General features: G+C 36.0%; 1 protein-coding gene and 2 pseudogenes across 1 annotated transcript; 2 read left to right on the top strand and 1 right to left on the bottom strand.

Moving 5' to 3' along the window:
• The first annotated feature begins 1369 nt into the window (after positions 1–1369).
• On the top strand, positions 1370–6776 carry LOC143405654 (transmembrane protease serine 11B-like; annotated as a pseudogene).
• Positions 6777–12276: 5500 nt separating this feature from the next.
• LOC143406617 (small nucleolar RNA U3) lies at positions 12277–12367 on the bottom strand (annotated as a pseudogene).
• A 13804-nt stretch (positions 12368–26171) lies between these two features.
• LOC143405653 (transmembrane protease serine 11B-like protein) lies at positions 26172–43643 on the top strand. The gene is made up of 9 exons (XM_076864028.1): positions 26172–26355; positions 29436–29554; positions 29652–29719; positions 39020–39180; positions 39859–39897; positions 40406–40580; positions 41843–42102; positions 42560–42702; positions 43482–43643. Exons 1-9 carry the CDS (start codon positions 26172–26174, stop codon positions 43641–43643), a joined length of 1311 nt encoding a protein of 436 aa, XP_076720143.1.
• Positions 43644–60542: the final 16899 nt, after the last annotated feature.

Here is a 60542-nt window from a genome sequence, read left to right as displayed (position 1 = left end):
TCTTTTCTGTTCCTTAGGTTTCTGGACTATTTAACAAAAACTTTTAGAAAAAAAAAGGAATAAAGAGTTTTAGAAATTTGTGATTCTTTTCCTTTAAAATATACATAACCTTCTGTATTTCAGAATAAAGATAATCATCATGAAAAAAATACAAGGATTTGTCTAATTGCTAGTGATGATAAACATTTTTTCATATATTTGTTATTAATTGTATATCATCTTCTGAGAAGTGTCTGTTCAGTTCCTAGGCCTATTTATTGATTGGGTTGTTTGTTTTTTGGTGCTTAGCTATTTGAGTTCTTTATATACCCTACAGATTAGTGCTCTATTTGATGTGTGAGGGGTAAAGATTTGCTCCCAAGATGTAGGCTCTCTATTTACCTCACAGATTGTTTCTTTTGCTCAGAAGAAACTTTTTAGTTTAAGTTCATCCCATTTATTGATTCTTGATTTTAATTCTTGCGCCACAGGAGTCTTATTAAGGAAGTTGGGGCCTAAGCCCACATAATGAAGATTAGGGCCTACTTTTTCTTCTATTAGACATAGGGTCTCTGGTTTATTCCTATGTCCTTGATCCATTTTGAGTTGAGTTTTGTGCATGGTGAGAGATAGAGGTTTAATTTCATTTTGTTGCATATGGACAAATGCAAATCAAAACCACTCTAAGATTTCATCTTACTCCAGTCAGATTGGCAGCTATAATAAAGACAAACAACAATAATTGCTGGTGAGGGTGTGGGAAAAAAGGTACACTCATACACTGCTGGTGGGACTGCAAATTGGTGCAGCCAATATGGAAAGCAGTATGGAAATTCCTTTAAAAATTGGGAATGGAATCACAATTTGAGCCAGCTATCCCTCTCCTTGGTCTATACCCAAAGGACTTAAAAACAGCATACCACAGGGACACAGCCACATCAGTGTTTGTAGCAGCACAATTCACAATAGTTAAACTGTGGAACCAACCTAGATGCCCTTCAATAGATGAATGGATAAAAAAAGGTGTGGCATATATACACAATGGAAATTTACTCAGCAATAAAAGAGAATAAAATCATGGCATTTGCAGGTAAATGGGTGGAATTGGAGAAGACAATGCTAAGTGAAGTTATCCAATCCCCAAAAACCAAATGCCAAATGTTTTCTTTGATATAAGGAGGCTGATTCATAGTGGGATAGGGAGAGGGAGCATGGGAGGAACAGATGAACTCTAGATAGGAAGAGGGGTTGGAAGGGAAGGAAGGGGGCATAGGGTTATAAATGATGGTGGAATGTGATGACCATTATTATCCAAAGTACAGGTATGAAGACACGAATTGGTATGAATATACTTTGTATACAATTAGCGATACGAAAAGTTTTGCTCTATATGCGAAGTAAGAATATAATGCAGTCCACTGTCACACACACACACACACACACACACACACACACACACACACATATTCAAACTTTTGAACTTATTTAATAAGGGCCTTATGCATTCGAGGCAAGTACTCTACCAACTGAGCTATATCTCCAGCCCAATTTACTACAACTATCATAAACCTGAAAGCTTTGTTCCTTGTTTCCCTTTCCTGATAGCACATGGTGGAGATGAGGCAAGAGGTCAAAATGTAATGAAAATTATGGAGGTTAATAACATGTGACATCGACAGTGGGTGGTGGTGCACACTCGTAATCCCAGCAGCTTGGAAGGCTAAAGAAGGAGCATCATGAGTTCAAAGCCAGCCTCAGCAACAGTGATGGGCTAAGAAATTCAATGAGACCCTGTCTCTAAATAAAATACAAAAGAGCTCTTGGGATGTGGCTCAGTGGCCGAGTGCTCCTGAGTTCAATCCTCAGTATCTCCCTCCCACCTCCCTATCTTCAAAATAAATAAATAAATAAATAAATAAATAAATAAAGACAGAGAAAGAAATAACAAGTGAACTAGACCAAATATCCTATTTGGGGCATAATTGGGCTAAAAAAGTTGTATTTGTGTTATTAGGTTGCAGTTAATTCTTTGGCATTTATCAGTTTTATAGGTTTGGGTTTTTTCTTCTTTACTTCCAGAAATCAGCAAGTCTATTCTTGAATCCTCACCTACAACTAACTGTAAGTTAAGAAACTTTATTATAAATTCAATACATTCACAAGTATTTCTGCATTTTTTTCCTAAAAAAAATACCTTGAAAAACACCATGTGGGATTTATAGTGCATTTTCAAAATGACAATGTAGCAGATAGGACATTCCTTTTGAAAAGCACTGGTTTATAAATTTTAACATTTGTACAAAAGAGTGAAATAAGATCTGATTCCAAAGAGTGCAGTCATGGGTGAAGGATCTTATATGAATAATTAAAATAAAAAAGATTGAACAGTTTAGGAAAAGAAAATACAGACGAGAAAGTGTCAAATACATTTTTTACTAATAAAGCCAGTTCTGCAATTAAAAAAAATTCTCTTCAGTGTATCTCATTGCCCACAAGATACATCGATGCTTTCATGAACTCACGGATATTTTTAGAGCACTGCTTTCTACCTGGTGCCTTACAGACAACACTACCAATGCTATGGAAGATGTGGAATGAATGAATGAATGAATGAATGAATGAATGAATGAATCAAATACTCTACCTTCAAGTCTACTTAGGAAGAGAAGAATTTCAACAAGAGAGTGGAAGGAAGGATTTAAAAGGTGTTTGAGATGGGAAAAGAGGATGAGTCAGAGTCTTCCAACCTAAGATAGAGTAGAGAACTATAATGATGGCACATTATAGGAAAGATCCCAAATCAATCAGGAGATGCTAGACAACCACTGACAGGCATCAAGGAGTGTTTTAATGTAGTAGTCCTTATAAAACATAATTGAAAATACCTTCTCTTGTGTAAATAAATCCTTTCTCCAGGTTATGGGAGACAACTAGCCAACAGTGTCACAGCTGGCAACCAAATTGTGAATGGGACAATTGCTCTGAAAGGGGAACGGCCATGGCAGGCCGGCATGTGATGGAAAGGCCAACACAACTATGCTCTCTGATCAGCTGCAGTGGTTATTATCTGCAGTTTACTGCTTTGTTAAATAAGTTTAAAAGTTTGAATAAATGTAGGCTGCTGTTTTTGGTTAGCCTATGGGGGTACAGGATGTTTTGGGTAGCCTATAGGGGTTAACCTAATGTGTGAAGGATCACCAAGATTTACAAAATTTACAATCACACACAAAATTTGTTATTACCTATATAATTGAAAGACAGAGAAAGTATCTAAATTCAGGAAAGAATGGGAAATTGAACATAATTAATTAATATTTTCTAAATAGCTCCTTTGGCCTGGTCTTAAGTGCTTTACTAACATCATCTTATTTAATTATAACAATAATTTGTAAAGAAGGTATAATTGAACATATTTAAAGGAGGAAACTAAGACTCAGAAAAGATAGTTGACTTAACTTGGCCAAAATTATATAGCTCTTAAATAATAGAAATTGAATCCAAATCCAGGTATGTCTGATTCCAGTTACTAGGTCGTTATTTGTTTTTTCATCTAGGAATTTGCAAACTAGTTGAAGAAATATAAATGTCACACATTAAAAGTACAAGGCAGCATACATAGTGTGATATATACCACATGTATAATCGATAGTGCCAAGTAAATTTGAAGAAAGAGAATATATTTGGCAGTAGAATGAAGATATAAGATTTAACTGAATCTTAAAGATATAATGTTTGATTGATAAGGTAGGTGGATGAGAAAAATATGCATTTCTGGTTTAAAAAAATAGCTTTCTTCAAAATGAGTGGGGGTAGAATTACACAAGTTGTATTCAGTAGATGGGGAAAAAAGCAGTTTGAAATAAAGATTTAAAAAAATTTTTTTTTTAGTTGTTGATGGACCTTTATTTTATTTATTTATATGTGGTGCTGAGAATTGAACTCATTGCCTCACACATGCCAGGCAAGTGCGCTACCGCTGAGCCACACAGCCCCAGCCCTAAAGAAGATTTTGTTAAAAGGAACATTAGCAAATATTCTTTGAAAGTTTATTTCCATTGGTTGTGGACATCTCCAAAAGATAAGAAACTTGTTGCAGAAGTGTCTTTACAAAGTATATTCAACAAATTTGTCTTTCAGAAGTGATTTTTAAAAAGCAGTCCACGACCATGAACAGCAAAGTCTAGATACTCAAAAACATTTTTAATATAAATCTCTGGAGGTGGAGCCAGAGTTGACTCTAAGGAAATGAAATTTAAGAAGCACTGTTGTTGACCTTGTGGAGTCACTGGAAGTTTGAGAATGGGAGACAGAACATGAAGATATTGAAGCCTTAAAAAAAATAGTGCCTGGGGCTGGGGATGTGGCTCAAGCGGTAGCATGCTCACCTGGCATTCGTGTGGCCAGGGTTCAATCCTCAGCACCACATACAAAGATGTTGTGTCCGCCAAAAACTAAAAAATAAATATTAAAAAGTTTCCCTCTCTCTCTCTCTCTCTCTCTCTCTCTCTCTCTCTCTCTCTCTCTCTCTCTTTTAAAAAAAAAATAAAAAAAAATAGTGCCTGATATTTTTAGGAAGAGGTGAAAATAAATAAACAGGATGTTAGGTCCTGAATTAAGAAAGAGTCTCAGTAAGGAACTGGGGGCACTGGTAAATTAGACACCAAGATGCATTGACTAGATGAACATAATAGGGTGAATGAGTGAGAAAGAGCTGCAATCTTTTAGGTAAACAGTTCCCACAGCCTTGCAGTTCTTAGAACCCAGGGTGTATAATGATAAGACTAATTCTAGACTCACACACTTATGGAACTGAAGATGCTCATATAATTCTGGCCCAGAGCAAATGCTCAGAACCCAGATGGAACTGAATCATCATGGAAAGAACACCAGTGATCCTCACTGGGAGGATCTTCAGAAAGTTGACAGGTTTAGCACTGTTTTTATGTGCTGCAATATTTATAACAGTTCCATGTTAGAGAAATTATTAAGATAATAATTTAAGTGCTTTATAATAAAATTTTGTTTGGGAACATCATGTTTTAAACTCATGAGATCATCATTCCTAAGAGGACTTAATGTATTAAATTGTGTCCTCTAGCAAAAATAATTCAAAGGATTGAACTCTCAACTTTGGAACTGTAGTAAATAGACCATACATGACATGAAAAATTCAAAGAATTATTTTTCATGAAAATTATAACAGTGCTAAAGTTCATGATAGTATTGCCCTTGTGCAGCTGCCCGAAGACGTCTTTTTTACAAAGTATGTTCATAGGTTTTATCTTCCTGAAGCAAATATAAAGCTCTCAGAAAAGAACAATGTTGTAGTTGCAGGATGAGGAATACTTTATTGAATGATAAGTTTTTTTTAAAAAAAAAAATAATAGTTTCATGGGAATAAGTATTTAAACAATTCATCAATTACTTCCTCATACAATTAGTCAATCAGCAAAAATCTGGAAAAGAAAACTCAAGTGTCAGGACAGAAAGCACAGCATCCTATCATCTTCAATTTCTTTAAAAAAATCTAAAACTTAACAAATTTTTTTCCATAGGTTATATTGATGCATTATTATATAGTCATACATGCATACAATGTAACAACATAATTTCTCAAATATCTCTTGGAATGAGAATTGGAAAAATTGGACTAAAGTGTGAGGTAGCCAATTCTAAATCTGAACAAGACTAATGTAGACTGGGAATGGCCTGGCTCTTGGTGACTTAAAAAATTTGCTTAGTGTATAAATGTTCTTTATCACAACAAAAAGGCTACAATCCCTAACATTCACTGCATTTATTTTTTTAGATGTCCTACCAGTGAAACTTCAAGGCTTTTTTGAAGATTATTGACAGCAAAGATTGCAATGCCTCATGTGCATTATCTGGCCTGATGGTTGACGTGATGTTATGCACTGGTTGTATGTCAGGAGAAGCCAATGCCTGTCAGGTACCTCCAGCTCTGTTATCCAATCATTTTCTCCCAAAGTGCCAATTAAATGGAAGTTTTTCTCAACAAAAAATAATTTATGTGAGAATATTGTCACATGGTAGTTTCTTATTTCAATCCATTTCAAAAGACATTAGTTCCATTTATGTGTCAGATACCAACCTAACTGCTGGGGATGAAGTGGTGAACACAATTCCTACCTTCATGGAGTTCTCAGTGTAAAAGTATACTAAAAAAATAGTACTTAGAAATCTGTAATGTAAAATTAGTTCTGTCTTCTGGGCAAACTGCAGACCTACAATAGCCTCCTTCTCCCGAGATGTGGTAGGAAGTTGAGCATGATGTTGAACACGAAGTTGAGCTCATGTCACCCACCATTCTGTTGAGGTTTCATCATGGATACTTAAACTCAGTAAAATGTCCACTGTAGCTAGTTTACCTTCTCTCTATTCAGTTCTGGACTCTAAATTCAAATTCTGATATGTCCAATCCAACATTTGATATGTGTAGGCAAAATAACATGGCTTGTAGTTGCCTTACATTTTGAATAAACCCAAGGTTTCCTTAAGTCTATACCCAAAGAGGAAGAATTGTTTTCAGTTCCCAAGGACTATTGATAACTTCAAATGAGAGATACAAGAAAGTTCTTTAACAGGACAAGCAACATTTTCTCTCTTCTTTTAGAATGATTCTGATGGACCACTGGCTTACTCTAACTCCAGAAATATCTGGCATCTTTTTGGAATAGTAAGTCGGAATGATGGATGAGGTAAAAAAGAATAAGCCAGGTGTCTATAGTCAAGCAACTTCTTATCATGGGTGGACAGCCTCCAAGACTGGATTCTGAAACAAAGGTATGAAATGGGACTTTAGGATCTTCTTCTTTATTGCTTCAAGATGTTTTTCTTTTAATTGATGGTAAATTGGTCATTTTCTTATATAACAAAATACAAATGTCTTTGTCAATATTTTATTATCTCTAAAACACTTTTTTATTTATTAACTTACTTAATTAATATAGAAGACAGAAAGAAAATAAAGTGAAGAAGGCCAAACTATTATTTTTATTACTAATTAAGTTTTGATATATTTTACCATTATGTTCAGAATTGAACTTAATATGTTTTTCATAATTAAAAGAAAACAGACATTTTGTAAACATGAGAACATATATACTGGATCTATCAAATAAATTATTTTATTCTATAAATTATAGTTGTATTTTGGAGGAGGTACTATTCTAGGTCTGCAGTTTGCCCAAATAATATACATTCATTTTTTAAATTTATATATGAGATAGTTTGTGTATTTCATAAAATCATCTGATCTTGGAGAAGAAATGGAATAATATTAGAATTTCATGGAGATCAAGTCTCTCAATTTATAAATCAAGAAACTGAACACTGGAGAAGAGAAACTTATTTAAATCATTATTTATTATCTGATAAACTGATGAATTTTCCCTCATCAAGTTTAGACACAAAATTTGTCAAGAATTAAAAAATAATTTTTAAGTTGCAAATCTGTGTATAGTTTTTCTTTTAATCCTTCTTTTGTCACTTGTTTGTCTTCTTTTACAGCAAAAACAATGTGAAGTCCTCAAGGGCAGGGCGCTGCAAAGCACCTATTATAGCAGCTCTCCTCAAGTCCAAGTGCATCTGTATGAAGGGCTGACTTTGTAATCTCCACAAATAATTTACCTTATGTCATTTCCTAAATTAAAAGAAGTGGCTCCAAACTTTAAATAACATAAAATAAAAATAATCCTTCTATCAGTTGTTTGTAGTGTTACTCTTTTATGCTTCTTTTATTCACAAGCCAGTTCAGAACCAACGTGACAAGGTGGTGTCTTTCTCTCCCCACTCCTTATTTTGGCTATCATGAATATTTATTGAGTATAGTACAGCCAGGTACTATATACACACAGTATATTTATCCAAGGATGCTACTTTTAGTGGATAAAAATAGGCAGTAAACTCATATATAAGATAATTTTGGATTGTGATAAATATTATAAAAGAAATATGAAGTAATATATAAAATCATGGTCAAATGAGTAATCCTTTATGTTGGGCAGGCTAAATACTCTCCATGATGGAGTAGCAATTAAGATGGACCTAAATGACAAAAAAGCAAAACATACAAAATATATTAGAGAGATTCAAAAGCAACAAGTATGAGGCTTTTAGATGGACATAAGGGAGGTAGATGTCTGTGGCAGAAAGAGGGCCACTGTGACTAAAGACTGGTGGCTAAACGAGAGATGATAGGAGAGAATATGGAAGAGGTAGCTGAGATCCAGTCAAACAGGACTTCGTCAGTGATAATCAAGACGTTGGATTTTAATTGTAACTTCAGTGGAGGACCTGGAGTTTGCTAAGCAGAGAAGAGAGTGAACTGGTCTGATAGGTACCTTGCAAAGATCATGTTAGCATCGATGAAGACTATGGGCTGGTGTAGGGACTGAGAGGCACGCTATGAGAAGTAGGGAGACGGGTTTAGGCTGTCCCTGAGTAACACAGAGTGAGGATGTCAGGTGGGTTCTTTCTCTCATAAACTTGAATAATAAAATCCATGGACACAAAGGTGAGAGCAAAGTAACAGAATTTATTAAAGTAATAGAAAGAAAGAAAAAAAAGAAAGCAGGGCTCCTGAAGAGGGAGTGGTCCCGAGCGAGGAATACCCTCCCCTATGGTGATTGTCTAGGGGTTTATATGGGCCTACTGGTTGAAGAAGTCAGTCCCTGCCCCAACCTCATAAGGCACTCAGTGTTTCCGAGGTATTCATGAAGCCTTTAGTCCAATCAAGATAATGATCAAGTGTTTTTCCCTCTTTGGGAAGGCTGTGGACGTCAGGTCTCGTAGGTCCTGATTTTAAAATAGTCATTTTTTGAAGTTTCTCAGCAAAAATCTGCAGTTGCTGATTGTGCTCTGTTACCCAGGTAGTTACCCAGGGATCCATTTTCCTATCTTCCCAGGCTTATCTCTTCTTCCTGACTTCACTAGTAAGACACGAATGTATCTTCATCTTTTTCCTTGGGCTGGGAACATATCTTTGTGAGCTGATAGGGATCTTTGGAGAACGCAAATGAAAAGAGAAAGAAAGATGTCATTACAAAATGGTATAAGAAGGATTTCAGGTTGGGTATTTTCCTTGTCTTATGGTTAATTCAGAAGTTAGATATTTATGAATCTTTCATTCATGCCCCCTTCTCTCTTTGTTACTAACTCAGTAGGTTATTGTGTCCTCCATCAGAAGAATCAGATGAGGCACAACTGTGATGGGAACAGGACCGTTTAGAGGGACTAATTGCTAGAGCAGAAGAGACACAGCTCTGACCCAGAGAGTGTTAATCTGGATCCCTGAATGAAGAAGAAAGCCAGTATTTATTTCTGTGTAAAGATTACAAGGGTGGGCTAGAGTTTAGGAATTTTAGCTGATTCGGGGCACATTTTCTAAGGTGCTGTCTTTGCAGGTCCTGTGCAAGCACTTCAACCTTGTGAAAGGTGGGGTTAGTCTGGAGTCCAAGGTTACATCTTTTCCTACATGATCTTGCCTTGTGATAAGGATGAGTCACTGCAGCTGTTAAGAGAACACACAGATGGTGATGTTTGTGGAACAGAAAACACAAATCATGCAAGTGACAAGTTAAAGGTTCTGGGAATTTGCTGTTTCTGTGACTCCTCAACACTTTTATCCTTCATATTGTTTGTCTTTGGGAAGTTGTGGTAAGGGTAATCTGGCTTCTATGATCCATCTGATTTCTGAGGCTGATGAAACAAAGGTGTGAGTGAGGGGGTAGGAAAAGGCACAGATGGTGCTCTTAACAGCCAACAATCTCCAAGTTAAGATTCCCTGGAATTCATTTGCCCTTTCTTTGGGGTTGGAATCTGTTTCATTTCTCTTCAGGGGTTTGTTTTCCTCTCTTAATCTTAAGGAAAACTGCTTTTCATGGGAGGCTTTGACTTACATTCACCATCCAGCCTGGAAAAACCACAAATATGGTTAAATCCAACTTTTCTACTTTTTGCTGGGTGGGTGCTAGTTGCTGACTGACCACAGCTGGTGGAAAAACACACACAACACACTGACTTGTCGTACTTTAAAATCATGATCACAAGCCTCAAATAAGTCCTTAATGTTCCCTTTTGTACTTGTACAGCCAGAACCCCCTGTGCTCCTAAATAAATCTCATTCACTCTTCCCCTTCCTTAACTCCAACACTTTCTTTTTCATTTCCTTACACTCATCTGAGGACCACGCTCATTATTTCACCAAACAAGAACAAAAACAAAAAATGAAACAGAAATGAATGATATTATGGTTTCTCCTGGTACTTATTTTAAGAATGTAATGCTCTACTTGCTTCCCAGAGGGCAGCATAGGTAAGTGTACTATGGAGTTGAACAGCCTGAGTATAAGTCCTGGTTTTGCCACTTCCTAGATGTGTGACTTGAGCAAATTACTTGACGTCACTATGTCTCGTGTTCCTTGATGCCATACGAGAACAGGAATAATGTCTACTTCCAGGTGCTGTTGTGGACTATTTAAGGAGTTAAACATAATGCACTTAGAATACATAGCAAATGACGCAAGATAGGTATTAGGTATTGTTGTCATCTAGTTTCTCTTTTGTTACAGTGAATCAACTGTACAGCAATCTAAGGCTAAACTCTCCAGATATTGTAAGACCTTATTTGTACTTACCCTCTGTTTCTGTTTGGTTATGAGGTATCTCCCCAAAGCTCCTGTGCTAATACAGGAATGCTTGGAGGTGAAGGGATTATATTGTTAGACGGTAACCTAATCAGTCCATCCTAGTTTGGGTAGACTGACGAGGTGGTAACTGTAGACAGGTGGAACATGGCTAGAGCAGGTGGGTCACAGCGGGGCATGCTCTAAAAGGGTACATCATTCCAGCTGCCCTCCTTGTTCCTTCTCTCTCTGCTTCCTGACCTAGTCAAGAGCTCAGAAACTTTCCCCATTCCACGGGGCCCTTCAGTTATAACACTTGACCTCTTCTTGGGCCTAGAGAAATGGACTTGGGCCACCATGGATTGAACCTCTAAAAATGGGGTCCCCAAATAAAATCTTCCTTCTGTAAGTTGTTCTGGTCAGTTTTTTTGTCACAGCAATGCAAAGCTTACTAAAACACCTTCGGAAGGAATTTGTTTCTATGACTGTCATCTATCCCTTTTATCTCTTCACTTTTACTACTCATTTTCATTAACATAGTAATCTTCCACAGTATCTCCCAGGTAAGAACAAATATCTCCTTTCTGCCATATTTCTTTGCAGAACTAGTTCATAGTGTTGGTCTCCACTTCTTTTCTTGTTCTTCTCTTTCCAAAGTCTTTTCTAACAGCATATTGACCCAGACACTTCTCCAAAGCCACATCTCTCAAGGTGGCTAATAAATTTTATGCTGCCAAAGGAAAGATAAATTCTCAATCTTCCTCTTACTTAAGTATCACATCTTTATTTGATGTGATATTTAGCATTGTTACTCATTTCCTATTGAAAGACTTTCTTCATTTGGATTTAGGAAAAAGAACACCTGTTAAAAAGCTTTCTTTGTCATTAGCAACTCTTTCTCAGTCTCTGGCTGGATCTTCTTCGTCTTCCCAAACTCTAAGTGCTGGAGTGCCCTAAGTCCAGGCTCACACATCTCCTCCTCTCTACTCACACCCACACCCTATATGATCTTATGCAGTCCAGTGCTGCACAAACAACTTCCAAACCCAGCTCTGTGCTGACAACTTCCAAGTGGTATTATTTTAGCTTTAGAAATCAAAGATTTGACCTCTCCCTAGACTTCTAGTTGCACATATTTAAAGTTTCCTTTTAAAAAATATAATAGAAAAATTTTTTTTAGTATGTCAAAAAGATTTTTTTTTTTACTTTCATCAGTCTTTCCCATTTAAAAAAAAGTGAAAGTATAATCCTCGTGGATAACAGATATTTGAAAGATCCATCATTATTTTTATTACTTGATTTTGTATAAGATAGAGTTAATTTATAACTGAACTAGCCTTATCTCTGGGAGTGCTTGATGATTACCTTTAAAACATTTTTTGTTAATACATAATAATCATACATATTAATTCAGTATGATATTTCCACACACGTATGAATATGCCTTGATCCAATCCAACCTGCTTTTTTTTCACCTTCCCCCAGTGCTCACATACCCTTATTAATCTCTAGTAATCACTCTTCTATTTATGGTCATCATTTTTAGCTCTTCATTTGAGAGAAAACATGTAATATTTGCCTTCTTATATCTGGCTTTTTTAACCTAATATAATGTTCTCCAGTTCCATCCATTTTTCTAAAAACAAAAGGATCCCATTGTTTTCCCATTGATGAATAATACTCCATTGTGTGCTGAATTTTCTAGTAACTAACTATAGAAATGATCCCTGAAAGTATAGTCTTTGCATTTTCTTTAGTGTATACTCAGCTTTGACTCATGGCCAAAATAAGGCCTATATGATTTATGTGAGGTTTCAGTCTGAAACCTTCCTATTAACCTTTGGGTCAGTTTGTTTACTAATCTAAGATCTTGCTGCAAACTTTTGCCTTTGGCTCTCCTAAAATTGATATTTATCACACCAGTATTTGTGGTTTAACCTAGAGTCATGTGCATGCATGTGAATAAACCATGGAAAGCTTGCCCTCTTTCTTCTGGCCACCCAGTGCTTGCTGGCGTGCTCTCTTGCTGCACAGTATCCTTTACTTTTAAATGAAAGTTTTATGTGAATTTTCCCTGTGGAATCTTAGGAGTTCTTTCAAATATTCACACTTGTGAAATCTTTACACATCTTAATATTTGGCACAGCTATGGTGTGCTGAAGGTGGCTTGCATCAGTGTACAAGAGTTAAATGTTAAAACTTCAGGAATTACATGAACTAGTTGTGAAACACAATCATAGTTGTTAGTAATAAATACTCAAAACTCATCACATCTTTATTATTATTACATTCTATCAGTAGTTACCATCTTAAGGTTATTTATATCCATAGTATCTGTATGATGAAGACATTCTATACTGGAGCACCATTGCTCATGACTTGGAAAATCCACCTTTAGTGATGTGCATGTGGGTAGCTTGAGATTAGATGTGGTGTATTTATACTATAGAAATTGATAAATGCTCCACATTAGCTCATACCCACTGACTCCGGGAACTAGTTGTAAATATTTACTAGCACACCAATGAATGTAACTAGTTCTCATTTATGCTTTTAGAAGAGACCTTTACTAGATGGTGCAACTAGAGAACATCACTTTTGGCCATTGTGCCAGATATGCTGTTAAATGCCTGAAGTTCTCTGCTCTAGTGTCAATTTGTTACTGATTTTAATTTTTAATAATTCTAACTCAAGAGAAACTTTGGAAGATTCTGGTTTTTTTTTAAACACCTCAAGGACATTTCAGATTTGCTGCTTATAGTGATTAAAGTATTGCCAAAAATCATGTTATGATAATATATTGTTCTGTATAACTATTATGTTTAATTAAGAAAACATAATGATTATGACATATTTTGTTATACTATTGCTTTACAAATAATCTTCATCTAAAATTTGTCACAGTAGGCACTCATGGTTGAGTAAACAAAACTTTACTTATACTAAACAAAGGAATACATATTATACAAGTATTCTATTAAATAACATCTCAAGTTTTATGCCTATATTATCTATCAAAGAAAATCAATGAAACAAAAATGGCTACCTAGTAATAAGAGATTGTCCTCACATCATCCTTCTTAGCCATTTGGGGAAGAGAAGGTATTACAGGGGATCAAACCAAGCCATAATCAGAGCAGGAAACTTTTGAGGGCCAGCGAGGTATTCTACATAAACCTGCCTTCCCTTTAAAGAAAATGTGGCATTGTTGGTCCTCCTACTATCCCTAATGTACTCTAATGGCATTGTTCAGAGAAGAGACACCTTAGTAATCACATACTTTGGGAGTACCTCTCTTTCCTGCTTAGAATCCTGTTCTACCTCTTTGCCTCCCATCTCAACACTCTTGGCGAAGAACATTTAAACTCTGAGTATGCCTAGAGAGCTTGACTCCCTCTTTCTACTCATTATTAAAACTTAGCTCAGGTCTGGGATTGTAGCTCAGTGGTAGAGCACTTGCCTAGCATGTGTGAGGCATTGGGTTTGATCCTCAGCACCACATAAAATTGAACAAATAAAATAAAGGCATTTAAAAAAAAACTCAGCTCAGATGCCACTTTCACAAGGAAGCCTTTCTTGACATTCCCAGGGAGATGCTACAGCTTGTCTAGAGACTGTCCCAGCTTCATACTGATGTAAAAATGAACTGTTTATGCATCTGTGTCTCCTCTTATACCCTGAATTATCAAGCATCTTTGTGTTCCTAAACTTGTGGTTGGCATGATTAGGTAATTATTGTATCCAACTGAATAAAACAGAAATGTACTGTCAAGATCTGGCCGCTACACATGTCTATTTTATCTCCTATTATGCACTTGCCTATAACCTGAATTCTAACTTAAGATTTCTGAAACATGTTATTCTGAATCTTTCCAAGTGATTGTGCTCCTCATCTTTGATGCCCTTTTCTTTTTTCTTTTCTTTTTTTTTTTTAAAGAGAGAGAGAGAGAGAGAGAGAGAGAGAATTTTTTAATATTTATTTATTTTTTTTTTTAGTTTTTGGCAGACACAACATCTTTGTTTGTATGTGGTGCTGAGGATCGAACCCAGGCCGCACGCATGCCAGGCGAGCGCGCCACCCCTGAGCCACATCCCCAGCCCTTTGATGCCCTTTTCTAACTTTTTTTTCCTGATAAACTTCTACTATGCTTTAAAAATCAATTCACATTTTTGTGAGTTTTTTTTAATCCACTGTGTTCACATGAATTTTGTGCCTATTGTCACCAAGCCACCATCTCATCATGGAAAGTTCTACATAGCTAACAAATACAATCTATTTTTAGCTAATATTAATTTGACCCTGACTGTTCAAGAATATATATTTTACTGACAATTCTCCTTTTTTCTCTACTTAAATACTTATAGAAGATAAGCTTTCATTTCAACTCAACAAGTACAATTTTTAAAAATTACATAAGAAGTGTATGAATACATTATTCTTAAAAGATAGTGAACCCATTATAAATCAAAGCTAGTTTCTTTACTTATCATTTCCAGTTCTTGTCTATATACTTCTCCTCTAGAGTAAACCTTGTTCTGTGAATCCTTTCAGGTCTTTTTATATATTTATATTTATAAAGAAATATATAAATTCGATACATATATTTGCATACAGTGCACTTAAGAAGCTCCCTATTATTTATGTTTTTTAAGTGTTAATGGTATAATGTTAGATAATCATTCTGCGTCTCCTATTTTAACTCAATTTTTCTTAAAATCTTTCTATATTTAGAGAGGTCTGTAACTGACATTCTGGTTAAGAGCAGGAAAGACATGTTAAGCAGACAGAAGTTTGAAAATATTCTTAGGAAATTGCTGCAAGGGCTGAAGGTGCAGGTTTCAAGCTAAGCTCAAGGATAATTCACAAAGAGATCTGATGCCTAAGAGAATCTACTAAACTAGCGTTATTGAGCTTAACAGCTAAGATCCAGCACCAGTGATATTAACTCTACACCTTCCTGACATCTGTAGGTTGGACTGGTTTCTCTCTAAAATGTTTCTCAGTTCTAGAGTTTGGAGAACAGAGGGCAGCTGCTACTGTAAAAAATATAACATCTCAATGACATTTTCCCAGTAAATCTAAGAGCACCACTGCTGCCTTGAAAGGCTCTTGACTTGCTTCTTCATTTCAAGTTTCATCTAAACAGTAGAATTTAATCTGTATCCAGAATCCTAACCCTACCAGACTCTGGGAGATCTAGATTTTAGCTTTCCAATCTCTGCTGCATAGAAAGTGACCTCAGCATGGAGGATTACTATATTAACCCACATTATCTGCTATACCTCAGAGCAAAGCCTGTGCAAGGAAGGGACATGACCTTTGTCCTTGGAAAGACCCACAGAGCACTTCTAGGCACATACCCACCCTGTTGAGTTGTTTATCTACAAATAACAGGAGAGATCTGCTGTGCCAGGTGTCCCTGACTCAGTCAGGCTAGGTGGGGACCCATAGCAACCCCCCAGCAGCCACCAATCAGCATGAGACAGGGAAATACCTGGGATGCCAGATGACCCTCCCAGTAATTTATGGTGGTTGATAACGTGTTGAGAAACCATGTAGTTTAGCACGTACACCCCTCATGGCTTAAACCAATCAGTTCAAATGAACCCCCCTCTTGTACTAACCAATCACCCCTACCCAACTTGTTCCCACCAGTGAATGTGCTAATCCTGTTTTAGAGTTGTTTTATGATTTTCCCACAGTGTGTGATGATTTGCTGAGAAGCTATGATGTATGTGAAATCCCTGCCTTCCCCAAAGAGTGTATAAAACTGCTGCAAACCCTGGGCTTGGGGCCTCTCAGTATCACCAGTTGTTGTGTGCACACGGAGGACCAAGCTAGCTTGCAATAAACACCTCTTTGCTGCTTACATGGATCTTGGTCTCTGGTGGTCTTTTGGGGGTCCTGAATTGGAGCATAACACTATAACCTCATTTTATAACACCTGTATAACATTACATAGATTGATATAGTTTATATAATCATTCCTGTGTCAGTTAATAATGTTTCCCCTTTTTTTGCTATTATAAATTTTGTAATAAAAAATCATCATATGTTTCTGTTTGAGTACATGTTCTAGAATTGATACTTAGAATTGAAACCACATAGTTATAGGGTAGTTTTAAAATTCAACAGATGCCGCCAAGCAACCCTCTAAAATTGTTACCTCAATTTTAAGTACTACTGTCATTGTGTGAGAGTCCATTTTTTCACATTCTTACCAAATATTGAAATAGTAAATATTTTTATTTTTAATTTTAGTAGTGAGATCATTAGTTTATTTTATATTTATATAATTACTAATTATAAAGAGATTAAGCACTTTTCATGTTAATTGGTCATCTGTATTTCTTCTCTGAATATCCTAATAAAACCCCTATATTTACTTAGTAAATATAAAATATTCACTAAAAGTGAATAAAATATTTTAGAAAGTATACATATACTTTTAATATCTTAAATACACTGAGGATCTCCCAGGGTGTTTTGATGAACATATGAAAAACACAAAAATATGATACATTTCTTGCATATGATACAAGTTCAAACAACTTGTTCCTGGGGTAATATCCACAGGACAAATTTAAATTAAAATCAACAACACAGCAGATGATTAAACTCAAAGTGAATACTGATGAGAGTAAATGATTAGAGATAGAGGAAAGAAAGAGCTCCAAGAGGAGAAAATTCTGGGTTTGATGGCAGAAGTGGCAACCAGGTTGGACCATGACACATGAATAAACATTGGATGGGTAAAAATGGCCACCTTGAAAGCCTTGGAGAGCACAAATTAAATTTTTAAGGTAAGAAAGCACTTGCTATTCAAGATAAAGGACTGTGAGAAATGGTTCAAGTTCAGTCAAGCTTTAGGTAGTCATTGCCAAGGCAGCACAATGTCCTTGGCATTGAGCCAGGCACTTGATTTACATACTCTCAGTTCAAACAACAGCCTTACAAGTGTGGTCCTGTTATCTCATATTTTTGCCTATGAGAAAATGAAGATGTCAAACAGATGGTTACCAATAGACCTGGCATTGAAATGCAGGTCATGCCCTTAGTGTTACACAGTACGGCTAGGGAACAACGTAGATAAAGAGAAATGACATTCTAAAGACATAGAATAGAAACTAAGCAAGTTATATTTTATTTGGAAAGCAGGTGAGGATTTTGAAGATTTTTTTTAAGTAGAGAAATGTCATGAACATGTATTTTAAGAAGATCAATCACACTAATTACTATAATCATTCAGGTTTTCTGCTCAAAGCCTTCTTCTCAAAAAAGCCTTTCCTGACCACCCTATAGAAAGCCACCTCACCATACCCAACTACTTTCTGCCCAACCACCCTACTTTATTTTCTTCATAGCATGTGCAAGTACCTCACATTTGACAGTACGTTCACTATTTTGTTAGTTCTTGTCTGTCTTTCCTGTTAGCATGCAAAGTTCACTTTTATATCATTCTTGTTCATGGACATTGAACAAGTAAATATATATGGATTAATTTTCGGTTCTACAGAGAACATGTATGTAATAGTGGTTCTGCAGCATTCAAGATAATATATTCATGAAAGCATTGTAGAAAATATGAGATGTTAAACACCAGGAAGTCATAACCACGCCAGATTTAAAGATAGGAAGTTAGTGTCATTAGGTAAATTGGGTCTAATATTGAGTAAGATAAAGAAAATGGAGACCATTATCGAGAATGGAGTCCAGGAAACCAGAACAACACCTGGGGAAATTGAAATGTTGATGTCCCCAAGGCCCTGAACGCATCCTAAAGAACTGTTAATGAAGCAGCTCCCAGCATACAGGGAGGTGCTAATCAAACCACCCCAGGCCCTTCCTGCCCAGATTACTCCTCCCTGCCCCATTGGTTCACCTGCCTCCCAGCTTTGTCCTTCCCACCTGCATTCTATCACTGCAGGATGGAGGGAAACAAAGGACTGGAATGTGGGAGGACTAAAAGAAGACCTTAGCTTTTAAAAAAGGGAAGACCTCCCTTTTCCACGGATTCCGCCTTTTGGGTCCCCTTCTTCCTCCGGGAGGAAGTCTTTTCTGCTATCCTTTAATAAAGCCTTCCACTTTCCACTCTATACTTGCCTCAGCATGCTTCTCTGGTGTTGTACTTCAGCATTTGGGGAAGCAAGAACTTGTCACCAGTAAACAGCAGTAACAAAAGCATTGTAGAAAATATGAGATTTTATATAGGAAGTATAGGAAATATAGGAAGGCATAACTGCAACTTTATTACACCCATTGTTGTAAACACACCACTAAGAACAATGTGTAGCTCCAGGAAGTACATGACAAATATTTATTAAATGAACAAATGAACGGAGTGTGAGTTAGAGGTATGAAAAAAATCATCTAAAGCATCTAGATATGTGTATTAAAATTCAGTTTGATATTTTATATCTAAATGCCTTATAAGTTTTGTTTTCATAAGAATTTGGCATGTCTCTCAAAAAAATTTAATCTATATTCACTTAGTAAAACAATTCTTGACTAACTAGTTCTACTTCCTATAAAAAAATTACCAAGATAAAACTGTCTTGCTCCCCAAACTACATACATCTGCAATTTCATTCCTACAAAAAGTATGGAGTCCCAGTGAGCTGATTTGAAAAACCAGCCTCTAACTCAGAGCAAAGCCTGTCCAAGGAAGGGACATGACTTTTGTTCTTGAAAAGACCCACAGAGCACTCCTAGGCACATTCCCACCCTGCTAAGTTGTTTGTCTACAAATAACAGGAGAGATCTGCTCTGCCAGGTGTCCCTGACTCAGTCAGGTTAGGTGGGGATCCATAGCAACCCCCTAGGAGCCACCAATCAGCATGAGACAGGGAAATACCTGGGATGCCAGATGACCCTCCCAGTAGTTTATGGTGGTTGATAACATGTTGAGAAACCATGTAGTTCAGCATGAACTCCCCTTTGGCTTAAACCAATCTGTTCAAATGAATACCCCTTTTGTACTGACCAATCACCCCTACCCAACTTGTTCCCACCAGTGAATGTGCTAATCATGTTTTAGAGTTGTTATTTGATTTTCCCGCAGTGTGTGATGATTTGCTAAGAGATGCTATGATGTATGTGGGGGTCCCTGCCTTCTCCAAAGAATGTATAAAACTGCTGCAAACCCTGGGCTCGGGGCCTCTCAGCGTCACCAGTTGCTGTGTGTGCACGCGGAGGACCAAACTAGCTCGCAATAAACACCTCTTTGCTGTTTACATGGATCTTGGTCTCTGGTGGTCTTTTGGGGGTCCCGAATTCGAGTATAACAGATTTTTTTTCTCTTTTTCTTTCTTTCTTTTCTAGTACCCTCAGGCAATCACAAAGTTCACTAAGTTCTTTCTTTTCTTTTTTTTTTTTTCCGTGTGTGTGTGTGTGTGTGTGTGTGTATGTATGTATGTTAGGGAGGTTATTGGAGATAGAGCCCAGAGGCAATTACCACTGAACTACATTCTCAGCCCTTTATATGTATATATATTTATTTTGAGACATGGTCTTGCTTAATTACCTAGGCTGACATCAAACTTGTGATCCTCCTGCTTTTGCCTCCTGAGTTGCTGGGATTATAGGCATGCTTTGCTGTACCAAATGAGAATTTTTAAATAAATCATGTTTCAAGTGAGTAATGCTCTAGTAGAATTATTAGATCCCAAAGAGGACAACTTACGTTTAAGACATTTGTCAGAGACTGCTCTGATGGGTAGAGCTAGTTTCACTGGGGAGGAGCTTTATGCCAGGAAAGGATGGCTAGCACCTGAGTCAGAACACTGATTCATCAATCTGTGGTAGAATTTCTTGGGTGGGTATCTCAGATGACCAATCTAAGTAATAGCCATTGTATTTTTTCCTAGGTATCCAACTCAAAAAGAATTTCCATTTCTTCCTTTAAGATCACACATCCACAGCTGTCATCACACTTGTTAAACAAGTTTCTTTTTAATTACTTTCAGCCATTGTACCCAGCCCTTAAAATCTCAACTACCTTGTGGTTAGCACATTTCCCTGAGAACCACTGATCAGGATAAAGGGGTGCAGAAGTTTCCTTTTTCTTTATTAGCATCAACAGCCATTATATCAGCACATTATGTATAGGTAAGTGGAGATTTGCTTGCCTAAAATTCTGACATAAATAGAATTAACACTATCTGTCCTTACGACTCCCACTTAAGGGTTGCAAACAAAACAATAGCATTTAGGTGGGAAATATGTGGGTTTTCCCCAGTATTTTGAAGTTTCTGCATACAGACAACCTTGTCCCAAACATGTGTTGTGTCTGCAATCTATGGTTTTAAGTAATTATCATGGGAATGTTTCAGAAAGATGGCATGCTGCTCACCATCCCTTGGATGGAAAATAGCATGAAGGGGTGATTGCTGTCAACTCAAGAGGAGGTAGCAGAGGGAACATTTATTTTCTCATTAATCAAATGCTACATTTTTGCTGTTAGTGGTACTGATCATCCCTTTCTTGTACTTTTTTAACATCTCATCTTTTCTACAGAACTTTCATGAATATTATCTTGAATTTTGCAGTAATAGTAATAATTCATAGATTTCTCTATAGAACCATATATAGATCCATTTGTCTTGTTACATGTTCATGAACAAGAACAGCATTATTACATATAGACAAATCAAGTTAAAAAAAATTATTGGTGCATTATAATTATACATAATATTTGGTACGCCATCTATTTTAAATTATCTAACTAGATAATTATCATAATAAGTGGATGATGATGATTATAAGGATATGCTCTGTGCTTATATGGAGTTCTCATTAAGACATACAAAATATATAGAAATTAACTTGAAATATTTCATATTAATATAACTGTGAAATATATATGTATACCTTATATAAATATTTCTCTAAAATACATGTTATTAAATGTATATATTTTCTTCATAATCCTTACATTTTCATATTGGTTATATCTCCAATCTATCAGAACAGTGATTGCACACATATAAAAGAGAAAAGACAAGCATGATTGTTTTGTTTTGACCATGAGACAGACAACACCTGCATGCTGAGCAGAAAAGACATTTTATTCACATGTCTCCTTCTCCTTCTCCTTCATCATTTGACACTTGTGTAAAGTCCTAATCTGAAAGATTTCAAAAAATTAAGCCATTGTTTTTCGGAAACCTGATTACCTAGGAAAGGTCTAAGCCCCAATTCAGTGATTTGTTTTCTCAGAGTGAGGCATTAATACTGTTACAGAGACCTTGTGGGGATTTGGAAACAGAGTTGATTCTGCATGTGTTTTAGGAGAACTTAGTGAACTTTGTGATTGCCTGAGGGTACTTGAATGGTTAAAAGAAAGAGCAGGAACACCATAAGTGGGGGTAAAAACTTCAAAACCAAATTTTACAAATTTTATTTTATTTTTCTTAAGAGTTAGTCCTATGTGATAGAATAGGAAAAAGCTGTATTTTTGTTCCTTACTGAAATAAGGAATTTTATGGCAAGGAATTTTATGCTAAGATATAATTTATATTCTGTATCCTTTTCCAGTATTTTCTTATGTGTTTCTCAGACGACTTTATGTATGGACTACCAGACTTTGGCTAATAGCTGGGTGATTTTTCTGCTTGAGGAGTCTCTGTCATTTTTAATCAGCTATTTACTCCATGTTATGGTTTGTAAGATCTTTAGAGTTGAAAGTACCTAAACCCAGAAAAATAGCTGAGCTGTCATAAGAAATAATCAAAATGAAAAATGAGGACAGGGAATAGAAATATAAAACCCTATAGCAATTTTAATGAAATAAAATTGAAAATTTAGAAATAATTTTGTAATTTTCAAACCATAGCGTTTGAAATGAACTCTAAAATGTCTTATTTGATCCAATTGTTAAAGATCTAGTTTTTTTCTGCTTTATGAAGAATACAAGTTCTGACAAACAAAATATAAACATAAAACTTCAATTTTCCCAAATGTATACAAAGATCTGTTCTGAGTTAATGCTTTAAAATAAAACTAGTCAAAACAAGAAATTGCAAATGATTAGGAGATCATTAGATAAAATAGTAGTTAATAAAAATTCATGGTAGGCAAAAGGAGAAGAGAAGATAAAATAACAATAAAAAAGAAAAAATAAAAAAGAAAGAAAGAAAAGAAAAGGAAAGGAAAGGAAAAAAAGAGAAAGGGTGTGGAGCAAAGATTAAAGAAGCATTCAAGGAGGCAGTGGTTTTGGTGGAGCCAAAGGCTTGTAATACAGGTTAAGTGCTGACCCACTGAAAGATCAATATTTTTAATTTGACATTTAAGAAACAAAAGCCTTATGAATTAAAGGCTTGTAATTTTAAGGAACATCAACAAATGAGAATGTAAAATTGAGGAAGTAGATAATAATTGTTGAATAAGTGAATGAATGAAGACAAAGGGGATTGAGAACAACATCTTAGAGGGTAAACAGACCAGAGGGGTCCAGAGGATATAAATCTTTCAGTGTTAGTCAAAAGTATTTTGTCTGTATCCTGTGAAGATGACTAACATGAGGTCTTGTAGTACTTAGGAAGATGGACTTACACCTAATGATAGATGAGAGAAAGGGGAACATGATATGGGAGAAGAAATGAAGAAAGGAGCTGTTATAATCCATGAGAGTGGAGTAATGGGATACTGGGTGATGATAGTCAGAAGGGAAAGAAAATGAGGAATTTGGGAAAGTTTACAGGAGAATATTTACCAGAATTTGATAATAAAAACTATGTTGATAAAAAAGACAGCAATATGTTGAAACCAGCAAAAGAATTTACCTCAAAAATAAAAAGGGAGAAAAATGTACTCTAGAAGAGACAGTTTATGGAGAAAAAGTTGCACATTTTCTACATATGGAGTTTAAAGGACATTTTAATTTCTGGTACACAATTGGAAATTCCGACTGATGATTAACTGAGCAACCATAATTGTGAGTGTAAACTTAGGAGTCATCTAAAAACAAGGCAGAATTGAGCCTGTGTAATTGGATTAGTTTATCAGACTGTTTATTATATAAAATACTGCACGAAATTAAATCTCTCTTTCCAAGGCAGATATGTTTCCAATCTCACAATGAATAATTTATCTCAATTTTCCTATTAAAGTCAGCCATGAAAAACTTTAAGACAAAGGAGATGACAGAGTTGCGTGACCAAGTCTGAGTGGCAGCTCCCCAGCAGACTGGAGGTAGACATGTTAGACCAATGGAACAGGTTGTGCAAGGACAAGGAAGCATGATGGAGTATGGTGTGATTTGACATGTTTGGAACACAGGTTATCTGTTCAAGAATGAGATGCAAAGCGGGCAGTGCAGTTGGTCTAAGACATAGGCACAGGTCGTCTATTTACATAAATGTGAGGAAAAGGCAGATTGTGGGCTACAAAAAAAGAGTTCCAAATGTGTTGAAATTATGAATATTCTTTTCATATTCCTACTATTTTCTCCAGTGGAATAAGATGGTTATCAGCTAATAAAGATGGACCAGATGGTGCTGAAGGTTTTAGGAAAAGACAAATATGAAATAATTTTTCCAAGAGAATTATAAAGCATCAGTAGAAGGTAGATTTTTTAAAAAAGAATCTTGCTCTTTTGAAGACATCAACCCAATTTACCTTTACCTACAATCTAAAATATCATACACACTGCCTTTATTTGATACCTCTAATGTGAAAACTATAACAGGATACCCTGGGAGATTAAAGGTTTTCAATACTTTTTTTAAGAGAGAGAGAGAGAGAGAGAAAGAGAGAAGAGACAGAATTTTTAATATTTATTGCTGAGAGCCATAGCCCAGTCAATGACACATGGCATTTTTGCCAGAATGGAGTGGTTGAGATGTGAAGCCATTGAGATAATGATGGTTATGTTAATCTATGTATTCAATTGTATATTAGACCCCTGCTGTCCCCCTCAGGCACCGGCTACTTTGGAGTTCTCCCCAGGATTCCTGGAGAGTTCGAATTGGTTGTGGTGTCTCCCGGGAGAAGGCCGCATGCATGGCGTTCGCGGGAGTTCGGAAATAAAGTTTGTTCTTGCTTGAGTGGCTCATGATTTGTGCCCAACCAGACTACGACAATTTATTTTTCAGTTTTCGGTAGACACAACATCTTTATTACCGCTTGAGCCACATCCCCAGCCCCAAGGTTTTCAACACTTTACCGTGAACACAGCACATAGTGAGAATCTGCAGCCCTGGGAATATAAAAGTGCAAATTTCCAGGCCCTTCCAGAAATTTGAATTCACCAGATCTGAAGTAGGCTCCCACAGTATGCATATTTATAAGCCCCTCCCCTGATTCTAATTAAGGGCACCCTCCAATCACACTTGAAGGAGATCTAATGTAGAAGACAAAATCTCAACACCTTCGTATGGTATCAAGTGTGATTCTTGAGGTTACCTCTGTCAGAGATCCTCACAGAAACAGAACTAACAGTTGATGGAGATAGTGACAGAGACTAAAATATCTATACCTGTATAACCTCTATAACTTGCGTGTGGGCTCTCTCTCTTTCTCTCTCTCTCTCTCTACACACACACACACACACACACACACACACACAAGTTTAAGGAATTGGCTCAGGCAGTTGTGAGGTTGGTAAGTCTGAAGTCCATAGACCAGATGGCAGCTGGAAACTTAGGCAGGATTTCTATGTTATCATCTCAAAGGAGAATTCATTCTCCCTAGACATTTGTTTGGGTTCCTAAGGTCTTCAAATGATTGGATGAGCCTTATCTACATTATCAGAAGTAATCTCCTTTACTTAAAATCTACTGATTGTAAATGTTGATTGCAGCTAGATAAAATTTTACAACATCTATACTCATGTTTAACCAAACAGCTGGGTACCCCAGTCTAAACAATGTTGACATTTAAAATTAATCATCACACTGTCCAATTTCATCTTTGGCTAATTCGTTGCTCACAGTTTGCTGCAAAAAAAGAAAAAAAAAAATCCAACCACCAGGCATTCTTAGAGTGCTGTGTATTGTTCCTTTTTCCAAGAGTGTCTTACTATGCCTCTTTGGGAAATTCCCACAGATCCTTATTCAACTTAGGTTATGACTCTCCAACCATATTTGTTACCTAAATGAAACACAGTGAAAACACCTAACGTATTACAGATTCATCATGACATGCTCTTCTATTAAAGTTTCCTTGGAAGCATAGTAATAAACAAACTAATAAGATAGATGGATACTGCATTTTGTATTTGTGTTAATAAGGACAGAATAAATACTGGACTTTATGCTGGACTTAGGCATAAAGAACTCCTAAGACATTTCTTTTGCCCCCTGCCCTGGAAAGATCTTAACTTTTTGACACTAACTCTGCTCCTATCCATCAATCACTGAATGCAAGTATGTCCTAGGTACAGATATCTTGAGAAAAACAACTTTGTAGCACAGATTCAGAAAAATGCATAAAATTTCATAGCACAAGTTCAATCATAAGCTTTAAGGAAAGCATTGTTTTCTTTTTTCCTTCCTTCCTATGTCTTTGCTAGTACTGTACTTAATTGTGGAGTTTTAGGGAGGAAATATGAAGTATAGATTTGAAGATTGTGATTTTTCTGATTTATTTTTCATATTCATATTCTTTATTTACAGACCAGTCACAGTTTCCCGAACATCTTTGCCACTATGGATGATTGCCCTCCTTGTGTTTGGAGTGTTGGCTATCCTTGGAATAACTATTGGTCTCCTGGTTCATTTTCTGGCTGTAGGTTGGTATATATTTATATTTATTTGATTTTGTTATAATCGCTCTTTCATTTACACTGAAGGTAAAGAAACAATTGCAAACCATGTATTATCTCACTTTAAAATGATATCAGTGACCCCAGACCCTATAAATAAGCATTATTAACATTTGTCATTACATTACTCACATGATTTTAATATACATAGTTAAAAGAATAAATATTCTTTCAGAGACATAAGCACATAAGTAGATAGTTGACAGGCAGAAAAAATAATTCTACCAATGTTATAATTAATATATTACATGTATTCTATGTAAAGGAGAAATCAATGAATATTAAATTTTGATTATTTATAATAAAGATGTTAATATAAAAATCCTTCTACATAGATTTTTTTTTTAAAAAAATTGAAGTGTAGGAGGAAAATTGAAGTCATTTTAAAAAACCATGTGTTTTTAACTTAGGATATTATATCATTTATGCCCTACCATAAAATAAAAGAAAATGTAGGCCCAACTCTCAAACATGTCTACACAGAAGCAGACTTCCTAAATAAGACTCCTAATGTGCAAGAAATAAAATTTAAAAATCAATAAATGGCATAGCATTAAATTGAAAAACACAGCAATGGAAAAAATTAGTAGTGTAAAAACAGAGCCTACAGAATGTGAGAATATTTTTACCACCTGCTCCTCAGTCCATTAATATCTAGGATATACAAAGAACTCAAAACTTAATATCAAACATTGTCTTATCTCATCTGTTATTTTCTTTAAACACAAGACAAAATTTATCTTCAATATTTAACACTTAGGAGACTGGAGTGACCCTGAAGAAAGCACTCTAATTTGCATACTCTCTTAATTATGATACAGTGATTCATGACTTCCCTACCTAGAAGGAATACCCCAGTCTATCACCAACAGATTGCCTCAGTGGGAAGATTAGACCATATATATTACAAAGAGAATTGTAGTATGCTTTCACTTATATTTTCTCTTCTGCCATTCTGCAGTGGGAAAATAGAAATATTCCTTTTGTGTTTTCAGGACTTGGAGTATTATTATTCTAATCATTGAGAACTTTTAGAAAAATCTATATCTAGCCTAATTTATGAAAGACATCTCTGATTTATATAACTTCTCACTTTAGTGTATACTTCATAGTTTAGGCCTGTTTGCATCAGAGGTTTTGGGAAGTAGGCCTGGAGTTGTGGCTGTTTTCTTTCGTTTCCTTAGAATTCAGCTAACGTTTTTGTCTTTTCTTATTTTTCTGGGCTTAGACATAGGAGACAGAGTGAAAGCACTTCTAAGTTAACATAACTTTCCCAGTCTGCAACCCATCTCCAGGCCTACATACCAGAATATCCCTTCAAAAGCATCTGGCCCACATTACTTGACAAGCATCTGGCCCACATCACTCTGTCCACTTTAAGTAGAAGTCTTCTCATAATACACATTTAAATCCTTACGTTTGACCCAGAGTACTCCTCGTTTAAAAAAATTGTATATATGTTTGGTTTTCTTTCTAGAAATGATTTGTAAATAATCAAGTCATGAAAAATGATTTCTTATTATGTTCCCTTATTCATCTTTCTCAATTCATATTTGCATTTGAACTTCTTTTGGAGTTGAGAATGTTATTCATATTGTGTGAGTCTGCCTTACTGACTTGCCATCCCAGTGGATTATTTTCATGGCATCAGGTACCAATTGAGCTCAACGACTATATCCACAGTGACCTCAGCATAGTTAGTAAGGCCTCAATGTCCCGCTATGACTGGTGCATACAGTTAAATTAAGAATAGGATACTCACTAGTTGATTTCCTTGCTTTAGTTTATAGTTTTTAATCTCATATATTTTAGATAGTAAATATTCTGTTTATCAATCAATTGTCTCTCTGAAAAGTGCTTCATTCTATTGTAATAAAACAAATCCACATCTTGACAATTTGTTAATTTACATTAAGAAATATTCATGGCTTCTGAATATTGTAATAGAAATAAATAGGAATCCAAATGAAGAAATGAAGGATGCATTTTGAACACTGAATTCTGAAAAAGAATTCAAATGGTTTTAAGATCTTTTTTTGCTGCTTATGCTATAACTTGATAAACTCCAATTGTAAAGTATGGTATATAGTGAATAAACATAAGACAATGTACAGGCAAGTTAACTGCAATTAGCAACATTCATTCATAAATCATTTATAATAACATTTTCAGATTTTTGTTTAGGACTTGATAACTTCTTTCTCCATAATATTTAGCACTATAAAATATTTTAACATTTTTTATAACACCATGTTTTATTTTAATTATGATTCCTCTCTTCTCTTGATTCATATAGAACTTGTAGTTGAAAAACCAACTTCATTATTTGAATATATTCTTATTGGTTACTCGTGTAATGGCTTCATCAATATTCAGCATGTCTCTTCCACAAGATAATCTTCAAGGGCAGTGATCATATTGTAAAATAAAATTTATTTAGTTATTATTATTATATGCTACCAACTCTTACCCCATGTCTAACATGCTGTAAGCACTTCATATCTATTCACCTTACTAAAGATAAGATGTGACATATATCAAGTATCCATGAAAATTTCAAAAAGAAACACAATGCATTAGCTGTGGGTTTTCAAGTTAGGCAGACTGAGCTTTGATCCTTGGCTACTTTTAGTATATTTGGAAAGTTATTCTGAGATGATTCTGAAACATTTGTATACTTCATTAGGTCTTTACAAAATATCTTCATTTGGTGGATATTAAATGGTAGCTACTTTTATTCATAATCTGGCAATTGATAACAAAAATCTCATTATAGTATATAGTCCTTTCTGTCTCAACAAGATGATGTAATTTTCCTTTCTGACCTTTTTCTGATGTGTGGGTGCATGTGTGTGTTCTATTATTGGTTCTATAAACACTTTTAACAATGCCTAAGGTATCTAATCAAGTGTATCAGAAAAATTCACATGGGTTTATCAATATCCAACAAGAATAATACATACTAGTTGGTATTAATATGTAATCTACATCTGAGTTTGAAGTCTATTTAATTTGAATAATTCTTGGATTATTTCTTTGTCTCACAGAAAATAGGACATACTACTATCAAGGTAGCTTCAAAGTGCTGAATATCCCATATAATAAAAATTATGAAAAGGAAACATCACCAGAAAATAACTATATTAGTAAAATTCTTGAAACTAAAGTAAGTTAGTATTTTTCTACTTTTGTTTCATTGCTAATTCATTGAAATATAAATTTATAATTGGATTTTGATGCTTGACTATGTTTTCTCCTCACAGATGGTTGATGCATTTCAAAGTTCTAACATTTACAGACAATATATCAATTCTCAAGTCATCACACTAGTGTAAGTAAAGAATACTAATCCTCAATCAGTGTGCATATCATTATACTTCAAGTTCTTCTGTGAAAATTTCTATTGATATGTTATAGTCATTAACTAGTAAGTTACTAATGTCAAACATTATCATAAATATCAGACAAATTGTTCAGTACAAAACTGAAGTAAGTTTTGGGGCTTTATTGTTGAATTCATTAAATCTACCAGGAATGCATTAACTTTAAAATTGTGGATTACTCATCATTCTTTTTTTTTTTTTTTTTTTTTTTTTTTTTTTAATTAATTTTTATTGTAGGTTGTTCAAAACATTACATAGTTTTTGATATATCATAATTCACACTTTGATTCAAGTGGGATATGAACTCCCATTTTTACCCCATATACAGATTGCAGAATCACATCAGTTGCACATTGATTTACATATTGCCATTCTGGAGTCTGTTGTATTCTGCTGCCTTTCCCATCCTCCGCTATCCCCCCTCCCCCCTCCCCTCCCCTCTTCTCTCTCTACCCCCTCTACTGTACTTCATTTCTCCCCCTTATATTTTCCCTCCTTTCCCCTCACTTCCTCTTGTATGTAATTTTGTATACCCCTGAGGGTCTCCTTCCATTTACATGCAATTTCCCTTCTCTCTCCCTTTCCCTCCCACCTCTCATCCCTGTTTAATGTTAATCTTCTTCTCATGCTCTTCTTCCCTACTCTGTTCTTAGTAACTCTCCTTATATCAAAGAAGACATTTGGCATTTGTTTTTAAGGGATTGGCTAGCTTCACTTAGCATAATCTGCTCTAATGCCATCCATTTCCCTCCAAATTCTATGATTTTGTCATTTCTTAATGCAGAGTAATACTCCATTGTGTATAAATGCCACATTTTTTTTATCCATTCGTCTATTGAAGGGCATCTAGGTTGGTTCCACAGTCTTGCTATTGTGAATTGTGCTGCTATGAACATGGATGTAGCAGTGTCCCTATAGTGTGCTCTTTTTAGGTCTTTAGGGAATAGACCGAGTAGTGGAATAGCTGGATCAAATGGTGTTTCCATTCCGAGCTTTCCAAGAAATCTCCATACTGCTTTCCAAATTGGCCGCACCAATTTGCAGTCCCACCAGCAATGTACAAGAGTACCCTTTTCTCCACATCCTCGCCAGCACTTGTTGCTGTTTGACTTCCTAATGGCTGCCAATCTTACTGGAGTGAGATGGTATCTTAGGGTGGTTTTGATTTGCATTTCTCTGACTGCTAGAGATGGTGAGCATTTTTTCATATACTTGTTGATTGATTGTATGTCCTCCTCTGAGAAATTTCTGTTCAGGTCCTTGGCCCATTTGTTGATTGGGTTATTCGTTATCTCATTGTCTAATTTTTTTAGTTCTTTGTATATTCTGGATATTAGGGCTCTGTCTGAAGTGTGAGGAGTAAAGATTTGTTCCCAGGACGTAGGCTCCCTATTCACCTCTCTTATTGTTTCTTTTGCTGAGAAAAAACTTTTTAGTTTTAGTAAGTCCCATTTGTTGATTCTAGTTATTAACTGTTGTGCTATGGGTGTCCTATTGAGGAATTTGGAGCCCGACCCCACAGTATGTAGATCATAGCCAACTTTTTCTTCTATCAGACGCCATGTCTCTGATTTGATATCAAGTTCCTTGATCCACTTTGAGTTAACTTTTGTGCATGGCGAGAGAAAGGGATTCAGTTTCATTTTGTTGCATATGGATTTCCAGTTTTCCCAACACCATTTGTTGAAGATGCTATCCTTCTTCCATTTCATGCTTTTAGCCCCTTTATCAAATATAAGATAGTTGTAGTTTTGTGGATTGGTTTCTGTGTCCTCTATTCTGTACCATTGGTCCACCTGCCTGTTTTGGTACCAGTACCATGCTGTTTTTGTTACTATTGCTCTGTAGTATAGTTTGAAGTCTGGTATAGCTATGCCGCCTGATTCACATTTCCTGCTTAGAATTGTTTTTGCTATTCTGGGTCTTTTATTTTTCCATATGAATTTCATGATTGCTTTCTCTATTTCTACAAGAAATGCCGTTGGGATTTTGATTGGCATTGCATTAAACCTATAGAGAACTTTTGGTAATATCGCCATTTTGATGATGTTACTTCTACCTATCCATGAACAGGGTATATTTTTCCATCTTCTAAGATCTTCTTCTATTTCTCTCTTTAGGGTTCTGTAGTTTTCATTGTATAAGTCTTTCACCTCTTTTGTTAGGTTGATTCCCAAGTATTTTATTTTCTTTGAGGATATTGTGAATGGGGTGGTTGTCCTCATTTCCATTTCAGAGGATTTGTTGCTGATATACAGGAATGCCTTTGATTTATGCGTGTTGATCTTATAGCCTGCCACTTTGCTGAATTCATTTATTAGCTCTAATAGTTTCTTTGTAGACCCTTTTGGGTCTGCTAGGTATAGAATCATGTCATCTGCAAATAGTGATAATTTGAGTTCTTCTTTTCCTATTTTTATGCCTTTAATTTCTTTCGTCTGTCTAATTGCTCTGGCCAGTGATTCGAGAACTATGTTGAACAGAAGTGGTGAGAGAGGGCATCCCTGTCTTGTTCCAGATTTTAGAGGGAACGCCTTCAGTTTTTCTCCATTCAGAATGATGCTAGCCTGAGGCTTAGCATAGATTGCTTTTACAATGTTGAGGTATGTTCCTGTTATCCCTAGTTTTTCTAGAGTTTTGAACATAAAGGGATGCTGTACTTTGTCGAATGCTTTTTCCGCATCTATCGAGATGACCATATGGTTCTTATTTTTAAGCCTGTTGATGTGGTGAATAACATTTATTGATTTCCGTATATTGAACCAACCTTGCATCCCAGGGATAAATCCTACCTGATCATGGTGCACAATTTTTTTGATATGTTTTTGTATCCGGTTCGCAAGAAGTTTATTGAGGATTTTTGCATCAAGGTTCATTAGAGATATTGGTCTGTAGTTTTCTTTCTTTGAAGTGTCTTTGTCTGGTTTAGGAATCAGGGTGATGTTGGCCTCATAGAATGAATTTGGAAGTTCTCCCTCTTTTTCTATTTCCTTAAATAGCTTGAAAAGTATTGGTGTTAATTCCTCTTTAAAGGTTTTGAAAAACTCTGCTGTATACCCATCCGGTCCTGGGCTTTTCTTAGTTGGTAGTCTTTTGATGGTATCTTCTATTTCCTCAATTGATATTGGTCTGTTTAGGTTGTCAATATCCTCTTGGCTCAATCTGGGCAAATCATATGACTTAAGAAATTTATCGATGCCTTCACTATCTTCTATTTTATTGGAGTATAAGGATTCAAAATAATTTCTGATAATCTTCTGTATTTCTGAAGTGTCTGTTGTGATATTGCCTTTTTCATCCCGTATGCTGGTAATTTGAGTTCTCTCTCTTCTTCTCTTTGTTAGCGTGGCTAAGGGTCTGTCGATTTTATTTATTTTTTCAAAGAACCAACTTTTAGTTTTGTCAATTTTTTCAATTGTTTCTTTCGTTTCGATTTCATTAATTTCAGCTCTGATTTTAATTATTTCTTGTCTTCTACTTCTTTTGCTGTTTTTTTGCTCTTCTTTTTCTAGGATTTTGAGTTGAAGTATTAGATCATTTATTTGTTGGTTTTTTCTTTTTTTAAGGAATGAACTCCAAGCAATAAATTTTCCTCTTAGAACTGCTTTCAATGTGTCCCATAGATTCCGATATGTTGTGTCTGTGTTTTCATTTATCTCTAAGAATTTTTTAATTTCCTCCTTGATGTCTTCTATAACCCATTGATCATTCAGTAACCTATTGTTCATTCTCCAAGTGATGCATGATTTTTCCTTACTTCTTTTATTGTTGATTTTCAATTTCATTCCATTATGATCAGATAATATGCATGGTATTATCTCTACTCCTTTATATTGTCTAATAGTTGCCCTGTGACATAATATATGATCTATTTTTGAGAAGGATCCATGTGCTGCTGAGAAAAAAGTGTAACTGCTTGATGTTGGGTGGTATATTCTATATATGTCAATTAAGTCTAGGTTATTAATTGTGTTATTGAGCTCTATAGTTTCCTTATTCAACTTTTGTTTGGAAGATCTGTCCAGTGGTGAGAGAGGTGTGTTGAAGTCTCCCATGATTATTGTATGGTGGTCTATTAGACTCTTGAACTTGAGAAGAGTTTGTTTGATGAACATAGCTGCACCATTGTTTGGGGCATATATATTTATAATTGTTATGTCTTGTTGGTGTATGGTTCCCTTGAGAAGTATGTAGTGTCCCTCTTCATCCCTTTTGATTAACTTTGGCTTGAAATCTATTTTATTTGAAATGAGTATGGACACTCCTGCTTGTTTGCGAAGTCCATATGAGTGATATGATTTTTCCCAACCTTTCACCTTCAGTCTATGTATGTCTTTTCCTATCAGATGTGTCTCCTGAAGGCAGCATACTGTTGGGTCTTGTTTAGTGATCCATTCTGCTAGCCTGTGTCTCTTAATTGGTGAGTTTAAGCCATTAACATTTAGAGTTATTATTGAGATATGGTTTGTTCTTCCAGCCATATTTGTTTATTTATGTTACTAAACATGGTTTGTTTTCCTCTTTGATTATTCCCCCCCACCTTTACTGTACTACCTCCCGCTGTTGGTTTTCATTGATATTTTCCATTTCCTCTTCCTGTAATATTTTGCCGAGGATGTTTTGAAGAGCTGGTTTTCTAGCTGCAAATTCTTTTAACTTTTGTTTATCATGGAAGGTTTTAATTTCATCTTCCATCCTGAAGCTTAATTTCGCGGGATACACAATTCTTGGTTGGAACCCCTTTTCTTTCAACGTTTGAAATATGTTATTCCAGGATCTTCTAGCTTTCAGAGTCTGTGTTGAAAGATCAGCTGTTATCCTGATTGGTTTACCCCTAAATGTAATCTGCTTCCTTTCTCTTGTAGCTTTTAAAATTCTCTCCTTATTCTGTATGTTGGGCATCTTCATTATAATGTGTCTAGGTGTGGCTCTCTTATGATTTTGCACATTCGGCGTCCTGTAGGCTTCTAGGATTTGGGATTCTGTCTCATTCTTCAAGTCTGGGAAGTTTTCTCGTATTATTTCGTTGAATAGATTGGTCATTCCTTTGGTTTGGACCTCAATACCTTCCTGTATCCCCATGACCCTTAAGTTGGGTCTCTTTATGTTATCCCATATTTCTTGAATGTTCTGCTCATGGTTTCTTAACAGCTTTGCTGAGCTGTCTATGTTCTTCTCCAGTTGAAATACTTTGTCTTCATTGTCTGATGTTCTATCTTCTAAGTGTTCTACTCTGCTGGTAGTATTCTCAATTGAGTTTTTAAGTTGGTTTATTGTTTCCTGCATTTCCAGGATTTCTGTTTGTTTGTTTTTTATAACCTCTATCTCCCTGTATAATTGATCTTTTGCTTCTTGGATTTGTTTGTGTAATTTATTGTCGAAGTGGTCGAAGTGGTCTTTCATTGTCTGATTTTGCTGTCTAATGTCTTCCTTGAGACTCCAGATCATCTGAAGCATGTATATCCTGAATTCTTTATCTGACATTCCATCTGCTGCAGATATTACCTCTTCTAAAGTTGAGTTGACCTGCATTGCTTGTGGTCCTTTCTTTCCTTGTCTTTTCATACTGATCGCGTTTCGTTCTTCTGGTAGCCACGCCCCCGTATCTGGTGCAAGAGACCTCAGTTGTCAGCACTGGTGGGGGCTGTAGCTGGGAGACCCGCGCCGCGCGGCTCCCGCCGGCTCCTGCGTCAGCGCCGCCTCAGCTCCCGCCGGTTCCCGTGCCGCTGCCGCGGTTCCCGCCAGCTCCGTCCGGCTCCCTCGCCGCTCCTGCTAATTTAGAGTCCGCTGGGAAGGAATCTCTTTGGCCGATCTTTGGTGACTTCCCCTCTCTGCTATGGCGGGCCCCTGGCTCCTTGCAGGAGTGACCGAAGGGAGAGGTGGAACTGGCTTGTCTCTGGTCTGATATAATCTCTGGTTTTAGATCCCAGTTCGCTAATTCATAGAGGCTTGGTTAGATTTCCTTCCCATCCTCTCAAGGTGGGGAGCCCTTTCCTGGGTGGGCAGGGCCGTTAGCAGAGCCGGAAGGGCATGTGCCTTCTGTCGGGCCAGGCGGGGACCCTTCTGGCTGCGCTGGGCCGCCGGGGGCTCCCTCAGCGCCAGGCAGATGGCGCCCGCGTGGCTAAGAGCCGGGTGGGGTAACCCTTCGCAGAGCGGGCGGGCCGCCAGGAGTGCCGGGATGGTGGGAGCTGTCTGCCGGCCGGGCAGGGACCCTTCTCGACGAGCAGGGCCGCTGGGGGCGCTTGTAAAGCCGGGCGGCTGCCGCCGCGTGTCTAAGACCCAGGCGGGCGGGGTGGCTGTTTGCAGGGCAAGAGCGGGACCGGCAGGGTAGCCGGGATGGCGGAAACTGTCTGTTGGCCGGGCAGGGACCCTTCTCGCCAAGCAGGGTTGCCGGGGGCGCTTGTAAAGCCGGGCGGCTGCAGCCTCGTGGCTAAGAACCAAGCGGGCGGGCTGGCTGTTTGCAGAACAAGAGCGGAATGGCGGGAGCTGTCTGCCGGCAGGGCGGGGACCCTTCTCGCAGAGCAGGGCCGCCGGGGGCGCTTGTAAAGCCGGGGGGCTGCAGCCTCGTGGCTAAGAACCAAGCGGGCGGGGTGGCTGCTTGCAGAACAAGAGCGGAATGGCGGGAGCTGTCTGCCGGCAGGGCGGGGACCCTTCTCGCCGAGCAGGGTCGCCGGGGGCGCTTGTAAAGCCGGGCGGCTGCAGCCTCGTGGCTAAGAACCAAGCGGGCGGGCTGGCTGTTTGCAGAACAAGAGCGGAATGGCGGGAGCTGTCTGCCGGCAGGGCGGGGACCCTTCTCGCCGAGCAGGGTCGCCGGGGGCGCTTGTAAAGCCGGGCGGCTGCAGCCTCGTGGCTAAGAACCAAGCGGGCGGGGTGGCTGCTTGCAGAACAAGAGTGGAATGGCGGGAGCTGTCTGCCGGCAGGGCGGGGACCCTTCTCGCTGAGCAGGGTCGCCGGGGGCGCTTGTAAAGCCGGGTGTCTGCAGCGGCGTGGCTAAGGACCAGCCGGGTGGGGTGGCTGTTCGCCGCGCGAAAGCAGGGCCGCCAGGGTAGCCGGGATGGCGGGCGCTGTCTGCTGGCTGGGCGGGGACCCTTCTGCCGCGCTGCTCTGGGCCGCCTGCCGCTTGCAGAAGCGGCGGGTGGCCGCGGGATTGGACTCTGAGCCCGCGCTGCCAGTCAAGTTTCACTTGTTTGGGGCAAACTGTCACGTCTAATAAACTTACTAATTCTCGGCAGGTCTCCTTTCAACGGAATTTTGCTAGAAGATCCTCAGTAGGTAGAATGTAGCTGTTTTAATTGGTGTTTCTGATCCCGTTAATGTGGAGATATTGAAAGTGCAGCTTCCTCGCCGGCCGCCATGTTGGATCCCCCTACTCATCATTCTTATTTCCTAAGTATTTATATCCAAAAAACATAGATTGTTCTTTAGACCAATGTTTGACACACTAACATTTTATTTATCAGAATCATAAACATGAACTCTGTTTTCTCCAGTCTTTCTACTTGCAAGTCAGTTTAACATTTTGTGGAATGACCCCAGTATTCTTATTATATATGGGGTAGAAGACAGGCTTACCAAGGAGAACCCTCTGGTCACCATATCAAGAAGCAAAATAACTATACTATGTTCTCTGCATATGGATTTGGAATAGCAAAAAATAGTAGAAAGAACCTTAAAATGCAGTTAGACAACTTCAGCCCTGTCTTTGCCATTTAGTAGCCCTAGAGTTTTGAATCAGTCATTATACCACTTTGAATCTATTCCTTTCTCTTATGAAATGTTAGTGACAACATCTGCCCTGCCTTGCTCATAGAACTTTACTCAGAATTAAAAAGATTATGTGTATGGAAATACTTTCAAATAAATATATTTTCAGTGAAAGTGATTATTACTTTTACTTTCATTAGTGTTACTAATGTTCTTCCTTCTCTCCCTGGTTCTGGGCTCATGTGATTTCTGGAATTGCAGAACGAGTTAAGGTTCCAAATAGCAATTTTAGTACTGGACAGAAATGGAAAACTAAAGTTGAAGGTCTCAGGTGATTGCAACCACCAGAAGGCCTCTCTGCTTTGTTTTCCAGTGCACATAACTTCAGGTATCTGTAGGGTCAAGACCAAGTGACAGAAAGGCCACAGAACAGTTTTTCACTTTGGCACATAATGCTGCAAAAATCACTTACTATTTTGCTTGGTAGCAATGTGAGTGGAGTGCTCAGTAGGAATTGTTATTGATTTATATGCCAAAATGTTGAGTACCCCTTAGGGAGACTCAGAACATAATGATAACACTCCAGACACTAGCCTCCGGGCTCCTTGGTAATTTTGTTGGCCAGCCTCTTGGGCTGCCCACCAAATTTCCCCATCAGTCTTCAGATTAATATTTGAATGCAATTTTATTCAACATCTTCTCATCACTGCTACCCCCTTGCATTGCATTAAAAGCCTGTCTCCATCTGAGTCCAATCCCTCAAACACCACAGTCACTGGATGACTAGATATATGATGGAGTGCATAGAGTAAGGAGCCCTATTTATGGAATCAGCTGTACTGACCCTAAACCCCCATTTAGTAGTTGCATATTGAGTATATTTACATAATCTGTCAGAGCCTCAATTTTTCCAAATGTATAAAACATGATAAATGATACATACTTATGTTTCAGTATTATCATAGATACAACAAAATGTGTACTAATATATGTGATAACAAAAAACATCAGATGCACAATAACTGTTAATTGATATTATTATCAGTCAGTTATTCTGTAGTATGATTCCTCCTCTGTGAAATTTTCTATTTGATGATGAAGTAGCAATAACAATATTTGAAGTCCAGTGTATATATCACCTCTTTCATGAAAATTTATCTGATACTTAAGTAAAAAATGACTCATTATTCCTCTGAATGTCTACAGTTAGGATAAATATCTTCCTGTGTCTCCCTCATTTGTTATAGTCATTGTATGCATGTTTGGAAATTCCTAGAGAATAGAATTGTGTCATTGCCATAATTTGTGTATCAGCTTTCCCTACTTTTTCAGATTTGTAGAACTGACTCTAAACTGAATAATATAGTTGCATGAATAATGTTACCACTAAATGTAGACAAGTGAATAAGCCTGTTTGACCTAAAGTGAAAGTAGTGCACAGAGCCATAAAAGAGCAGAAGAAGCCAAGATTAAAAAAAAAAGTCAGACAGTGAGGAAGGAAATGCTACTTTTAGCAACATATTAAACTTTTATGTTGTTTCCAGTCCCGATAACAACAGTCTGACAGCACATATATGGCTGGTATTCAAGAATTCCAGATCATCGAAAGAAACTGCAAGACAAAGAATTGAAAGCATCTTACGTCAGATGCTGACAAGCCACTCTGGATCCTTGCCTACAGATCCTGATTCTCTGAAGCTCATGGGTAAGCTTATATATTATACCTGAGCAATGTTATTTTCATTATTTTGTCCCTAACACATATCATACATACCAGACACAAAGCTGATCTTAAATACATTTTTAAATGAATTTCATTTTAAATCAGACTTTTTAACTCATTTAATTCATTTCAATGTGTTATTATTAAGGACACATTATAGATGGTTTGAAGGAAGGGGAACTCTTTCTCATTCTAAAGCTGATATTACTACTTTAAACAATCTTTATAAGTAATGGTGTGCTTTGGTTTTCTTTTTGTGGTATCCTAAATTTTCAGAAACAACACTGGATCTGCCATTATAAGACAGGTCACTTTTTAAAGTATTTTTGTTTATAGACCCAAATTAGATTCACTTTTGAAGACTTCCTCTCCTTCTATGATAGAAAACTCACAATTTTCCACTTTAGATGATGTAGATATAATTTCAATTAAATAAAAAAGAAGTCTCCTGTGTGGAACTATGAAGAGGATATTTTCACCTAATACATTCACATATAGAAAGAGAAAAATTCCAATAAACCAACGTTCTCTCATTTCCATTGACTCTTCATCTTGAGAATTCAAATTATTTCTGGACCTTTTCTCTTCTAGAGCTACCATCTTTTCCCATTGCCTCAGGCTCAATTCTTAAATAATCATGGATTTTTTGTTTAATTACAGAAATCAGTAAGTTTGAAGCTGAAAAGATGATCAACAATCGTAAGTTCAATACTTTTAAAATTAAACAAGAGATAATATGAAATATAAGTCAAGATTTGTTTCTCTTTACTAGACAGAATTCTGAGTGCTTCATATAGAATAATTCATGCAATCTTCTTAGCAGTGCTAGAGATAAGCATGCTTATGATATCATTTTAGAGGTGAGGAAATTCAAATAAAAATAAGTGAAATAATTAGCCAGATTTATCCAGCTTGTGAGTTGTGGGACCAGAATTCAAACTAAGGGAGTCTGGTTACAAAGTCCATGGGTTTAACTGTGACTTTTCCTCCCACATCTTACACATTGTCCAAGTGCTAAAGTATCTTGGAACTGTTATGATGGCTAGAGAGGTGATCCAGGGACAGCTAATGATTCCTGTACTGATTATATTTTATTCCTATCAGTGTAAGATATTGTCAGATATAATCATATCAGGACAACTCTATGCTTTGTAACCATACATTATCTTTCTATTCTCAACGGAGCAAAACTGACCCTCTCTGATAGGCTGTGGAAGACGACCAAGGATGTCAGCTACATATGATAGAATCAAAGGAGGTTCCACTGCTCAAAAAGGAGAATGGCCATGGCAAGCAAGTGTGAAATTGAATGGCCGACACTACTGTGGGGCATCCTTGATCAGTGAGAGATATTTGGTAACTGCAGCTCACTGCTTTCAACGGTAAGTTCATCATGTTGCTCATCTGTGGTGATGAGCAGCCCTGCATGAGTCCCAGTTTGTAGCTGTTATACCTGCTGAATTCTTAGTTGCATCCCTTTTCATCTTCAAAAGTGTCTTATGGCATTTGCTGATACCTGGATAAAGCTGGAGAACATCATGCTAAGTGAAATAAGCCAAACTCATAAATTGACCAAATCATGCTACGTACACAGACAAATATACCACAGTGAATTTCATATTCATGTATATCCATAAAGCACAAATTTTAAAAAACAAAACCTATAAATAAATAGAAGGAAGACCAGTAGAACAAAGGAAGAGGAACAGCTCAGGGAGAACAAGAGGGAAAGGAAAGTACTGGGGATTGAAGTAGAGCAAATTATATTCCATGGATATATATACTATGTGTAACTATAGTGCACCAATAAAAACATTAAAAATATTACTGAAGACATGAAAAAAGGTCCTGGTTGAAGGAAAAATTACATGATAAAAATCGCAACCTGTATACTCAGAAAAATGAGAAATTATATCCCATCTGATTCAAATGTATGATATGTCAAGGTCATTGTACTGGCATGTGTAACTAATTAAAACAAATAAAAAAACTAATAATAACATGGTAAATTAAAAAAATGAGAAGGGTCATGATTTTTGGTATTTTATTATTTTCTTATGAGTATTCTCTTCATCACTTTACTCTTCAGATATTAAACAATTTGTGGTTGCTAAAATGCAGCATCCTATTTCAAACCTCTCTGACTCCATAAATCAATCTCCCCCCACTTTTTTCCATAAATGTTCCACTTTCATGGTCTTTTAGGCAAATATGGCTCGGTCCTATTCAAAATACTACTTTCCCTAAGAAATCTTCCTTTAAGCACACAAATTCAACCCCTTCTGTTTAGTGGTTCCTTTAATTATACACTCAAGAATTTAAACAATTATTGTAATTGTCTGTGTTTGTGCCCATCTATTACTTTATTTAAGCATATGTTTGAAAAGCATATCTTGAAAACATACGTTATTTTTTTCATTTCTTTATCCTTATGCAATGTATGGTGTAGGGACTCAATGTTTTTTAAATGTTTAAAAATGAATTAAAACGTCAAGTTGCAATGGACTATTGGGAAAAGAAACACTAATGTCATAAAGAAGTGTATAGTATATGCAGAATTTCTACTATTCATTATAGAATGCAGAATTTCTATTTATTTACAAATAAATAAAAAATTGATTTATTTTTGTTTTTGTTTCTTTAGGTCAGAAAACCCCAAAAACTATACTGTTAGCTTTGGCACTATAGTAAGTCCCCCCTATATGCAACATTATGTTCAACAAATTATTATTCATGAAGACTACATCAAGGGTGAGCATCATGATGATGTTGCAGTTATACTACTCACTGAAAAAGTTGTTTTTACAAATGACGTACATCGAGTTTGTCTTCCTGAAGCCACAGAGATTGTGCCACCAGGTGAAGGAGTTGTTGTTACAGGATGGGGAGCACTTACATTTGATGGTGAGTCCAGTGAAAACATACTATGCAAGGTAAAAATGCAACAAGAAATATGAGCCATCTAAGTAGAGTCCAAGACATCGTTTACCTCCAGATGCCCAGTGCACTCAGGAGATCATCAGAAAATGTTGCTTATGGGGTTATGACTGCAAATTGCCTTGGTTTGGAGCATTCCAGGAAAACCTGTTGGGGTGTAGAACCTCCCTTACCTGGAGAACCTAATTGAGAAGATTCTGGTCCAAAGATACAAGAAAGATGAACACTTCAAAAGGCACATTTGAAAGATGTTTTAAATTTTATTTGAAGATTTTTTTTTTTATCAGTTTGACTGATGGAACTGAGTGGGCTTTTTTTTATCCGAAGAGGCAACAAATATAGGTCTTACTGACAGAGGACCAAGGAAGGTTTCCATCCTGTTTTGTTTCACAGCCACTCTTTTGCTGATGTTTACTTTCTGTAGGTGAATTCCCAGAGTTACTTCAGAAAGCACCAGTGAAAATTATTGATACAAACACTTGTAATGCTCCAGAAGTGTATAATGGAGTGATAAAGGATACAATGTTATGTGCCGGGTACTTGGAAGGAAATATTGATGCCTGCCAGGTAACTGTGGATACCATTCATATTGAACACATAGTATATAAATAACTGCTATTTATTTTAACGAAAATCATCAAGATGGAGATAATTGCATGCTTCAGTTGATTAGTACTTTGGCAGTCCCTCTCCGCTTCACACAATAGTAATTCTTCTCTATGTACAAGATGTATTTCAACACTTACGTTGAACTTATTCTGAATTGGCTACTCTCCTAAGTCCTTTACAAATATCCATTCATTTAGTTCTCATCATGATCTTATAATGTAGGTGTTCTCATTTCATAGATGAGAAAACTGAGACAGAGGAACATTAAGTACTTTGTACGTGGTCACACTCCTAGTAAGTGGCAAAACAGGCATGCAGTCCATCTCTCAAGCACATCTCAATAAAAGGGCAGTCTCAGAAATGTTTTACTTTAAGCCCATTCCCAAATTCTTCCCATATTCTCATCTCTCTCATGAGTAGTGTTCTGAATAATTTTCTCAGATATGAAACCCCAAATCTCAATTACATTAATACTACATGTCACCCGAAAGCTCTCTTATAGAATTAGAGTTTGGAACTTTTCAGATAACACGGTCAGGTTCAGGTAAATACCAGAGAATACATTCCAGTGGGTCACAGTGGGGATAAGGATGGTACAGGGATTTGCATCACATACCCTCCTCAGGTCTCCATGAAACAACAACCAGTTGCAGACTGAATCTGGGTTTAACATTTCCTGTAACTGAAGTATCTGAAAGAAAATTGTCAAAATGATAAATGTCCTTTGTTTTATTTAGGGTGACTCTGGAGGACCACTGGTTCATCCCAATTCTCGAGATATTTGGTACCTTGTTGGAACAGTGAGCTGGGGAGTTGAATGTGGAAAAATCAATAAACCAGGGGTCTACATGCGAGTGACTTCCTACCGTGACTGGATTGCCTCCAAGACTGGTGTTTAAGAGAAAATCATCTTGTACCATCTAGTTCAGGACATTTTTGACTGTTAAGCCAAGCCAAATTTAACATGATTTTAAAACTAGTGTGTACCATGATTGAAAGTATAATGACCCTAAGGGAATGTTTATGAAATTACATTTTAAGCAAAAATAACAAGACAAAATAAGAAATCTTGTTGTTTTGGTCCCTATTGCTTAGGCCAATAAAGTACTCTCACCAAAAAGAACTATTATAATAATATTTGTTTTTTATTTAATTAACCCACATCATAGTTATCTCACCACAGCATAAATTTCTTGTTTTTTGTTATTCAGATTTTGTAGGATTATGAAAGTGTGTCTTTGTCCATAGCAAATTAGCAGGCAGCATGATGAGAGATGGATTGGAACATGCTGTGTCTACTTTGATGTCACAGCTTTGGTAGATGAAATGTGACTGTGACCTAAACCTTGTCTGAATGTAGGTACTGAGTTAAAGTCTCATATTTTTTGTGGATCTTTATCAGTCCTTGTAATCCTTGTGAAATAATATCACCATCATCAAAAGTAAGCTAAACCATGCAGTTAAACTTATAATAGAGACAATAATTTTTCAGTGTTGGTATAGGTTTTTATAGAAATTCATTACTGTAATATATTTGAAAAAATAACTATATACCATTAAATGTGTACTGTATTTAAAATAAATTTAAAGTAATACCATTGGTTTTTAATGACTGTTTTCTTCATCTTTTTGGGTTTTGTTTATTAAGAGTTCTCAGGTGGCTCCTTCTCTTCCTCCTTTTCTTCTTCTTCCCCTTTTTCTTCTTCTCTCTTTTCTTCTTCCGTTCTTCATACGGGATGAAGTGGAGGATGGGGGTGTTCCTCACATGCTTCAAGATGAGTCTGGCCTAGCTCAGCTTGGCCACCTCCAGTCTGCAGAGTTCTTTGAGATGGCTGCTCAAGTTCAGGATGAATTTCCCCTTCCAGTCTAGGAAGTAGTTCTCTAGGAAGCCATAAAAGTGGTGATCAGTAGGCTCAGAGCCTAGGATGTGCAGATCCAACAGGGTCTGATATCAGTTTATGTCTAGGGCCAACTGACTTCCCCATATTATTCAGACTGCTGACCCATTCATCTGCAAATGGCTACCAGTCCACCAGGCAGAGGGCTAAGACACTGTGTGGTTTTTCATCTTTCACGGATGCTGGCTGCCCTGGCACTTCTCCATCAATTTGGAGAAGCAGCCTATACCTTCCGTGTCAAGTTTTCATGGTGGGAATAGAGGCCAAGAGAGGAAGACAAGGGAGACCTGCAGGTGTAGGTTGGCCAGGTTGCTGAAAGCAGCCTCTGCCTTTATGCAACAATTGTAGTTGATCTGTGATCTCATGGTTAGTCAGTAGCAAAGGAATCAACCACAAGAGATAGATATACATACTGTGTTTGTAGGTAGGTTTTCTGTAGGGGAGAAATATAAATTATTGACCATGGTTTTAGTCCCACAGTCTCTGGAATAGAACATAAGTTCTGTTTTATGAACCATATATCCTTCACAAGTTAAGTGACTTCAGTCTATAATATTCACTATGGAAGAGTAAATTTTTTTAACCATATTGATTGTAAACTTGATTTCAAGATTTCATGAATCTTTATAGAGTATTCAAATTTTATTTAAGTTTCAATGGGTTAGAATATAAAAATATTAAATAAAATCTTTTATTAAATTTTCTGCAAAAAAATATTTTACTGAGTTGTACACTGTCTACCAATTACAAGTTTTGCTTTATCAAAAATGTGGAATAACTGTATAACATATATAACCTTATAATGAAGTTATCCTGAAGTTTGGTAAATTCACTTTTAAATGTGATTTTTAGTTATTTTATATCCGATAGAGATAAGTCATGGTAACTGAAAGTCATGTGATGTGATTTTTGTTATTTTATATAAATGTGATTTTTAGTTATTTTATATCAGATAGAGATAAGTCATGTGATGAAGGAAATGGAGAATACTGAGAAGCTCTTAAATAACACGTTTTTCTATTGTTTTCATTTATCATGATGCAAATGTTAAATAAATGAAAAAATGCTATTTTTAAAATTCAGGTTACACTGGAGTTAAAAATTGAGTCCTAGCAAGGAGTTAGTCAAGAAACATATGAATAAAAAAAATCTAGTTCTTTTTTAGAGGGCGTTAAATCACCAACAAATACAACAAATATGAATCCATATATATTTTCATCTTGGAGATCTCTATTTTGTGTTTAAAAATCAATTTACTACAAATAAATGTCTGTGTATTACCTTTTTTCACTCAAAACAAAGAGCTTTATGAAACCAGTAGATAAACTTTTTCAAATTTAAGTATAACACTCCATATTCTATATTTTACTTAAAGTTTGTTAATGACAGACATTATGATGAAAATTAGCAATGCAGAGGCATCAGTTTTGTATATAAAATTTTCATTAGTTATTTATTAAAATCAAATTCCCACAATTAGTATTATGTTCATTTAAACATTATTCAAAACAAATGATAATTCTGTACATGTTTTAAATGAGAGAATATATCATCAACAAAAAGATATAACTCACAATGCACTCTATTTAGTTAAATAAACTGGCAAATAATGTCAAAAAATACAATCACTACTAATTTGGTTGCTTTATCCATAAGATGAAACAATATGAATAAAATGTTTACTAAGTCTTGATATTGTCATTATATTAAATAGTGGAATTTGGCACAATTTTTATTAGAAACATTTATCTTTTGTGTGTGTGTGTGTGTGTGTGTATGTGTGTGTGTGTGTGTGTGTGTGTGTGTGCTGGGGACCAAATCCAGGGCTTATGCATGCAAGGCAAGAACTCTACCAACTGAGCTATATGCCCAGAAACATTTTTCTTGAATATTTCATAGAAATAAATTAAATGTGCATTAAAAATTGCATGCAACCCATAAAAGGAGGCTTCAGAGCACTCCAAAGATTTATGGTAATATAACTATTAGTTTCACATATTAATAGTTCTATTTTAAGGTTCTAAGATAAAGTAAAGGAAAATAATGATTAACTTAAAAGGGCATTTTTAGTATTCATTCAGTTTGTATCAGAAAAAAATAAACCTTAGAGAGGTCAGAGTCTGAAAAGTTTGAAAATTTGCTGTCTAGTGGGTAATTCAAAATTTTCTAAGTCCTAGAAAAGATGCTTCTCCTACAGTACTGGGAGCTGTGGAGTGACCATGCATTGTAATTGGCTTGGTGATTTTTCTTTTTTGTAGCTGAAGTAATCATTTTTGATTCTCAGCCCTCTTTTGACCTTATATTCACTAGGACTTTGACAATGTCCCCAAGGATTGAGAGCAGGTTCTGTAACTTTGATTTTCTATTAAAACCAGCACTAGATCCAATTCCTTTTCTGCTGGACCTATTTTGGACTTTTTCTCTTCAGTTTTTAGTTGCTATTTTTTTTACTCATTAATTCTCAATCACAAGACATCCCAAATCTCTCTTTTACTCTGCTAATATGTTTGCTGTATTTATTGGTTTACTCTTTTATGATCCAATGACATATTTTAGAACTTCGCTTAGAATAATATAAGGATGTTTTTATTTACTCCTTTTCTCAAAGAATGTAGATTCTGTCAAAAACTAAAACCAAAAGCAACAACTACAACAAATCTGAATCCATAGCCCAAGTTCCTTTTAGGAAAGTCTACTCCTTTCCCAGGAAAGGAGACTTGAACCTTCAGCATTCTTTGAATAATGTTTGTGAAGGCTGAAGAAGGATCCCTTTATTTTTATTCATATTCTGGTGGATACTTATTCTATTTTTCCCCTTGCTTCCCTTTTCAACACTTTTGTATTGGTAGTGCCTATTTTATGAAGCTATGAAATTTCTATTACAAATGAGCCTGCTCAGATTGTTAACCTCACAGTTTTAAAAGATAACTGACTTTTTAATGACATAAGTAGCCTCTTAGTATTTTACTACAACTAAAAAATCTATATGCTTTTCTACTCTATTGATGAAACAGGTTGTGAGTATCCTCCTGTCACTCTTTATAGTTCCTGGGATGGGTGTTTCAGCCTGAAAGCAGAGAAGTGGTGCTTTGGTGTAGGGAAGGTGGGTATAGGGCAGCAGTTCAGCAAGACTACTGTGGGGGACCTTCTCCTACACCTGAGAACCTGGAATACTAAAAGTCTCATCACTTTTTTGGAGGTAGCCTTTCCCCCCAAACTTGGTAAAAGTGTATCAGACACAAATAAGTTTACCAAAATTCTATTTAAATAATCTTGAAGTTTATCATTAGTTATCAATTGTTCTCCTAGTAAAGGGTTTGCTATACATTTTCCGAAACATGTCTGTCGAATATCTAATCTAAATCACCATAGCTTGTCAGTCATTCTTTTCAAGTACATTACTGGTTTTTCCATGACAACAGTGGTACTTTACTTTCATCTTGCAAATCATATAGTCACTCAAGTACTTTGCCTGGGACTGTGTTTTTAATTCAAACATGCAGCACACAGGCTCACATGTACTCTCATTTTGTTGTTTCCAATATTGCAAAGACATGTATTCAGGGTCAAAATTTAATACAGTTTATAATTTTTGATATTTCATCCAGGGCATTCTTGATGATATTAGAGTTTTCCTTGTAATTTTGTGGCATTGAAAAATAAGATAATATAAGATTCTTACTACAGTTTGGTGCCAGTACCTCAATTCGCAGGGGTACCAACAATTTTAGCAACTACTGCATTGGTCTAATTTGACTGACTTCTCCTGAAGGTCTCAGAGATTGTTAGGGGTCTGTAGATCACATTTTGAAAACTGTTGATCTATGCTAACTATTCTAAAGGGAAATCTACTTAATATGTGTCCAAAATATAATCTCATCAACGCATGAGAATCATTCATTCATATATTAGTAGTACTAAAAAGGCATCTGGAAGAAATAACTAACCATGAATGGAGGCTGGGGATAATCAAAGTATGTTTATCAAAATAAATGCTCCTGAGCTGAGCCCTATAGAATAAACAAGAAGAATCCATTAAAAGATTTCTTGGTGAGGAAATGGAGGTGCTTGGGAAGGCATCCAAAGCAGAGAAAACACATTGTCAAACACTGATTGCAAGAACCATCATGTACTTATTGGGATTACCTGCATTTTATTGTGCTAACACACCCCTAAATCTCCATAACTCAATACATGAAATTAATTTCCTACCTACAGGTTATTGTCAATAGCATGACTCTCTAAGATTACTGGATCAGCAATCCAGGCTGCTTTCATCTTGTGGTTTTGCATTGTGAACACCTGGCCTCCAACAGTCTCTTGACAGAGAAAAAAAAAAGCTGCTAACAAAACTAATAATAGAGCTGAAAACACATCCACTAACACCGAGAATTTGCCAAAATTTACAAAATAATCCCTTCTAACTTACAGGGCTTAGAAATGTGAGACAGCATTTGAATATTTGGTTAGTCATTCATTTCTCTGGCCTATTTTAGTTCCTTATAACAAAGCCCTGACATTGATTTCTTAAGCCCAGAGAAATACTTTCCGCAGAGCAAACAGTAGAGGGCTCTTGTAGCTAACCAGAATGTTGATGACTAGGCAGATGCACATAGCAATTCCAGGTCAAAAAGGAGTAGAAGGCCTCTGCTAAGCAAGAAATTATGGCACAAAGATCAAACGCTTTGTCTAGTACTGATGCACTAATTTTTTTACTAAAAGTGAGAAGAAAGAAAATGAAACAAGTGATGACAGAGTAACTCTTCAGAATTACATAGATTTGGGTCTGGGGCTGTAGCTCAGTGGTAGAGCACTTGCCTTGCAGGTGTGAAACCCTGGGTTCAATCCTCAGCACCACATTAAAATAAATAAGTGAATAAAGATATTGTGTCTATCTACAACTAAAAAAAAATTAAAAAAAGAATTACATAGATTTGCCTGTCATAACACTAAGAGAAAAATATTACACAAAATTCCTAAGTTTCTACTATGTAAAATATGAATAGAAAAAAAAAAGATTAGAAGAAAATAAAGAAAACCAGTTTATTTTTAAACCGTTTATTATGCTGGGATTATGAATGATTTTTATTCTCTGAAGTCTATATTTTCCATAACGAGAATGGTTACTTTATAAGAGTAAACAAAGGATTTTTAAAAACCGCCAACTTAAATAATACATTTTATATATAAGTTACCATTCATTATACAATGCTAATAGATATTCATGAATGTATAAAATCTGAAACAGGATTGAAAAGTTTGTATCACATAATCTGGAAAAATCCTGTGGTTTCATAGGAAATATTTGAAAAGGTTATAATCATGTTTAAGTTCAAATGATACATATTTGTACATAATAGATTTATCATTTATTCTGGCTTTCCACAAATTTAAATTTGTATTAATTTTGTTTTTATGAGCTGAATTACACTTTAAATTATCAGAGCATCTTGGTATTTAAATAAATCCAATCTTTTGAATTACATATACACACATATATTTGCTTAAAGGATAATAATCCTTTAAATATTGCCCTGACAACCAGAACTGTACATCTGTGTTCTATAACTTCTTCCAGCAGAGGGTGTTGCAACCCAGGTATGAGGCTTCAAATAGTTCCATACATGTCAAACGTACATAGATAATTTGACAACTCTTATAAATGAGGGAAGTACTGTCTCAACAAGAAGTCAAAGAACAGAAAAAAAGTTAAAACTTCCTATCCAATACTCATTTCTGTCAATTAAAAATGTAAACTGAGATGATTTATACACAGTCTCATCTCTTGGGCCAGGTATCAAATGAATGAAAATAGCTAACAGTCTATAGGGCAAATAAATTTTATAAGGGTATCATATCTAGGAAAGGTTAAAAATGATTCTTGGAAGAAGGATAATTAATTCCATTTGAAATAACCATTCTTAAAAAGAAACATATCCATTTCTATAATGAAGAAGTATATGCTAAATATGAATTCTACTTTAAAAAACACATGAGAAATAAACCACTTGAGAGAAAGATTAAAAAAAAAACAGCAAAACTCAGAAGCCTGATAACCATAACAACTGCCAGACTACTATAATCCATTTCATATATTTGGTTGCCTGCTTGACCTCCTCTAAAAACACAAGGCCCACAAATTTAACATGTCTATAACATTTCAAATCTAACTCACAAGTGACTACCATTTTCTGGCAATATATCATTTACATTTTTGTTAGAACAGTTTTATTAGTAAAGTTTGTTAGCAAACTTTTGTTAGTAAAGTTTATACTATAGTAAAATAATTTATATGTTTTCCTCTGTTTATTTATATAATGATGTTGTTCTTGAAAATTCATTTTTGCCTTTAATTTCTATTTCTGATCATCTCTCTTCAAGTACTAACTTCTAATGACCTCATGACTAATCTCTAGTCTTTGATGACTTACCAAAGTAAGTCATTTTGGTGAAGCAAAAGTTTAAATTTGACTTTCAGAGTCTTCATACTCCAAATTGTATCTAAATTCCACGTCTTAATTGAGGGTTTCTCCTTTAGCAATTCAACAAGGCAGTCAAAAGTCAAATTCTTGAGGGTAAGGAGAGAAACTGGGTAATGGAACTAACCACATTATGTTGTGTTCATGTGAGAAAATGTACCAGCAAATCCTACTATTATGTATAATTATAATACACCAATAAAAATATTAAAGTAAGTAAATAAACATGACCAAAGGTCAGCACATTAGCTAAAAAAAATTCAAAAATTCAAAAAATTGAAAATTCATCAAGTTCAGCTCAAATTCCACCTGAAAAAGATTTTTGGCAAAATTTCTCTCCTCCCATTTCCTGGTAGTATATTATTTGAATTTCTGTTAGAACATTAATCTGTTGACGCTGTATTAAAATAATGTCTATGTTTTTCCTACTAAATCATTTTTTCAAGTTCTGAGTCAAACAGAACACTGATCAGTGGAAGCTCAGTATGCTGAACCAAATGGTCCCCTGAGAGTGAAGGTAGTGTAGCTCTACCCTTGTTCACTCATGCTGGGTCTTGCTTATATCCACTTCTTAGGACAATATCACTAGAAGAGCACATGTTTATTTTTTAGATTTAAATAAGTCCAAAGACTTTGTTCTTGGACAGACTATAGAAAGGAAATTGTCTTTCAACAATATTTTCCAGCTTAAGTTGCTTAATGAACATTAAAACAACTGAAGGAGTAGAGTCCTTCTGGATACACTCTAGCAAAAAGCACATTTCAAAAATTCCACTGTAAAACTCTTTCAATATTTTTAAAAATATAACTTTCCGATTATTTCTCATATAAAAGTAAAATTGAAAGAAAACAAAAATCCACCCTGAATTTCTTAAAATATTTTCTCTATTTCATGCTGTCATATTTTCCACAACTAAATATTGGCAAATTCCCTGTGGAGAATTTTATCCAAACATTTTTCCAGGATATTAGGGATTTACAAGAATAATGTCATGGTGCTTGTGCATGAAATAGTCTTGTAAGCAACTTAAAAATATTACCAGATCATAAAAATTCTACTTAGATTACTTGGTGCCATGACATGTAGAGCTATTAATTCAGGTTCCTGGACTGGGCAGTGAGGGGATGGAGAAAAGACAAATACAGAAAAAGCTGAGTCTCAGTGATTGACTTCTCCTTGGTAGGGAGGTAGTGACACACAACAAGCTCATCACATGTATTATATAGGTATAAACAATAAAAGGATTTATTGTGAGAAAGTTCCTTCAAAGTAAGCAGAACCAAGGTCACGAGTATGTGCCATCCAATTATGATTATCAGCTTACACCCATAATTTTCTACCTCCAAGCAGCTCACATCTGAACTTCAAGATCAAGAACTGAATAGCTCCATGGCTGGCACAGAACCTCCTACTGAACAGGGCATCACCATAGCAACTGGGCAGTTTCATATTTACGCCTTCCCACCAAGAGTTCCCAAGAGAGGCCTCCCCTCTGTCACAGGACAGTTCAAGACCCATAATTCAGTCATTACTCCTAACATTTTGGAAATCTAAAGACTGTAAAGGAAACAAAAAGAGACTGAAGCAAAGTGCAGAGGCAAAGTAAAGCCTACTTGAGCTGCCAGCTTTATTTATATCAATAGAATACATTAGGTCATTGGCATCATTAGTACATATTGTTCATTGTATCACTAGGCAGGTCACAAAGTTAGCAAAATTATGCAGTTTATTCCTCAGTTACATACTAAATTACAATGTGCAATATTAGGAGCTTTGTGTAGCTCTCAAGAAAGTTCACTGTATAAAGTTACTGATACGTGGACAGGTTTAGGCTCAGTGAAACATTGTGGTTGTCTTAACAAGAGAGTTCCTTTATTCCCAGGAGCTGAGTGTCTGAGATTAAGGTCCAGGCTCATAAGACTCTAGCACAGAGCCTCCTCATGAAGGGTATTACCACAGCAGCTAAGCATTTTGTATGTATTAGTTCTACACTTGATCGTAGCCAAAAGGCTGAGAAGCGATGTGTTAGTTCTAATTGACTGGTTACTTTGAGAAACTGCAGAGTATTCCAACAGTGGAAAACAAAACACCTGCCTGTTATTCCTTGGGAGTTTGCTCACCAGAGGAAATTTGCTGTCTTGTACATTTCACAGCCAGTATCATTACAAAAGACACTTATAACTCAACCACTGCAAAAGGTACTGATACCTGAATATATAAGAAACATTTGAAGACACTAAATCTGACTTCTCATCCAGTAGATAGAATCGCTCTTCTTTACTTGAGCACTACTGATAGCAGAGATCTCCTTACTCCTTTTTTAAAAATTTGTTTTAATTAATTACACATGACAATACAATGATCTTGACATATCATACATTTGAATCAGATGGGGTATAATTTCTCATTTTTCTGAGTTTACAGGTCGCAGAATCACATTGGTCATGCAGTCATGTATATACATACAGCAATAATAAAATCTATTTTATTCTGTTATTTCATTACTCCTTAATGGTGTTTTTCCCACTTAGAGTGCCAAAAATTAATAAAATTTACCAGCTTAGGGATAGCTACCAATAGTGTAATTTTGAGTGAAATTGCTTAGTTTAGGTTCATTTCTACCAGCAATTCTAATGGTATCTTAAGGATATACTTACGTTCATTTAAAGAAACTAAGACACGTATCAGATACATTTCATTTAAGATTAGTATTTCAACTGAATCCAACTACTGGAATTTTGACCAAAAAAAAAAAAAAAAAGTTTATCCCTTGTAGCAAATCTTAAGGTGCAATTACCTTGGAGATATTGTTTGTAGATTTGGTTCCAGATAATGGCAATACAGTGAGTATCATAATAAAGTGAGTGTGCAATAGCATTATGTCTAAAAATTCACATACCTTAATTAAAAAAAAAAAGTATTGCTCCAGAAATGCTAATGTTCACTTGAGACTCCAGCAAGTAGTAATAATTTTTCTGGTGAGGAATCTTGCCTCAATGTTGATACCTGCCGATTGATGAGCATGGTTGTTGCTAAAGACTGAGGAGGCTGTAGCAATTTATCAAAAATAACATAATGGAGCTGGGAATGTGACTCAAGCAGTGGCGCGCTTGCCTGGCATGTGCGGGGCACTGGGTTTGATCCTCAGAACCACATAAAAATAAAATAAAGATGTTGTGTCTGCAGAGAACTAAAAAATAAATATTGAAAAATTCTCTCTCTAAAAAAATAAAATAACATAATGAATATTGCCACATTGATTGATTTTTTTTCTTTCCGAGAGTTTTCTGTAGCATGCAATTTGGTGTGACAGCATTTTACCTGCAGTAGAAATTCTTTCAAATTAGAATCAGTCCTCTAATTCCCTTTCACCACATTACCAACTAATTTTATGTGATAGTCTAAATTCTGTGTTATCATTTCAGCGATACTCCTAGCATGTTGACAAGGAGTAGAGTACACTGCAAGAAACCACTCTCTTTATTCATCCATGAGAAGGAACTCTCCATCCACTTAAATTTTATCAAGCAATTTCAGCAATTCAGCCACATCTTGAAATTCCGCTTCTAATTCTGGTTCTCTTCCTATTCCACCGTATCTGCAGTTACTTTTTCCACTCAAGTCTTGAACCCCTCAAAGTCATCCATGAGGATTGGTATCAACTTCTTTCAAAATCCTGTTAATGTTGCTATTTTGACATCTTCCAATGAATCATATATATTCTTTGTGGCATCTAATATGGTGAATCTTTGCAGAAGTTTTGAATTTGCTTTGCTAAGATCCATCAGAGAAGTCACTCTCTTTTATAGCTATAGTCTATTTCTTAAATAATTAGGCTTGCAATGATAAGGTTGGGAATGTAGCTCAATGGTACAGCATCTATCTGCCTAGGATGCATGAAATCCTAGGTTTGATCCCCAGCACTACAAGAAGGAAAAATAAATTAAAAATAAAAAGACCTCAAAGAAAAATTATGCCTTGATTCATGGACTGCATAACTGATGTGTTAGCAGACATAAAAATATCAATTTCCTTATGTGTATCTGTCAAAGCTTCTGCATGACCAAGTACATTGGCAATAAACAGTCATATTTTAAGATTCCCGTTTTCTAAATAGCAAGTCTCAGTGGGGGAGGGGGGTGTTAAAATATTCAGTAAGGCATGTGGTAAAGAAAGGTGTTGTCCAGGCTTTTCTGTTTCCTTTATAGAGTACAGCAAAATAGATTACACTGAGGTTTTTCAGAATAGAACATGAGCAATGACTTTAAAGTCACTGGCTGCATTATCCACTACTAATAATTATCTTGTCCTCTGAAGCTGTAAAGCTGGACACTGAGATTTTCTAGCTATGCAAGTTCCAGATGGTATATTCTAATATAATGCAGCTTCATCTAAGTGGAGAAATCTGCTGTTTAGCATAGTCATCTTTATCAATTATTCTAGCTAGATCTTCTAGAAAATTCACTGCAAATTCTTTATCAACTCTTGCTGCTCTTCCTTACACTTTTATGTTATGGAGGTGTCTCCTTTCCAAAAACCTCAGGAACCAATTTCTGTCAGCTTCAAACTTTCCTCTGTAGCTTTTTCAACTCACTCAGACTTCATAGAATTGAACAGACTTAGGATCTTGCTGTTAGGGTCTATGTGGCTGGTTCGATGTTCTATTAAAAGAACACTAAAATTTTCCCCCATATCAGCAATAAGGCTATTTCACTTTCTTATTATTAATGTGTTCACAAGAGTAGCACTTTTAATTTCCTTCAAGAATTTTTCTTAACCAGGAATGGTGACACATACTTATCATTCTGACAATTTGGGGGGATGGGGGAGGAGGATCACAAGTTTGAGGCCAGCCTCATCCTGTCTAATATAAAATAAACTCAAATTTAATTTAATTTAAAAATTAAATTAAATCAAACATAAATTAAACATTAAATTAAATTAAACATTAAGTTAAACATAAAATGGACTGGGGATGTGGTAAAGCACTCTGGGTTCCATCCTTAGTATTGAGAAAAGAAAAAAAAAAGGAAAACTTTTGCATTCACAATCTGGCTATGCAAGAGCCTGCCTGTCAGTTGATGCCTTCCTCACTTATAAGCTCAACTGTTTTTCCTTTTTATTTAAAGTAAGAGGCCTACAATTCTTTTTCACTTGAATACTTAGAGGCCAATAGAGGATTTTTAATTAGCTTATTTATGGTATTGCTATGTCTCAGGGAATATAGAGGCCTGAGGAACAGGAGAGTAATAGAAAAACAGCCGGCAGTCAGAACAAAACATTTATCGATTAAGTTCACCATCTTATATGGGCATGGTTCACAGTGCCCTCAAAACAATTATAATATAGGGATGAGAGATGCATGGGAATGGGAGAGAGAAGGGGAATTGCATGGAAGATGGAAGGAGACCCCCATTGTTATGCAAAATTACATATAAGATGGTGTGAGGAAGGGAAAGAGAGAGAGAGAGAGAGAGAGAGAGAGAGAGAGAGAGAGAGAGAAGTGTCAAAGAGTGGGTAGATGGAGGTGATGGGAGGGGAAGCAAGGAGAGGGGGGAATAGGAAGGGTAGCTAATAAAATAGACACTAATATGGCTGTATGTATAAAAGTGACTGTAAAACCAATGTGATACTGCAATCTGTACACGTGGAAAAAAAAGAATTCATACCCCACTTGAATCAAATGTATGATATGTCAAGATCATTGTAATGTTTTGAGCAACTAATAAAATTACACCCCCCAAAAAAACAAAAAAAAATTATAATAATAACATTGAAGATTCTGAATCACAGATCACCAAAGCAGATATAATGGTAATGAAAAGTTTTAAATATTGTGAGAATTACCAAAATGTGACACAGAGTGAGCACATGTTGTTAGAAAATGACTGCAATGGACCTGATCAGTGCAGTATTATCACAAATCTTCGATTTGTAAGACACATAATATCCGCAAAGCACAATAAAACAAAGTTCAATAATATTGGGTATGCCTACATTATTCTCAGGTCTCAGATCTTTGTACAGTGCCAGTGACTGTGTGCACTTCAGTGTTTTCCTTAAAACTCCTGCGTCCTTCTGTTGGATAAGCTTATAGGAGCTGTTCTAACGATTTGCTGGAGTACCTGCTCAGAATACCCAAAACTTTGTCAGCCCTTTTGATATCATGGAATACTTGCAGATTTTTTTTCTAATTAATGATTTTATCTCAATAAACACCCTTCAATTCCCCAAGAATAAGAGACCTTGACCACCCCCCAACCCCCCACCCCCCAACTCCCATGGAGTACCATTGCCTCTTTCTCTCTCTTGCCAGAGTCCCTTTGAGTCTTCCTGGATGGAATCTTTCTGTCCCTTAGTTCAACTCCTACTCTACTACCATGTTTTGCTGTTCAGTTATATTCTGCCTTTGGGGAACTGAGATCTGCCTTTCTCTAAAAGCTACTCATTTGTCCTAGCTTTGTCCTCAGAAATGATACAGAATAAAATTAATCTTTCTTTCCCAGGGTGGCTCTTTAAACACCATTAATGTTCCTTTAAATATTCCTTTTCAAATAATGCTCCTTCATCAAAGATCAGCATAATAATGAGCTACATACTGTAACTTCTTAGGGCACATTTCCATTTGTCAGTGGTTGTCTTTAAATCTGGTCCACAAAAATGAGTATAATCTAGTGGCTGCATAACCGGTAGAGAATACAGTAGAATATTCCCTTTTTGATCTAATGTAATCCTCTTAAAATTGTATTGTAAGAATTTCTAATGAACACATTGTACTAGGCAAAAAAAAAAAAAATAGCTAGTCAAAAATGGAAAACTTAGCTTTTTAAATAGCAGTTTTGTCATTGAGATTCCACTAAGTCAATTCATGTTTTTTTCTGCTTTTTTCTTTCTCATATTCCCCCAGATTTATGTGTAAACATAGTTCATCTATTTAATTAAAGATATAGAGCCTTTCATAAAAGTAAATGATAAATTGGCTTGCATAGCATTGCACTTTGCAGAGGCAAAGCTCTTTTTATTTCTCTGCCATGGATTTAGACTCTTTTCCAGCACTTATGATTATTATACTTATGATAAAACACATTTGTTGCTTTAAGTATTTATTAAATTCAATAAATACTTTCTAAGAATCACCTTGCAACAGGTACTGTGTTGCACGTTCTCAAAATAAAAGATCGATAAAAAAGAATCCACATTTTCTTAGATTCACAGAGAGACAAATACATAATCCAAAATAATGTAGCCATTGCTATAAGATCATATAAGGACTTCCTAAAACTTCTGGTAGATCATGAAATTCTCCTAAAAGGAGATATTTTAGCTGAATTTAACAACTAAACAATATTAAGCTGTCGAATGTATTTATTTAATTAAGTGAATAGAGGACATACTACGCTAAGAGAAAAATATGCACACGATAAAATCAGTATATGAGCATATATCTTTTTGCAGAATTGCAATCACTTAAGCAGAAAAGGTTGAAGGAATTGTGAAGGATGAAGCAGGAAACCTAGATTGGACTTTTGTTAAGCTGATTGAGAAAATAACACAAAGAGGGAGAACCACGACACAAGTATATATTTAGTGATTAATTACCAAATATTTTCTGAAATTATCTGTCTTCATAACATTAAACATTATTATTGATTCTAGTAAAGAAGGAAAAACATATGACAAAATATGACCCTTACCTACAATCTTGATAAAATATATGAAATGTTAGTGGACAAAGGTAGTCGGGATAAAGTTAGAAAGTATACTTGTTGTAGGCCTTCTACAATAAAAACAAATCAAGAAGAAACAGCTGTCTTGCAATGGTCTAGAATTAGAATACTGGTTTAAAACACGTGCATTGGAGTCAGCAACCTGCACTGGAATTCTGTTGTGCAATTGCCTACATGAACTTAAGCAAATTAAACTCGGCAAGTCCCCATGTACATCAAGACTTGTACATAAACATAATCAATGTAAAGCATTTAGCACAGTTCCTAGCACATTGTAAGTTTGTGGGGGAAAAAAAGATAATCTGTTGTTAAAGAAGCTAGTCCTTGATGGGAAGAGAATTTGAATAGTTAGTTGAGTAAAGGCTGGAATTTCGGGTGAGAGGAATTCACAACAGGAAAGCCTGTACTACAAAACATACTCAACAAAATATTTCATGAAGAAGAAATGAAAAATAAAACTGAAAATCAGCAAAAGGAGGAACTACACTAAAAGAATATTCAATCAAAGGAAAAACTAATTCAAATTAAAAACCAGAAATAAGTCAAACAGACATTATATTATGTATTTATTTGCTTATTCTTTGTCTCTTCTCTCTTAATATAAGATACCAGTAGATAGTATAGTAGAACATTACATTTTTGATCTAAAGCAATCCTCTTAAGATTGTATTCTAAGAATTTATAAGAACTTTGCTGTATTTATCACCATCATTCCGGCAACTAGCACAGTGTCTACATGTGGTAGACCTGCAGTAAATACTTCTAAATAAGTAAAAAATTCCACAAAACACTACTTTTAAAGGCATGCTCTATGTTATATGTAGCCATTTTTACATTATCAATGAATAATTCAAATTACAAAAGCATTAGAGCTGGGCATGGTGGCTCACATCTGTAATCCCAGAGGCTTGGGAGGCTGAGGCAGGAGAATTGCTAGTTGAAAGACAGTCTCAGCAAAAGTGAGGCACTAAGCAACTCAGTGAAATCCAGTCTCTTTGGTTGTGGCTCAGTGTCCAAGTGCCCCTGAGTTCAATCCCTTCCCCCTCACTCCCCAAAAAAGCATCAGAAGACTTTTTACTTCCTCTTTATTGTCACTGTTAGTGGCTCTTCTCCTGAAGGTTGGTAAGTGAGATACTACAGAAAAATTGTCTAGTTACACTAAAACATATGAGAGACTCTTTGCTCTAAAACATGCAGCTTAAACCTGTAAAGAAGCATTTCTTTTTAGATACAAATACATGGCATAACTGTTCATTTCAGGGGTCAAATGATAAAGATATTAATCAGAACTTCCTCTAAATCAAATAGTTAAACCTCTAACATACTATTTATGATTAGATAATGTGTGCTGCCACTTGGATGCCTACACATTTTGAACTTTTACAACCTCAGCCACAAGACAAAGTACACGTCATGAGATTACTTATGTATAATAGAAACAAGATCTATTATTATGTGTTAATCAGTCATCAAACCATATATTTAGCATTTGATCAGAAATTTGATATGACTGAAAGTACTCAATATATATATATATGTATATATACATATATATATATATATTCATTACACACACACACGCGCATGCGCGCGCACCTAAGGAGCAGAGACTATCTGAAATTTTACTATCAATGTCACATTACTTGAACCCTTATCATGTTGGGCTCCCTATCCTTTATCCTGACACCTGCAT

The sequence above is a fragment of the Callospermophilus lateralis genome, chromosome 8, assembly GCF_048772815.1.
Source record: "Callospermophilus lateralis isolate mCalLat2 chromosome 8, mCalLat2.hap1, whole genome shotgun sequence".
Lineage (NCBI taxonomy): Eukaryota > Metazoa > Chordata > Mammalia > Rodentia > Sciuridae > Callospermophilus > Callospermophilus lateralis.
Note: the sequence above shows the minus strand (reverse complement) of the source record. Positions and strands in the feature narration are given on the sequence as shown.

Excerpts from the sequence above, each read along its gene's own strand:
- LOC143405653 (XM_076864028.1), top strand. The coding sequence starts at position 26,172 with ATGAAGTATAGATTTGAAGATTGTGATTTTTCTGATTTATTTTTCATA. Across the intron at positions 39,181-39,858 it reads TGATTCTCTGAAGCTCATGG|AAATCAGTAAGTTTGAAGCT; the intron begins GTAAGCTTATAT and ends GTTTAATTACAG. Across the intron at positions 42,703-43,481 it reads GAAATATTGATGCCTGCCAG|GGTGACTCTGGAGGACCACT; the intron begins GTAACTGTGGAT and ends TGTTTTATTTAG.